Raw genomic sequence first — 71,798 nt, 5'->3', positions numbered from 1 at the left:
CACTGTTCTATGGGCTCACTATGTTTTAACTTAGAGTTCAAAACAACAACCCAAAGTATGTGCTATTATTATTCTTGCCATTTACTTTTCAGGGTTAGTAAATCAAGAGTCCATTCAGCACAGTAACCCATGCAGTCCAGCCCAGAGCCCACGGTTCCCAATGCTTGTTTGAGTCTGTGCACACATCTTTGCTGGTCTCTCTCACTTACCTACCAATGACACTGAGGAGGAAGTTAAAGGAGAGCTCTCCCAGGTGACAGTAGGAGACTCTCCATCAAAGACCTGCTGGTGTGATGGTCGAGGGCCTAGAGGCTGGCTCAAATCCTGGCTCTGCCACTATATGGTTGAGTGACCATGGACAAGATCTTCAACCTCTTTTTCCCCCTTGGAGAAACCTCATTGGGTTTCTATGGGTTATGAATTAATATTTTTGAAAAACTTAGAGAAGTGAATATTTACAATTAAATCTGGACTCCCGTCTGTTGCAGGTAACTGGGTGAAACACTAGAGTGTGGGTTAAACAAGGGCCATAACCAGTGGACACATAAAGAATGAATCTTGGAGCCTAGGAAGAGGAGGGCCAGGCAGGGGTGAAGGAGAAAGGAATGAAGAAAGGACCTGAATGACTTTTTTTTTTAAATTTTTTTTAAGAGAGAGTGAGAGAGAGAGAATTTTAATATTAATTTTTTAGTATTTGGTGGACACAACATCTTTGTTTGTATGTGGTGTTGAGGATCGAACCCGGGCCGCACGCACGCCAGGCGAGCGCGCTACTGCTTGAGCCACATCCCCAGCCCAAGGACTGGTGTTCTTAACCACAGCAGAAATCCATTCATTGTCCTCATTTCAAAAATGATTGAAGTCACCAACTGTGGTGGCTCATGTCTGTCTGTAATCCCAGCAACTCAGGAGGCTGAGGCATTTCGAGGCCAGCCTCAGCAATTTAGTGAGACCCTGACTCAAAAAAGGCTGGGGATGTGGGGATGTAGCTCAATGGTAGCGTGCCCCTGGTTTCAATCTCCAGTTAAAAACAAAAAGAACAAAAGAAATGGTATATTGAAAAATATTACTTTGTCTGAAGATTTAGCTGGATTTTTAAACGTTTCAGAAATGCATCTTTTTCTCATAGCTTGTGACAGCATTTTCTCTGGGGAAAAAAAAAAAAATGGCTCCATCCAGATCATCCTCTACTCTTCCACCAGGCTTGTTTGTTCCATGCTAGGCATTGTTGAGTGCCTGGCATCATTGAGTGCCTGGCATGTTGCACAGAATCACAGAAACTCAGTTGCTGTCCTGATGGAGTTTTACATTCTGGTAAAAGAGAGAGTGTTATGGTTTAGATGTAGTGTTATGGCTTAGATGTAGTGTCTCCCAAAAGCTCACATTGTTATGCTCGAATTCGGGACCCCCAAAGACCACCAGAGACCCAAGATCGATGTAAGCAGCAAAGAGGTGTTTATTGCGAGCTAGCTTGGTCCTCCGCGCGCACACACAGCAACTGGTGACGCTGAGAGGCCCCGAGCCCAGGGTTTGCAGCATTTTTATACACTCTTTGGAGAGGGCAGGGACCCCCACATACATCATAGCAAATCATCACACACCGCGGGAAAATCAAATAACAACTCTAAAACATGATTAGCACATTCACTGGCGGGAACAAGTTGGGTAGGGGTGATTGGTCAGTACAAAAGGGGTATTCATTTGAACTGATTGGTTTAAACCAAGAGGGGTGTACATGCTGAACTACATGGTTTCCCAACTTGTTATCAACCACCAGAAACTACTGGGAGGGTCATCTGGCATCCCAGGTATTTCCCTGTCTCATGCTAATTGGTGGCTGCTAGGGGGTTGCTATGGGTCCCCACCTAGCCTGACTGAGTCAGGGACACCTGGAGCAGCAGATCTCTCCTGGTATTTGTAGATAAACAACTCAGCAGGGTGGGAATGTGGCCTAGGAGTGCTCTGTGGGTTTTTCCAAGGACAAAGGCCATGTCCCTTCCTTGGACAGGCTTTGTTCTGAGATAGAGGCTGGTTTTTCAACATGTGAAACAATGCAAGGTTCGTAGAAATGACTGGATTAGGAGAGCCTTAACACAATCAGCACATCAATCACCTGATGGGAATAATTGAGTGGTAACTGAAGGCAGGTGGGGTGTGGCTAGGGGAGGTTGGACACTGGGACTTGGCTTTGGAGTATATATACTTGTATCTGAAGAGTGGAGTCTCTCTCTGCTTTGTGGTCATCATGTGAGCTTCTTCCCTCTGCCACACTATCCTGCCATGATGTTCAGCCTCACCTTGAGCCCCCAGGAATGGAGCAAGTCTTCTATGGACTAAGACCTCTGAAACCATGAGCCCTTGAGTGAACTTTTCCTCCTGTAAAATTGTTCTGGTCAGATCCTTTAGTCACAGCAGTTAAAAATCTGACTAAAACACAGGACAAACAGACACACCAATGTATAATTCCATACTGCCATGAGTGCTATGAAGAAAAAAATCCGGACTGCTCTGACTGTGCATTAGGAACTTCCTTAGATTGGTGAAGGATAGGGCATGCATCAGCAAACATTTTTCCTCTAGGTGTGTAAATGAAAGTGTTTCACATGAAATAACATCTTTTGCTAAGGTTATTTCTGAGTGAGTGTAAATAATGGACATGGACTCAGATTTCACTCTGGTTCGATACTTTCAACCTCTTGGAAGAGGCTCAGATGTTTAGATTTAAGAAAGCTTCACTGAGAAGCTTCTGAAACTGCACGGTCCCTGTGGATGAAAAGGGTGAAAAAAAAATGGTCCTCCTGTGTCCAGAGTGAGCTGGCATGAGGATATCCTCATTGATCCCAGGACCTTTCAGTACCTGGCTCTACTTTATAGAAATGGTAATTCCTACACAATGTGGCATGCCCCAGCCTTTGGCAGAGAGATGTTAGGAGGCCTGGCTCTGGAGTCACACTGACACTTGTAAGTAACTTAATTCTCTGAGGCCTCAATTTCTACTCCATAAAATGTATTGATAATAGTATCTACTTCCAGGGTTAAAGTAAGACATAAAGAAGATGACATTGGAAGTACCTTAGAATCACATTGGACATATAGCAAGTTAACTAGCATAGCCTACAAATTTTACTATGAGAGGTTAGGATATTGAGATGACTCTGATGTATTTCAAGATATGACATGGAGGGCTAAGGGTAGGTAGCTCAGTGGAAGAGCACTTTCCCCTGCACTGCCCCCCACCAAGATATATAGAATTTTGCCATTTTCCAAAAAAACCCTTGCTTGTATTATCTCTACACTTTTGTTTCCTTCTTTTCTTCCTTTCCTATATACCTGTCTATTTACATTATCTAATTCTATAAACCTTCAGGGAGAAAGGTCACAAGATATAAAATTCCTTGGTGTTTCTTACATGAAAAGAGAAACAGAATCAATATGGAAATTGAATTCTGTTCAGCATTCCCAATGGTTATTTATAAAGTTTGCCCAGAGGGAGAAACAGATCTCTAAATATAAAAACCACATAAAATTTTCCATTTAGGGAGCCTCAAAATGCTTTATTTCTAATGCATTCTTTTGATTGCACAGGCTATTGTCAAATTTCAGACAATGTAGGGTGACAAGAATACCCCCAAGTGATTTTGCCCACAATCCCTCTGGGTCCCAGGGGAGGAGAGGTCCCGACTTCAGAACCCAGCCATCCACTAAAGCTGCCTGGCAGTGCCCTCCAACATGCCTTTCCGTCTCTCCAGAGCAGGGAGGCATCCATAAAGAGGAGCCCCTGGGGATTCTGCCTTCTGGTGTTGGCGAACTCTATCCAGGGTCCTGACCCTCTGAGGGTAGGAAAATAGCTTTTGCTCCAACAGGTTCAAGAGAACATGCTATCATTTATCATTCTCTCCCTCCACGAGGGCTGAAATACTGCCTTTCCAGGCAAAAATAATTGCTCGCCATAATTATACTTGGCATTTGGGCGACACTTTATAACCACTAATTAGTTAAATACACACAGTGCCCTGTGAGACCAAGAAGGGTCCCAGCTGGGGAGGGAGGGGGAGCACCTCTGGCACAATTCAATAAGACAAGCACATTTCCAAGTGGGGCCCTGGCACAGCAAACTGTGGGCAGCCAGAGAGAGCTTTGACCCTCATCTCCCTCAAAGAGACAACGAGGAGAATCCCTAAACCATTCCTTCTGCAATGGTAATGGGAAAGCAATTTTGAGGCCATCTGTATGTTAGTTGGAGGCCCTGGTTAGCCCGTCACCAAGCATCTCCTGAGCTCTCACCTTAAAATCTGTTTGTGCTTCTCTCTGTGCTGAACATCAGTGGGGAATAGGCTCTGTTTCTTTCCTTGGGGATGCATAACATGGCTGGAGCTGGAGATAGTGAGGCAAAATGATGTCCATGAAATAATCAGTGGGTAAAATGGAGAGAGTGACATGTAATGGAGTTTGCTGAAATTGGAATGAAGGCAGGGCTCCTGGGGATGCTGTGAGTGGACAGTACACCCCTGGCCACTCCTCAGGGATCTTCTCAACTGCAGAGCTGCGGTGTCACACTCATGCTCTTCTCCACAGTGATCCCACTCATGACTGAACAACACAGAAACAAAGGTTCAACAGTCTCAGCCTGTCCTGGGCCAACTCTGAAAGGAGAGTCTAACTCCAGAACTCCATGGGGTCAGCTGAGGCTGACTTTGTCTTCTTCCCGATTATTTTTTGAACTCAGGAGCACTCAACCACTGAACCACATCCCCAGCCCTATTTTGCATTTTATTTAAAGACGGGGTCTCACTGAGTTGTTTAGTGCCTTACTTTTGCTGAGTCTGGCTTTGAACTCGCGATCCTCCTGCCTCAGCCTCCCAAGCTGCTGGGATCACAGGCATGGGTCACAGTGCCCAGCCTCTCCCCAATTCTTGTTCTTTCCTTCCCATAGGTGTCCATCTCTTTAAGAAACACCCTGCATGCTAACCTGTCTCAGGGTTCACTTCCAACTAAACACAGGTAATCTGTTATATAGCAACAGTAATGGGAACGGGTTCATTAGCAGAGAAAAAAAAAGACCTCATCTTTATGTCTTGCATAACTTACCATTCCCCAGTCTTGTTCTACCCCATCCTCTCCTGCTTCACCATACCCCACCCTGTCACTGTCTACCTTCCACTTATCTGTCAGCAATCATTATTAAGCTGTTCTCAGCTAATGGGATCCAATTGCTTCCTTCTTGAAAACCTTCCATGATTCCAAGTAACCTGCAAAGTTCCTGAAATTTTTATATGCATTATTCTATGTGATGGTTAGTTTTATGTGTCAAATTACCTGGTTAAGTTGACACATAAAACTAACACAGGGTTCCCAGGAATTTGGTCAAACACTATTCTGGATATATTGAAAGTTTCTAGATGATGTTAATATTTGAATCTGTAGATTGAGTAAAGCAGATTGTCCTCCCCAAAGTGGGTGGGCCTTGCATAATTGATTAAAGGCTAAGAGGGGACTCCCATCTGACAACTTTAGTTGAACATGGGTCTTTTCCTGCCTTTAGACTCAAACTGAAAAAGTTGTTCTTACTGGGTCTCAAGCCTGCCAGCTTTCAGAGTAGAACTAACATCATTTCTTCTAGGTCTAAAGTTTTCTGACTATAGATCTTGGAACATCTTCGTCTCCATAATTGCATGAACTGATTCCTTACAGTTAGCAATATACACATATAAGGTATGGTGTGCCATGCATATACCATATGTAATAGTATAATAACTTGTATATATGTATTCATATATGTATGTATATGTATATATGTGTGTGTACATATACGTGTGTGTGTGTGTATATATAAAATAACAAATCCCACAGGATTCATTCCTTTACAACCCAAGAGTTCACGTCCCTTTTTGTTAAAGTCTCCCCACCATCAATAGGACAATGGCTTTGCTATAGAACCTCTGTAGCTTCTATATTTATCCCACCAGCTCTCTAGTTTGAGTTTTAATTTCTGTAATTTGTATTATGAAAAAGTAATTTTATTCTCATTCTTGATACATAAATGTATAAAATTGAATCTTTAAAATTTTATGTAGCATGGCTTTAAATATGCATGTGCATACAATTTATAAGTTAAATAGTAATAATAGGAAAAAATTATTTTCAGATAAGCAACATTTCAATCATGGCCCCATTCCCTGCCCATAGAGACTCTATTGCTTTGCTCCACTGTGTTAAAACCCACTACTCTAGACAGCAATATCTCCCCCAAGACCCCATTTGTGTTGTTTTTTCTTCCTGGAAGGCTTTTTGTTTCTTTGATAAATGTTTATTGAAGACTCAGCGTGTGCCATGCACTGTTTTGCAGTGTATCCTCTCCCTTGTAGGGAAGTAATTGCTTCTTTCTCCAAGGGCTGTAGACCCTGAGCTCCACTCTGTCATCGCCTCCCTGCTCTGGGATGCAGCTACCAGTCTCCTCCACTATACCACCCTGCAATGTCCTCGGTCAAGAGACTACGAAGCTTATTCATGTTTGGTTTGCAATCATTGGCACAGTGCCCGAAATCCAGTAGGAACTCAATTAATGTTGATGAATGAGTTAATAAACGAATGATGATAGCCCTGGGTCTGGCACATCACAGATGACCAATAAATATAGGCTGAAATGAAATTAAATTCAAAGTACAGGTCACAGAAACAAAGGCAGAGAGAATTTCAGGAAGGAGAGGTTGTTGAATACTATCAAAAAGATAGCAAGGTACCAAAGAAGGTGAGCACTGGGTGGTGGTAGAGTAAGGGAGAAAAACATTGGATTCAACAAACAGGACATTAATGTTATCCTAGAGTAAACAGCAAATTACAAGTTGTTTATTGAAAAACCAACAAGTGAAGATTAGTATTTATTTATGCTCAGAGTTTATGATACCTCTTAAAATTTAGTTACTGGGTAAATGCCTTTGAGCCTATCACCATCTATTTAGTTAAAATGTCCACTCATTATCAAAGCTTAAAGATCTTCCATTAACACTTGAATTTTAGATTTAACCAGATATTTTCCTTTCTATGAAAAGATGGGACCACTGGCTAGGGCCATATCAACCCAGCTACTTCTGCTTCCATTGATTCAGGAACAAGTACTTACCATGCTGAGTTCATGGTGCAGTTTCCATTTGTAGAGCTCATTTGTACTTGTGTCTACATTTCTAAAATCATAAACCCTGGACTTTCCAGATTCTCAGGACAGCTTAAGTCTTGGGAAATTTCTTCTAGCAATCACTTAGAACTCTTGCTGCTTCCAGACATAGGACTGGCATAGGCATCCAGGTAGGTCCTCTTAGTAGAAGTGCCCAGAGCAGGTTCCAGGAAACCATCGTTTACATCCTGTGGTCAGATAAGTCAGGGCTTCTTTACTGCAGGATTTGCTGGTGTCTTTCATATGCAAAGCTGCTTGAGGGTAGGGTGAAGGAACAGGTGAATGATATAGAGAGAATACGAGTGGAGTGGAGTACAATGGTGCATACCTGAAAGACCCCCAACTCAGGAGGCTGAGGCAGGAGAATCACAGCTTCAGCAGTTTAGTGAGACCATCTCAAAGTAAAAATCGAAAAGGGCTGGGGATGTAGCTAAATGGTAAAGCACCCTGGGTTCAATCCACAGAACCCAGGTGCTGGGGGGTGGGGAGTGATTTCTAAATTCATTAAATTTTTCTTAGGTTCATTTTATAGGATATTGGAAAATATTGTCATTAGGTGCATTCATTCACTCAACAAAAATTTTTGTTTGCCAATTTTGTGCCCAAGTAGTGTGTTGAGAACTGTGAATGAAATGGTGACTAACCAGATATGGAGCCTTGTCCTTATGAAGACTCAGGGGGAGATACATATGAATCAAACACAATAAATAGATAATCACAACAAATGTAAAATTGTAACTAACAGGCACAGTGAAGAAGCCCATCTTTCATTTCCTTATAAATAGTATTCTATAATAGGAGCCTCAGCTTGGCCAGGGGAGCTTGCCCCGAGGAGGTGACCTGGAGTTAGTATTTGCAGTATAAGTAGCAGTTCACACGGTGATGAGGGTGGAGATGCACACTTACCCTGAAAGTGTGCAGTGAATACATGGGACAGAGGGAGGATGGGGAGCCATGAGAGATCAGAATGGTTGGAGAGGCCCCACACACAAGTCCTTATAGGTCATGTAGGAATATTTTGTCTTTATCTGAGCAGCCATGGAAGACATCTAATTTGTGTTTGGGGAAGATCATTCAAACCACTGAGTAGAAAGATGGGAGATGGACCAGAATGGATCCAGGTGAGCCATGCAGGAGGCTGTTGAAGTAGTTCAGGGCGCTGGTCACTTGGCCCAGGAGGACTGTGGTGGGAGAGAAACTGAAAAGAATTCATCTTTGCTCTCTGCTTTCTGATCATCATGGGAGTTGCTTCCCTCCACCACACTCTTCTGTCATGATGTTCTGCCTCACCTCAAGCCCTAAGGAATGGAACCAGCTATCTACGGATTGAAACCTCTGAAACTGAGCCCTCAAATAAACTTTTCCTCCTCTATAATTTTTCTGGTCAGGCCTTTAAGTCACAGCAACAAAAAGTTGACTAAAACAGAAATTGCTAACAAGAAGTGGGGCCATTGTTGTGACTAATGTGGTTCAGAAATTTTGGGAGCTTCTTGAAATTTGGGGAAATTTTGAGATGTTTAGCTGTGCAAGCTGGAAATGTTTTAGATTGTTGTAAGCAGAGCTTAATGGCCAATTCTAGAGCTCAGAAGACCAGAATGACAACAGGACCATTGACAGTGACAGTTGGGGCTCAAGAGAATTTAGAGGCAAAGGAGGACACTGTTGGTAAATGAACTAGAGGCCATTTGTGTTATGTTCTGGCTGAGAAGTTGTTTGAACTTTTCCAGTGTCCTGAGACTTTCTGTGAGGCTGATTTTAAAAGTGATGTAACTTCTTAACTTGTTGAAAGTAATTTCTAAGCAGTATAGCATTCAGGCTGTGGCATGGATATTGCTGGTGGCTTTTAGCTAAATTTATTGTGATAATCATGAAGAGAAAGCAAAGCAGAAAGATTTGAAAAACTTGGACTTGAAAGGTGGGAGTAAAACTGGGGCTAAGAAAATTGCAGTTGTTAAAGACATTACTGCCACTAAAGAAATGCTTCAGACTTTGCCCAGAGACAATAAGAAAGATGGCTTGAGGGCATCTCAGGAATTGGCAAGATCATATGCATCTAAGACTCAAGAAAGCAAAAGTAAAAATTCACTGAGAAGGGACGAGTGGGGTACCCTTCTTGTATAAGGAGGCCTAGGAAGTTTTTTCAACATGCTCAACTACCCAGGCATTCAGAGGCTGCCGCAGCCACGGTCTCTGGGGGCTTGGTTACTGCTCAAGATGGTGGCAGACCTTGGCTTCAACCACGTGATGCTGGTTCTGCAGAAATTCAGGATGCTGGAGGGGTCATGGAGGCTTCCCAAGATTTCAAAGGAATGCCTGGAAGGCCAGGTAAAGTGCAACAGGGTCAGAGTCTTTGCAGGCACCCCCTGAGAGGGTGATGCATAGAGAAGAAAGCCACAGCTGCAGTGGAGACTCCCAAGATTAAGAAATGCCAGTACCATGGAGCATCTGGTGAGGAGGTCTGCAGGAATTGAGCTGAGACAAGCCAACCAAAGGCTACTTGGGCTGCAACCAACAAGGCCACAGGGGCAGATCTACACAAGCCTTTGGAAAGAACCTCACGATGCCATGTGTTCCAGATGCAGCACACAGAACTTCAGGACTTGTTTGCCAGTTGGATTTCAGTCTTGCTTTGGTCCCACCCATTCCTTCTTTCTATGTCCCTATTTTTCTGATTGGAAATGTTTATTCTGCTCCTTTATATATTGGATATTTGTAAATTGCTTTCGATTTTTACAGGAGCTCATGAGAGCTTATCCTGAATCTCAGAAGAGGAATTGGAATTGGACTTTTGGGCAATTTTAAATTATTGAGACTATGGGAACTCTGAAATGGACTATATGTATTTTTTTTATCTGAAAGTCATTTTATTGATTCTTGAGCAAAGTTCACACAAATGTAGGTGAAAAAAGGGACAGAGGTCAGTAGACAGCCACTGAGGACTATATGTATTTTGCATTGTGAGATGATCTGAGCTTTGGGGGGCTGGGGTGGAATGTTATGATTTAGATGTTAAGTATCTGTCAAAATCTCATGTGTGAGACAATGCAAGACGGTTTAGAGGAGAAGGATTGGGTTATGAGAGCCTTAATCCAACCAGTAAATCCTAATGGGATTAACTGAGTGAAAACTGAAGGCAGGTAGAATGTAGCTGGAAGAAGTGTGTCATTGCGGGACGTGCCTTTGGGGTATATATTTTGTATCTGGCAAGCGGAGTCTTTCTCCCTCTCTTTCTCTCTATCTGTCTCTGCTGTCTGGATCATCATGTGAACAGCTTCTCTCCACCACACTCTTCTGCCTTGATGTTCTGCCTCACCTCGAGACCCAAGGAATGGAGCAGGCTGTCGATGGTTTGAAACTTCTAAAACTTTTCATGCTCTATAATTTTTCTGATCAGGTCTTTTAGCCACAGCAGCAAAAAAGCTGACTAAACCAATCTCTAATTTATTTATTTTTTAAAATTTTGATCTTCACTCTGTTTTATCAATCTTGTGTATCCTTTCAAAAAACAAATTCTTTGTTTCATTGATCCTTTGTATTTTTTTAATTTCAATTTCATTGAGTTTGGCTCTGATTTTAATTATTTCTTGTCTTCTATAGTTTTACTGTTGGTTTGTTCTTCTTTTTCTAGGGTCTTGTGGTGTAATGTTAGGTTATTTATTGGGCATATTTCTATTATTTTAATGTATAAGCTCAATGCTATGAATTTCCCACTTAGAACTGCCTTCAGACTCTCCCGGAGATTTTGATATGTTGTGTCATTTGGTGTAAGAATATTTTATTGCTATTGCTGATTTCTTCTGTTATCCATTTTCATTCAAAAGTGAATTAGTCTCCAGGTATTGGAAAGGTTTCTGTTTTCTACTTTGTCATTGATTTCTAATTTCACTGCGTTATGATCTCATAGAATGCAAAAAAATTGTCTCTATTGTATTTGTTAAGATCTGCTTTGTGACATGAAATATGATCTAAATATTTCGTGCACTGCTGAGAAAGTGAATTCAGTCATTGATGAATTAAATGTTCTATAGATATCTGCTAGATCTGTTTGATTAATGGTATTTTTTAGTTCTGAAAAATCTTTATTTTGTGTCTGGATGATATGTCTAGTGGTGAGAAAGGTGAATTGAAGTCACCCAGTATTATTGTAGTCTATTTCATTCTTAATATCAAGTAGAGTTTGTTTTATGTACATGAATGCACCTTTGTTTGGGTCATAAATATTTGCAATTGTTATATCTTATTGTTGGATGATTCTCTTAACGAGTATGAAGTGACTTTCTTTGTCTCTTCTGAATAATTTTGGCTTGAATGCCACTTTGATTGATACTAGAATAACTACCCTGCTTTTTTTTTTTTTAAAGAGAGAGAGAGGAGAGAGAGAGAGAGAGAGAGAGAGAGAGAGAGAGAGAGAGAGAATTTTTTAATATTTATTTATTTTTTTTTTTTTAGTTCTCGGCGGACACAACATCTTTGTTGGTATGTGGTGCTGAGGATCGAACCTGGGCCGCACACATGCCAAGCGAGCTCGCTACCGCTTGAGCCACATCTCCAGCCCCGAGAGAGAGAGAATTTTTAATATTTATTTTTAGTTCTCGGGGGACACAACATCTTTGTTGGTATGTGGTGCTGAGGATGGAACCCGGACCGCACGCACGCCAGGCGAGCGCACTACCACTTGAGCCACATCCCCAGCCCCATACTCTCAGTTCATTGTAACAAAGCATCCTTTAGAAACATTTGTCCTACATGCTCCTCTCATTGGATTCAAAGAAAGCCACAGAACTTTCTCTCCAGCCTAACACCTACCTGTAACCAGGCTCTTTAGGGCTGTCCTTTACCCTGCCTGACTCCAAGTTTGTATTCTTTATCTGGAAATTTCAAAGCTGGGAGGGATCATAGAAGTTATCATCAACCTCAACTGGACACAAGAATCCCTTCTATATATCCAAAAACATCTCAAATGAAAGTAACTCACTTAGCCAGGCACAGAGACACCCACCTGTAATCTCAGTAATTTGGGAGGCTGAGGCAGGAGGATCGCAAGTTCCAAGCCAGTCGCAGCAACTTAGCAAAACCCTGTCTCAAAATTTAAAAAAATAAAAAGACAGGTTGGGGTTGTGGCTCAGCGGTAGAGCACTCACCTAGCACGGGCAAGGCCCTGGGTTTGATCCTCAGTACCTCATAAAAACAAATAAATTAATTAAAGATATTGTATCCAACTACAACCAAAAAATAAATATTAAAAATATTTTTTAAAATAAAAAGAGCTAAGGAGATAGCTCAGTGGTAAAGCACTCCTGAGTTCAATCCCCAGTATCATGGAAGGAAAAAAAGAAAGAAAAATAGCAGCAAGTCATCAAATAGGAAAACGAGTGTATTCCTGGAAATGTTTGTGTTTACATAACATGACTATAAATAGTATTTCCACAACATTTTTCAAAATTGTGAGTGCCTTTAATCAATCAAGTAAATACTCTTTACTAGGCCCATTATAGTGAAAATACAGGAAGAAAATCACATGACATGATCCCTACTCAGCATTTGCTTGGATGGGGGAAGGAACAGGTATATTTAAAGTTAGTGAGTAGTTATAATACAAAACTGTAAACGTTAAGTCAAATGTAAATGTTTAGTTAGTTAGAGGAAACTTCAGCATAGATGAGGCATTTAAGGGAATTATGTGAGTTCCAGAACCCATAATGTAAAATTTCGATTAAGTTCCAAGCAATGTTTTGTAAAGGATGCTGGCCCTAAATTTATTATCGTGTATACATAGCCTGGCACTTAACCTCTTTGTAAATTGAAGCTTTTGTAAGAAAATAAGAGAGTATATAAATAATAAGAATGTATGGAATTGGAAGGTGAGCCTCAGGGTTATACACAATTACATATAAGAGGAAAGGAGGAGTAGGAGAAAAATTATATAAGTGGAAGAAACGATTTATAGTAGAGGGGATGGAGAGAGAGAAGGGGAGGGGAGGGGAGGGGAGGGGTGAGGGGACAGTGGAGAATGGGATAGACAGCAGAATACATCAGTCACTAGAAAGGCAATTTGTAAATCAATGGAAATGTAACTGATGTGACACAGCAATCTGTATACAGGGTAAAAATGGGAGTTCATAACCCACTTGAATCAATCTGTGAAATATGGTATATTAAGAACTATGTAATGTTTTGAACAACCAACAATTAAAAAAAAAATAAGAAGAAGAATGTGAGCAAGTGTTAGGAATGAGTTGTGAAATGTTTAAACTCTAAAGACCTCAATGGCTTGGAGGACAGGATGAAAGAATAATCCCTGAGATCCTAAAAATTAGTGTAATTGGGCCTTCACACATGCTAGTAAAGCCTCTACCGCTGAGCTATATCATCACCCCTTTTTATTTTTATTTTTTAGACAGGATCTTGTCAAGTTGCCAATACTGCCCTCAAAATTGTCCTGCCTTAGCCCCCCTAGTCATTTGGGGTGTGTGCTTGATTTGCAGCTGTTTTGAGAGGCTAGCTTTCCCCAAAGTGGTCTCTTGTGGCTAGTTGTGGGTTCACAGTTAGTTTGTGAAACCCTGGAAGGCAATTGCATTTGTGGGACAGAATTCATGTCAGGAGCTCTTTAAATTGAAATAGGAAAATGGCAAGAGAATTTTGCCTAATATGCAGGAAGGAGCAGCACAACAAGCTTTTATGCCTGTGACTTTAGAAATTTTGTCCAATAATTGAATATGCTTCCCAGCATAGCAGTGCACACCTATAATTCCAGCTATTCGAGAGGAGTTCAAGGGAGAGGCTGATGCCTCTCAAGTAGCTGGAATCTCAAGTTCGAGGCAAGCCTGGGGCATTTGGCAAGACTCTGTCTCAAAACAAAAAATAAAAAGGGGTGAGTTATAGATCAGTGGTAGAGCCCCCATGGGGTTCAATCCCCAGTACTGAAAATAACCATAATTGTGAGCATCCCTGAATCCCTCTCATTTTCAAGATACCTTATTTTGACCTCTAAACTGCCTATAATCCATGAGATACTTTCTTGTGTTTGTCATAAGCTACCAAGGCTAACGCACCATTCTTAAAACAGGCAAATACTAATAGTTGCTATATATTTCCCCATTATTTCAGTGACTTATGGAGTTGTCTATACCACTTGTTATCAAATTTTCCATTACAATAATATCGCTCTTCACAACAGAGAAGGGGAGAATGGGTATTGGTTAGCAACCAGTAGTGTCACCCATAATACGTAAGGACAACTTAAATGCTTTGTACAAAAGGGGGGGGGGAGCCTCTAGGGTGTACATATTCTTCTTTTTAAATATTTGTAAAATATATTGGATCTCTAAGTCGCAGCTTCTTTATCTGAAAAAAAAAGGGGACTATCGAAAGTCTACCTGTCTCCTGGGGTGGTTGTGAGGGTGAAGTAAGCTAATGTTTTAATAGAGTGCCTGGCTTATAGTATGTCTTCAGTAATGGCTGGCTTTATTTTATTATCTATTGGTAAGTGGATCATGTAATAAGATTTATTTGTTCACATTTCTACTTGCGGGAAGGAGAAGTTGCTGCGAAGAGCCATGTCATTTCCAACAAATTGGTTCATATAGGATACGGTGGCAAGTGTCCCATGGTGACCATCAGTGGACCCAAGTAGAGTCCCATGCCTTACAGATTTACATACCCAACTAGAAAAGTTATAGAACACAGAATTATTGGGCTTCATAAGGGTAGATTCTGTCTAGAGAATCTAGGACTCCCAATGATGTTTCTGCTCCTTTCCCTTGGACTCTACTGTCTCCCTCTTTAAAAACAAAATAAACAAGTGCCACCAACAAATGATTAGTTAAGTGCAGATTAGTTTCCTAATCTGCACTTAAGATAATACTATTTGAACTGGGTGTGATGGCACATGCCTATAATCATAACACTCAGGAGGCTGAGGCATGAGGGCTCAAGACCAGCCTAGGTAACATAAGAAGACTGAATCTCAAAACAAAACAAATAATCACACTTGCCCTAATTCACATATCACATATTTATATGGGGATCAAGTTAAATAACGTAAACAGAGTCCTATTACATACCATGACCTTTACATGCTATTACATGGTGTAATTTTGCTCAGTAGGTAGATGTGGAAGAGACTGCTGGTTGGCCCAAAGTCTGCTTTCCCTCTTTTCCTTAGAAATGAGACTTATGATCTTCAACTGGGCTAAAATAAAGAATAAATTTCTTAGTTGGTCTTGCATCAAAGTGTGGCCAGACGTCCTTGTTTCAGAAATAAATGAAACTTTAGTTTGTTACTTCCAGGTGGTGTCTTACAAGGAAGAGGGCATGCTGTTGCTCCTCTTTACTTCTCTTTTGGCTGACTGCAGTGCTTTCCAGGCTGGCACTTGAGAAGCCACAGTGGGTCACAAGACAGCATAGGGATTGCAGAGCAACTAAATAGGAGATGATTTGTTCCCTGAAAATTTTCTGATTTAGAGTATGATGAAGACATCTCTGCCTCCTTAAATATTCCAGCCTGTGTTTCTGAGATCAAAGGCAATTCTCTTAATAACCAGAGCAGTAATCAAAATCAGGAAGTATAATTGATATATTAATATTAACCAGTTCACAATATCTATTCCAATTTCATTCGTTGTCTTAGTATTGTCCTTTACATCTTCTTTCCTCTTCTAGGATATAATATAGCATAATGTATTTGTGTTGAAAGGGTAAAGTTTCTAAGCTGCAAAGCCTGAGTTAAAACGTAAGGGACCAGGCATTGTAAACCTGCTTCTAAACTGCAAAGCCTGGATTAAATTCCTGAGGCAGTTAAGACAATGCCCTACTGGCCATTTGGTTGTTCAATAACTTAGGACCCTGTGTAGCCCGGCTCGTAGGCATTCAAGGCCCAAACCAATCAGTTTGAATGTGTACCCCGCTTAGGAGTGACCAATCACCCCCGCCCAGCCTGTTCCCACCAATGAATGTACTAATCAAGTCTAAGAATTATTGTTTGATTTTCCCATGGTGTATGGTGATTTGCTAAAAGAGACTGTGATGTATGCAAAGCCCCTGCCCTCCCCCAAAAGTGTACTTAAGCACTGCTCAACCCCTGCCCGGGGCTCTGGGCTGCTCTCCTTTCTTGAGTGGGCACGGAACCCCAGCATGCTGGTTCAATAAATCCCCTTCTGCCAATTGCATGAGTGGTCTCTTGGTGGTCTCTTTCTCCGACGCTTCGCCGGACCCTTACAGTGTTATTGACATGTATCTTTGGTCTCCATTATTTTGGAAGAAATTCAATTTCCATTTATGTTTAAAAAGTTTCCAGTAAATCAGGAACAAATGGAATTTCCTTAAATGTAAGGATAATTTTTTTAAAATATTTATTTATTTTTTGTTTTCGGCGGACACAACATCTTTGTTGGTATGTGGTGCTGAGGATCGAACCCGGGCCGCACGCATGCCAGGCCAGTGCGCTACCTCTTGAGCCACATCCCCAGCCCTGTAAGGATAATTTTAAAAGTAGACAAAACATGTAATAGACATCAGCCTAAATGAAGAAACATTAAAATCATTCTGTTTAAAATCAGGATTTATATAGAAGTTCATTATCACTCTTTAATGCTGAGGCAATTGTCCTAGTTAGCATAATAAGACCAGAAAACTAATAATGATTAGAAAGGAAGAAATACTCTTAATGTATAGCCTACATTGTTGTCTACACAGAAAACTAGAAGGAATCTATTCATTAAATCAATCTAAATAATAGGAAAATTAAGCAAGAGGTTGAATTTCAAAACACTGACAATAGACAAATAGCATAACTTTAAAGAAATGGCATTATAAATAATAGCAACAAGCCATAATGAAAGATGTGCAAAAGTACTCATAAATTTTAAAAAAGTATTGAAGTAAGTAGGACCTAGTTGAATGAGAGGAAATCTCTGTTCACTGAAAGGAAGACTCAATTTCATAAATATGTCATCATTTTCTAAATTAATTCATAGACTTAATGAAATCCCAAACATGGATAGTTGTTCATAGAACTTAATGAATTGATTATAACATTTATAATATAAGCAAATACTGGTAACAGGATTGGAAAAATGATGAGAATTTTTTAAACAAGATATAAAAGGTGCTAACTATTAAAGGTTAATAAATTCAATCATACTTAAATCAAGAATTTCTGTTGATCGAATGTGAGTTTAAATTAAAAGTTAAGCCACAAACTAGAAAAAGATATTGACTCACATGTACTTTAGAAAGGATTAGAATCAGGAATATATGAAAACCCCTGTACATGTAAGAAAGAAAAACCAACAGATAAGCAAAAGACCTGAATAGATATTTTACAGAGTAAGAAACATACATGTCTACCCACTTAATGAAGAAATTCACTAGTAATCAGGGAAACAAAATATCAAAATCACAGAGAGATACTATTTTATACCCATTTGCTTGGTTAAAATAAGTTATAAAATTTCAGTTACATGGATCAATAAGTGTTGAGAGCCACAGTTTAGTCAGAATGATGCCTGGCATTTTTGCCAGAGGGAATGGTTGAAAGATGACCCTGCTCCGGAATTAGGGCGGCTGCGTGATTAGGGTGGGTCCTGCTGGGAATAGGCTGGCTCTAGGATTAGGGGGGATCCTGCTGCCTCGGGTGCCACTACTTTGGAATTCTCCTTGAGTTCTTGTGGGGTTCTGAGAGAACTGGAGTGCGGAGCCCGGTGGAGGGAGTGTGTTCCCGGGGAAGTGGGTGTAGAGTGCCGGTGAGACTTCAAGAATAAAGAGTTGCTGTTTGAACCTACAAGGCTTTGTGGTTGCTCCGTTATTTTGTGCCCAGCCAGACTTCAGCAAATAAGATTTCCTTTTATTGCTAGTGAGACTGTAAATTGCAAAAAAAAAAAAAAAAAAACTTTTAGAAAACTGTGAAAAAAAAGAAAACAGTGTGACATTATTTGTGAAATTGAACATTAATATGCCCTTTAATCCAATAATTCCATTGGTAAGTATACCTTACCCTCCGCCTCCCCAGCTCCTAAAGAAATTTTTGCATACATGCCTCAGGAGAGAGAGTTAAGAATCTTCATAGTACCACTGATCATAATAATATGAAAACTGGATATTATCCACATGCTCATCAAAAGAAGAATGGCATATTCAACATAGTAGAATATTTTACAGCAACAGAAATAAACTATGGCTATATGTAATAACATGGAAAAATCATACTGACACAATGAATGCGAGTCTCAGATTGTATGTAGTATAAGCAAATATGTTTGCTTAAATTCAAATATAAGCAAAACTAAAAGAATATATTTTAAGGAGCTTGTGTGTGCACACACACATGTATATATTCTTTAAAATTCCTTAAAAACATATATTTTTTTGGTATTGCAGATTGAACCCAGGGTGCTTTTATCTCTGAGCTATGTCCTTAGTCCTTTTTATTATTTTGAAACAGGGTCTTGCTAATAAGTTGATTAGATCCTCACTAAGTTGCTGAGGCTGGCTTTGAAACTGTGATCCTCTTGAGTTGCTGGGATTATAAGTGTGTGCCACTGTGCCTGGCTAAATTCTTTTTTAAAAAAGCAAGGATTGCTAAATTGCAATAGGATATAAGAGGAACATATTGCTATAGGATATAGGAGGAACAAATTGCTATAGGATAGAGGAGGAACATATAAGTACATGTAAAATATTGCCAATTTTCTATTTCTTTGGTTGCCAGGTTTAGTGCTGGGTTCATGAGTATTCATTACATTATCAATAAATTATGAAAATTTAAAAGCCCATGATGGGCTATTTTTGATTATATGTCATGAACTAAGGATTATGATTAATCCAATTCTAGGGACCTAGGTTCAGAAAGAAAACCTATTAGCAATAGCCAAACTTATATAATGTTTACCATGTGCCAAGAAGTTTTTAAGCTCTTTATATGTTTTGACCTATTTAATCCTTCCAGTAAGGAGATTTTATAATTACTCCCATTTATAGATAAGAAAAACAAAGCCCAGAGAAATTATTAGTAACTCTTCTGAGGCCCATAGCAGACTGGGATTTAATTTAGGCTGGCTGGTTCTAGAGTCTATATTCTTCATCACTATCCTATAAGATGTTTAAAGAAATGAATGAGACAATTATATTAGGACTTAGTCATGAAAAAGTTATAGCACAGTGCTTTCTATAACAATTCTAAAGGGACACATGCACAGTCTGTAAGTGTAAAAATTAAAAATCACTGAATTGTATACTTTAAAGGGGTGAACTTTCTGATATATAAATTATATCTCAATAAAGATGCTTTTAAAAAACTATATAAACCACAAGTAAGCAAGCCATTTTATCATGCAAACTGGGTCTCTAAATGATTGTTATTTTAGGAATCAAATAAATGCCAATAAATAAAATATACACTTTCTCTTCAGGACAAACAAAACAAAACTCACTATCAAGAGAACATTCATTTTATGAAGAGAGAGGAAACAGAAAATTTTAATCTACTATCATGGGTGGAAAAAAATATTCAGTTCCCAACTTGGCCATTTTTGCATCTGCCAGGAAATCAAACAGCTCTCAGCTCCAAAGATAAATTTCAAACTGCAATCGTAATTATCTGTGTGTATATTGAGGCTATGCAAACAATAAAAACTAAGACGAATAAGGGTGGAAAGAGAATATTTGATTGAAAACAAACTCATATTTTTAAATTGAGATGTTTCCTTTATGTGCACATTTACTTTTTTCTTTTAAATCTAAAATTGATTTTAAAGAAATGAAAAAAGTACTTCATAGAAAAAAGTCAGTTGTGACTATTGGGCTGCATCCTTAGGGCCTTTGAGTCATACAGATCCAAAGGGCCAACACTGGTATCAAAATGGGTTATGGCAGCTTTTCCTCAACCCCATTTTTTTTTTCTTTTGGTGGTAGGGTCAGGGCAGTGAAAGGAATAGATAGATCAATATACTGCTATGATGCTTGGAGAATCTGTTGGCAACTTAAATATTTTCAAAATTACTGAAAGATTCTCCTCATCCAGGTCAAATGTTCTCACAAACCTGGTCACTGATTACAAAGAGACAAGATGAAAACTTACGGTACACCTCAACAACTCCATTACCAACACCAAAGGAGATTTCAAAGTCGGGGACTTCTAAACCATGTTATCTTCTCTCAACCCTCTTCACAGCACATGTGTAAATACAGGTTGCTAAAGCCTAAGAACACAAAAGAAAACAAATAACTTATTTTAACCACAGCATGTATCAAATATATGTCATTATTCTGCCCTGTCATGGACACACATGCACACACATGGTCACAGGCTATATTTTGGCCCTTACTGGTCATGTCCTGTACAAAAACAAAACCTTACTGGTCCTCCAGATAGACTGCCAGTTCCTTTACGCAAGATTTCGTACTGCTGCCAGCTGTGGGTAATAGTGAAGCTACTAGTGTTCCCAAGTGACAAGCCACAGAAGCTTGGAGTGCTACACATACTGATGCCTGTTTGATTCCCAGAATTCTCTTTCTCAATTCTTGTCCTTCCTCAAGCCATTGTCATGAGATTTGGGAAACTATGCTGATTTGCTCTTAATCTTTTCCTATGATCTGTGATCACCTATGCAGGTCAGTTTAGGCCCCAAATAGTTACTCTACAGCCTGGTTTATCTGAATTGGTGGTAGGGTCAGGGCAGTGAAAGAAATAAATTGAAGTTAAGCCTTTATCTGATTATTTACTCCATGTAATAACATGTACAGTGTTCACATAACCTTGAAATGGATCAAACTCCCTTTTGTAAAGTGTGTTTTTACAAATGGTGTTTTATCTCCTATTGTCCAGATCTTTATCTTTCAATATCATTTTCCACTAAAAGGAAACAGAACTCCTTGGAGAAATGTCTGATTGCCTGAGACAGGAATGTACCAGATAGGCCTGGAACAAAACAATGCAGCAGGAGAGAGTGGGAAGAGGAATGTAGATAAAACAGGATTGACATGATCTGATAATAGTTGAAACTGGGTATTAGATACATGGGAGTTTTTTATATTTAGTATTCCACTTTTGTATTTTTAAACTTTTTCCATAAAACAGTTTAAGGATGCTAAAAATAATTGCTATGTTTAAAATTCAAAAAGCATTAGCACATACATGGTAAGAGTTGTTAATAATACATACAAAGAAATTCTCTCCTCCACTCCAGATGCTCAGCCCTCCTCCTAAGGGCAATCCTAGTAACACTTCCCATGTACTCAAGGAAATTTCTAACAAAATATTTAAAAACATGCATAGATTCATACACGTAATACATATGCAATTTTCTTAAAACCACAATTGGTAGCAAATTATACACATTATTCTATGACTTGTTTTATTTTAGTAGATTTAATGCAATGAATGTCTACACATTACAATATTGTGAATTTTTTCTTTTCATATTAAGTTCCTTTCAAGTTTCTTCTGATGTAATCAACAGATAAAAGGCCCACATCTTCACTATCTCGGGGTAGGGGGATGGTTCAGCAGGCTAATCAGGGTACAGTTCCGGACCTTATAAATGTCCAGGTTTTGAGAAAATATTACCTGGAAAAATGTCATGAATAAAATACCTTGCATCCTCTACTACAGATCAGATCTTGTAAGATGTGGTAATGAGTACAAGAACTCTCCCCACCACTGCCAGGCACATATTGGGAAGATATAAAGGAGAGCCTACAATTTTCCTTCAGACCGTGAGCGGTAGCGCCACAGGTTGCACAGCCAGTACCTTGCACAGGTGCTTTTCTAACAGAAAAAGTCTAAGGAAAGAATAAAAGTTGAGTTTTGAAGTGGATGACAACTACATGAGTCAAAGGAGGTGGATCTAGAGGCAGCAATGCGGTTGTGCTTCGGGATTCTAATATAGAATAACCAATGTGCTGAGACCAAGAAGCCACAGAAAAAGTGACTTATCTGCATGGAGCATACATTTTATTTATTTTGTGGGGAGAAGCATTACATAGTAAAAACAAACACAGCTGTATCACATTGCATTGCTCTTTTACAGAATACAAATGCCACGCGGATTCGCAAAGTAGAACAGGCCTCCCAGACGCCACCGCGTGGCCCTCGAGTTTCCGACACGCCCGCGGGCCACCAGAGTGGGAGCGGCGGCCACCCCTTGTTACCCCGGGCACCTGGGCGGGAACTGGGAGCACCCAGAAGAGCCGGACCGGCTCGCCAGGGTTGAGTCTTGAAAGCGCTCCTTCCCAACTCTTGGGATCCCGCTTCTCAGTACGGCCCAGGGCGCCAGTGTGAGCCGCGGTTCTGACCCTGAGCTTCAGCGAGGCCTGCTTAGCTGGCCAGAGACCTCGGGCGGCGCTTTCTTACGGGGGTGGGGCTTTTTCAGGGTGTTCACGCAGAAGCTAGAGGGACTAAGATGGTGTCCGCTGCACTCCCCAGGACAGCTTCCTGAGAAGTCGAGAGCCCCAACACCCGAGCGTTAACCCAGCCCCTTGTCCTGCACAAGTAGGCCAGTGGGGAGCCCGTAAGTTTCTGGCCCCAAGGGCCAAAGCACAGCCTCGTGTGCCGCAGGAGGACTGAAAAATGTTTGAGAGAACGTCGAAAGCGCGGGGAGGCGGGCCTGGCGTACAGTCACCATCTCGCGACACTTAAGTGACGTCGCGCAGCAAGTGCGTGTTCTAGTCTTTCACCTTCAGTCGGCCTCCTCAGTTTAAGCAAGTGATCGACAGTTATTTCAGCCTATCAACTTCCTCATCAATACCCAATCAGATTTAAATTTCTTTCAGCCGCCTGAGAAGTTGGAAGAAAGGGGTCGAGAGCGCGAGCGAGCGACCGTGCGCTGTTTGTGTCTCGCGAGATCGGTGTATACCAAGCTCTCAAAAAGAAAAAAAAAAAAAAAAAAACCAGAACTGATGACCCGACTTCCCAAATAGTGGGTTTAAGGACAGGGTTATAAACCAATGAAAGAGATGAGGAGGTGGGATCGCTGGTTTCACCGCGGCAAGAAGTACCGTTACAGGGCAGACTTTTTGTCCAATTAACGCTTCCAGAGTTTGGGTCAGGTGACCATAGAGTACGAGGGGCGGGGCTACAGCCTGGCGCGAGGAACCGTTAAGATAGACAACGAATACAACCAATGAAGTACCCGGACTAGGGCGTTGGGAACCCAATAAAAGTGGCTGGGCGGGCGCCTTCCCGGAGCGCGGGGAGATATAAAGACAGACAAACAATTTTCCCAATGAGACTGTAGAAGAGAGAGCTAATTGACCAATGAGATCCGTGGGGCGGGATCCTTTGCCGCGGCGGAGTCCAAGATGGCGGCGTGCGGTTCCGCTGTGTGAAACGAGCGCGGGGTGGCGGGTTAATCAGCTCCGCGGAGGCGACCTCCGACTACCCGCAACAATGAAAGGAAAAGAGCGCTCGCCAGTCAAGCCCAAACGCTCTCGTGGTGGTGAGGACTCGACTTCCCGCGGGGAGCGAAGTAAGAAGTTAGGGGGCTCTGGCGGCAGCAACGGGAGCAGCAGCGGCAAGACCGACGGCGGCGGCGGGTCGCGGCGGAGCCTTCATCTGGACAAGTCCAGCAGCCGAGGTGGCAGCCGCGAGTATGACACTGGTGGGGGCAGCTCCAGTAGCCGCATGCATAGTTACAGCTCCCCTAGCACCAAAAATTCCTCGGGCGGGGGCGAGTCGCGCAGCAGCTCCCGGGGTGGAGGCGGGGAGTCACGTTCTTCTGGTGCCGCCTCCTCAGCTCCTGGCGGAGGGGACGGCGGGGAGTACAAGACCCTGAAGATAAGCGAGTTGGGGTCCCAGCTGAGTGACGAAGCGGTGGAGGACGGACTATTTCACGAGTTTAAGCGCTTTGGGGATGTAAGTGTCAAAATCAGTCACCTCTCAGGTTCTGGCAGCGGGGATGAGCGGGTAGCCTTTGTGAACTTCCGGCGGCCAGAGGACGCGCGGGCGGCCAAGCATGCCAGAGGCCGCCTGGTGCTCTATGACCGGCCTCTGAAGATAGAAGCTGTGTATGTCAGTCGGCGCCGCAGCCGCTCCCCTTTAGACAAAGATTCTTATCCTCCGTCAGCCAGCGTGGTCGGTGCCTCTGTAGGAGGTCACCGGCACCCCCCTGGAGGAGGAGGTGGAGGCCAGAGATCACTTTCCCCTGGTGGCGCTGCCTTGGGATACAGAGACTACCGGTTGCAGCAGTTGGCGCTTGGCCGCCTGCCCCCTCCACCTCCTCCACCATTACCCCGAGAGCTGGAGAGAGAACGAGACTACCCGTTCTATGAGAGAGTGCGCCCAGCATACAGTCTTGAGCCAAGGGTGGGAGCTGGAGCAGGTGCTGCTCCTTTTCGAGAAGTGGATGAGATTTCACCCGAGGATGATCAGCGTGCTAACAGGACGCTTTTCTTGGGCAACCTAGACATTACTGTGACAGAGAGTGATCTAAGAAGGGCTTTTGATCGCTTTGGAGTCATTACAGAAGTAGACATCAAGAGACCTTCTCGTGGCCAGACCAGTACTTATGGCTTTCTCAAATTTGAGAACCTAGACATGTCTCATCGGGCCAAGGTAGCAATGTCTGGCAAAATTATAATTCGGAATCCTATCAAAATTGGTTATGGTAAAGCTACACCCACTACCCGCCTCTGGGTAGGTGGCCTAGGACCTTGGGTGCCTCTTGCTGCCCTGGCACGAGAATTTGACCGATTTGGCACCATACGCACTATAGACTACCGAAAAGGTGATAGTTGGGCATATATCCAGTATGAAAGCCTGGATGCAGCTCATGCTGCCTGGACCCATATGCGGGGATTCCCACTTGGTGGCCCAGATCGTCGCCTTAGAGTAGACTTTGCAGACACAGAACATCGTTACCAGCAGCAATATCTGCAGCCTCTGCCCTTGACTCATTATGAACTGGTGACGGATGCTTTTGGACATCGAGCACCTGACCCTTTGAGGGGTGCTCGGGATAGGACACCACCCCTACTATACAGAGATCGCGATAGGGACCTTTATCCTGATTCTGATTGGGTGCCACCTCCACCCCCAGTTCGAGAACGCAGCACTCGGACTGCAGCTACTGCTGTAACTGCTTATGAGCCACTGGATAGCTTGGATCGAAGGCGCGATGGCTGGTCCTTAGACCGGGACAGAGGTGATAGAGATATACCCAGCAGCAGAGACCAGCCTAGGAAGCGACGACTGCCTGAGGAGAGTGGAGGCCGACATCTGGATAGGTCTCCTGAGAGTGACAGACCACGGAAACGTCACTGCGCTCCTTCTCCTGATCGCAGTCCAGAAATGAGCAGTAGCCGGGATCGTTACAACAGTGACAATGATCGGTCTTCCCGGCTTCTTCTCTTGGAAAGGCCTTCTCCAATCAGAGACAGACGAGGTAGTTTGGAAAAGAGCCAGGGTGACAAGCGAGACCGTAAAAACTCTGCATCAGCTGAACGGGATAGGAAGCACCGGACAGCTGCTCCCACTGAGGGAAAAAGCCCTTTGAAAAAAGAAGACCGATCTGATGGGAATGCACCCAGCGCCGCCAATACTTCAGCAAAATTGAAGTCCCCTTCCCAGAAACAGGATGGGGGGACAGCTCCTGCAGCAGCAGCCTCTCCCAAACTCTGTTTGGCCTGGCAGGGCATGCTTCTACTCAAGAACAGCAACTTTCCTTCCAACATGCATCTCTTGCAGGGTGACCTCCAAGTGGCTAGCAGTCTTCTTGTGGAGGGTTCAACTGGAGGCAAAGTGGCCCAGCTCAAGATTACTCAGCGTCTCCGATTGGACCAGCCCAAGTTGGATGAAGTAACTCGTCGCATCAAAGTGGCAGGGCCCAATGGTTATGCCATTCTTCTGGCTGTACCTGGAAGTTCCGATAGCCGGTCTTCCTCTTCATCGGCAACATCGGACACTGCCACCTCTACTCAGAGGCCACTTAGGAACCTTGTGTCCTATTTAAAGCAAAAGCAGGCAGCTGGGGTGATCAGCCTCCCTGTGGGAGGCAACAAAGACAAGGAAAACACCGGGGTCCTTCATGCCTTCCCACCCTGTGAGTTCTCCCAGCAGTTCCTGGATTCCCCTGCCAAGGCACTGGCCAAATCTGAAGAAGATTACCTGGTCATGATCATTGTCCGTGGTGCGTCCTAAAGTCCATGTATAACTTGTATTTACTACTTTGACATGGTTCCTGTTTTGTGAAGTGTGATGGGATACAGCATCAGATCAGATTTTCTTTTTAATTAGTTGTTTAGTTGTCTTTTTTTTATATATATTTTTATAAACTTCTTTAAAATAGAAGTCAGGACAGTTTAGCTATTATTTTAAAGTGAAAGGGATGTCCTGAAAGTAGAAAAAAATGGATTTTTCTTTAATTAGGAGTTTCTACCCTTATAAGAAATTTTTTTCCAGTTTTTTCTTCATTTTTTTAAAACTTGATCTTAAAAAAAAATTCCTCAAAGTTACAAATCCAAATTTTTGAGAAATCAGAATTTGGAGAAAAGAACCCACTGACATTTACAGATAGTAAAATATACCGAAAAGTGGCTTGATTGATGTGTAGATAAATAATTCCATAAATGTTATATGTGTGACAGATTTGATCAGGGATCTCAAAAGCTTATGCTGGTAAATTGCTTAGCAGTATAATTATTTTAATCAGGTATTTGAGTGTTTCTACTAAAATACAGTTTATTCCCGGAGAGTTTGCTGTAACATGCATTTTTATCATTAGTTCTTGAGTTTTGTATCCCGTATTGCACTTTTGGTTTGTAGCTGTAATTGTTCAGTAAAAATTGAGGACTATGTTACAAACCATTTATGTCTTATGCTTACACTAGTATGCAAGAATTGAGTAGGTGCTTTTAAAAATCAGATTTCTTTGGTCAGTTATAGGTGTATGGTGGTGTTTTTACTGACTTTTTCAGAGAGGTATAGCAGGTACAGTTCTAATTTAATTGTGTATATTTGAAAACTCAGTGTTTTTCATCAAAGATGAGTTTTTGTTTTTGAATCCATTTAAATTTCTGGTTTAAATAATAGAAAGAAGAGTGGTCTGCAGGCTCATAAGTCATCTTTTGTTTCATTGGGCATTAATCAACTAGGTTGCAGAATTTTTTTTGAAAGTCATTGTAATATGCTGTCAATGTGCTTTTTAGAAATTTTGCTTGTTTTTTTTGTTTTTATAGTCAAACAGTAGTGGTGATATTACATTATTGAAAATGTTTTGAATATTTTTGAAATTTCATGCTTAATATTTTCACCACTCTGTAGCCACAGAAATTTGAAATGTCAGTATAGGAAAGCCCTTTTTTAAAATTTGTCCAGACACCTATAATTAATATAATTTAGCCCATTTGTATGGGTTTTTTTGTTGTTATTGTTGTTGTTCTTTTTTCTGTTTCCAAAGCTAAGGATGATATATATGACTTTGGGTTCTTCACAAGGGCTTGTGCAACTTTACAGTAATGAATGACTTTTTGTTTTAACTTTCTCATCTACCCCTCTGTTACCACCCCTTATTTCTCAGATCATTAGTAACTATGTTTTTCTTCCTTGATTTAAGTGCTGAGGATGTCAGCTAAGGCCCTTGATATTTAATTATGATGAGAAACTTTAGGACCTTCTGGATCATGGTCATGTTTCTATTCTGTGAAAGTGACTTATTCAAAGCCTGGCAGAACCCAACTGTTTTCTTTCTGTTATCAAATCTGGCAGTTTTGAAATAGCACCAATAATAACCCAGGGAAATGTCATGTAATTTTTATTTTCCATTATGACAGGTGTCTAATGCATGTCAGCATGAAAGCCTCATTACTACTGCGTCATCCTTCTTGGTTTTCACTACGCATTATAAATTTAAAAAAAAAATTTTGGGGGTTTGGGTGTTGTTGGGTTTTTTTTTTGTTTTGTTTTGTTTTTTTTTTTTTTTTTTTTTTTGTTTGTTTTAAACTGGAAAAACTAACCATTTTGAGAGAAGGAAAATACTAGGCTGTGAGTATGAAGGTCCTTAATTTATCTGTAGAGAAAATACCCGAACTACAACCAAGACTTTGGATGACTTTTGATTCTAAAAAGCAGTGATTGGAGTGGAGTAGGCACCTATTCAGAAGCTAAGGCAGGTGTGGAGTCTGTGTACATGGGGTTAAAGTTCAATTTGTAAGACAGATACATTTTTTCCAGTTTAAATAATTTCACTAACCATTAACTTTTGAATATCTTTTGATTAGATAGTTGGATAAATGATTTTGCTCTCTAGAGAGTGAAGTCCATGACATCTAATTTTAATATAAGCCAAAATGTGTGTGGTTTTCCCTTTTTCTTTTTCTTTTTCTTTTTCTTTTTTTTTTTTTTTTTTTTTTTTTAATTTGGTATGATAGCCTATTGAAGAGTACTGTGGTTTTTGCTCCATGTTTGTTTGAATCCTTATTTGGCATTGCTGCTTTTGTTAGATCTGGGCAATTTGTGCTTCAGTGTTTTTGAAACTGGCTTGATACCATTTCTAAATGTATGTATTATAAAAAGCTAATGATGTTTAGTTTGGTGCTCACCTATAGAGTGCCATCATCCCGATGAATTTCTTATTTGTGTTGCCCATTCTGTTGTGCAGGTTCATAATAACTGTAAGTTATCTACTTAAACCTTCAGAATTTGAATGAAAGCAAAAGTCCAAAACTGGTTCTAATTCTTATCAGTCAGAATTTCAAAATCCCGACATTGGATGTTCTTTGTAACACCAAATTTTTTTAAGTCTTTTTTTCTTTAATTACTTCAATGTAAATTATTTTTCAGGAACTCAGTTAAAATGAATGGAAAGAAATTTTTTTACATATATTATTTAATTATTTACTAAATATTACTGGTGAAAATAAGAATTTAATAAGACTTAAGATCACAATTTCAAAATCTAGAGCTGTTGCTCAACTTCTAGCAAATAGTTAATTGATATTGTTTTGTGATTGTAACTGGGATTCCTCCTGTAAATATTTTTTCACAGAAAAACTTAAATTTCTGGTGTAAGATGTGTACGTTGACTCTCATCCACTGAGAGTAGATAGTTTTCCTTTACAAATTGCATCTTAAAATGTTCATCCTGTGGCTGATATGAGCTTTTGTTATGTTGAAGGTAATATACTCCCTTCTTGACTCCCATGAATCATTTGATGTACAACAGTATAGGTCAGGTTTTTCAGAGTCAGACATTTCCAGGTTTATTTAAAAACTATTTTATGAGCAGGTGTTCACTGATTTTATCACATTACTTTTTTGAAAAATTTAAGTCCAGTTTTTTACACAGTGAAATTGCTCATTTTGCAGGAATAGTACTGAACTGAAGTTTGGGTTCATATAGGAACCATTAACCAAAACATTTGTGGAAAAGGAAAGCCTCTTGAGAAGAGGGCCTTAATGACCTTTTATGTGAAAAAAAATTTTTTGGAGAGAATTTCTGGATTTTTTTTTTTCCTGTTTCTGTCCCAGAGTCTGATTTTGAGATAGGAGTTAGGAATGAGAACAAGAAGAGAAATGGAGCTGACCCTGTTAATATTCTGGTTTTAGTGATGTCCCTAAAGAGAAAATGATTTCAGGTAACCACAGTAAAATGTTAAGCTTAATGAAGAATTTTTATGTGTATGATTTAAACAGCGTTGAAAAACAAGAGTCCTGATGTGTTGTTTGATTGTTAGCAATTGTATGAGTGTTTTCTTAACAGAAAATAACAGCTGCTGTTTTTGGTAACATAGATGAAGGTGGATTTTTAAATGGGCTTTGTATCTTGACCCCTTTTGATAATAATGCTCCATATAAATTACAAAATGAAAGTAGAGGGGGTAAAAGTTTGACTAAACTCCACCTTTTTATAACTTCATTTTTAAAGTTATATTTAGGAGATGTTGTTTGATTATAAATTGCTTACAAACTTGCTTTTTCAGAAAAATTTTGCCACATTTTGCTCAGTTATATGAGGATAAAGGATATTTTCAGTCCTATGATCCTCAGTTGCAGTCTTTAAAAAAACTTACCTTATTGTTCTACTTGTTATTTGTGTATTCATACAGTAAAATCATTTCAAGATTTGTGCCAGTGGGTATTATTGGTGCTTTTTGAAGTTGAGGTGGATGTCCTATCCAGGAAGGTCTTGTTAATATTATGTTCATCTATAATGGCATAGGGGAAATATATATATTTTTAATATTGTAAACGTTTGTACTGAATAACCTTTTTTTCCCCCCTGCAAGCAAAACTGGTGAACAGCGGATGAAGATATGGATTTCAAAGCTCTAATGGACCTTTTTGAAGAGAAGTTGTGGCTTATGTGGAGTTTACATGGGCCTCTGATGGAAGAAAGCTAATCTGTTTAGTATTTGTGCATTTTACTAAAATGGCAGCTTAACATTGTGTATCTGCTATTGTGATGCCAATGCCGGTGTTTTAAGTGGAAAAAAAAATGACCTCTTTGCTTTGTGCTGTGTACACAAGAGTTCTGGAAAAGTAAAGAAAAACCCTTTTTATGGCTCACACAGCTTAAAAGTAGCTGTCACTCAAACGTGCGCTCACAGTTGAGCTGCTTTTGTTTTATTCTAAATAAATTGTTTCTTTTGAGGAAAATGTTTTTCTGCTTGGAAGTGAATTGACGGCAAACCTTGACCCCTTTGTTTGCAGCCAAGGGGGTACTTGCTGCTGCTCAGATCTTGTATGTCTTGAGCAAGAAGCAGGGAGACCATCAATTTCATTTTGACTATCACGGTGTGTCAATTCTGAAGGATCACTAGTGTTACCGTGACCCCCTTTGTTTGCAGTGAAGGGGATCCTTTGCTTCTCGGTCCTCAACGTGATGAGGGAATGGTGCTGTTTGCTGGCACGCAAGAAGCCGGGGCAAGCACCCTAAGCCTCACCACAGTGCACGAGTCGGGGGCTTTGCTGGTTTGAAGAGCTGGAGTTGCTGAAATTTAAGTTTTGATTTATTTTGTTCACCCATCACGTTTGGCCTTAGTTTCATTTTTAATTTGAAGAAAAGTTTGAAATTGCTTTATCTTGCACTTTTAACATTTCCACCAAATTGCCAAAAGAAGGAGAAATGCTCCGTTTGCTTTTTAAATGTTAATGATGATGTTAATAAAGCCTTTCCTGACACATTTGAGGAGCTCCTCCGTCTCCAGGGGCTTCTTACGAGTTATGCAGTGATGGGTTTAGTTCTGAATGGATGAAGAGTTCCTGAGAGATAGCGTTTGTAATTAGAACCGTTACTTGGTATCTGTGCCTTATTTGACCTGTGGTTCCACATGCCTTGGATGTGCATGCACCGTGACGGTTTCATAGGTACGAACGCACACTCAGGCCCAGTCACTTCGGTTGGTAGTACAGATTGTGAGGAAAAAAAATGGAGGCATCATTAAGGAGGAGAAAGTGTTCTTTAGTTCCTGCATTATCCTGTACAGGGGCTCTTGAGCTTTGGAAGCCTGTTCCCAGTACAGGAGAACAACTCCCCTGTTTGCAGCAGGAGACTTCGGTGCACAGTGACAACGCTGGAGTTCAAGAGGAAGCCAGCAATGCTGCACCATTGGCTTCAGACACCATGGTTGTTTGCCAGTTTTAAACTTAACTAGTTGCAGACGAAGACCTCCTTGAAATGCAGGCTTGTTGGGCTTGTTAAGAATTTTAACCTCGGATGGAAGAGCCCTAGTGCTGTCTGTCTCCATGCGGGATGATGATTGCTAGGCAACAGGTGATTATCAACCAAGGATGCCACGGTTATACTCTGCAAGGTGGTGTTCCAGTGGCAAACAGCTGTATAAACTCTTGTAAACAGGTAAGAGGGTTTTTAGAGGTCAAAAATGCATTGTAATTAATAGGGTGAGGGCATTTAATATTTTGGGTATGTTTCTGTGGTTGGAAGTTCAGGCACTCTGCTAGCTTCCTTCCTCCACGGAGCTACCATATTTACAAAATTCCAAGCCAGAACTTTTGTTCTACTTGATATTATCACTTGGAAAAATTCTTTTAATATGGGAACCAAAGTGTTAAAATTTTGGTAATGGGTTTGAAATTTGTGATCTTTATATCCTGTAAAGTTTTGACAATTTCCATTAACCTTGGCTTTTGCCTTTGAAGTGATGTAATGGTGTAAGATGACTTATTCTATCAAAATGTTGCTCATTTACAAACTGATTTATAAATTTCAGAGTTAAGAGTTCTATGATATATAACAACAAAAGAAAGTATGCCACTTTTTTGGGGTGAATGATAAGATATTAGCCAACATGGTTGCTTTTTTTTTTTTTCTTGTCACATAGATTGGTTATAAACTACTACTTTAAGGAACTGAATAGGCAGTATTATTGAGAAGAGTCTGATAGTTGTCTGCTCTTAACATTTTCATTGTCCAGTTAATCCTACAAGCCCTCTTGAGCCCCAATCCCCCCCCCCCCCAATCCATTAATCAAGTGTGAGGCTTTGGCAACTTATCAGAAGCACAATTTAGGTTTCCTTGCTTTGTTCTAAATGGCATCGAGAATTTGGAATAGAATTTTCCTTTTTTTGTCTTCACAGAAGACTTACAGAATCTGGTAACTACAGAAGCTGATTTGTACTAGCTACTTTATCCCTGGGTTTCATTGAGACCCTTGGATTGTTTAGTTGGACAGCTTATGCACTCATACTTTGATATAGTAAAAGGGACAAAATGAAGAACAGTAGCTTTTTTTTTTTTTTTTTAAGGTTCTCAGTGTGTTCTACATATGTGACTGCCATCTAAGGCTTTGCTAAAAAAATCTCTTTGCAATTCTTTTAAAGATTTTTATACCTGCTGTAAATGTCAGTTTTCAGTGCATTTTCTCTCTTGTGCTATTCCACTTTATAAACCCATAAGTGTTTTTTTCCAATTAGCAAGCAAATATTTTAAATTACTGGAGTTTGGGGAAGATTATGTTATACTTTCAACTTATTTCTATATGGTTGGTCTCTTTCTAAAGTCTCAGGATTCTTCTCAAGAAGGTAGAAGAAGTGTTGCGTTTATTTATATTTAAAATCATATTATGCGAAAACATAGTACGGTAATGTTTTGAAACTGCAGTACTCATGAGATTATTTATTCCTGCTCAACTGGGTTGTTAGGTACAGAGTTTTTATAAGTTGGAAACTGCTCTGTTGAATTAATTGTTTGGTTTCCCAGTGTCTTTTATGTGATCATAATTTAGGATACTGCAAAGGGCATAGTTCCAGAAACACCTCTGAATTGACTTGGGTTTATTTTGTGAAGTTTGACTGCAAGTATTAATATTGGAAATGAGGATCACCTGACTTCATTAAAACAACTCAGATTTTATAAATTGCCACTTCCATAGCATGAGTCATATAATTATTTAAGAGCAGTGTATCTGAGGTAATAAATTTACTGCCTGTGGCTTATACAGCATCTCATTTTCTTTTTTTAAATAATATATCTAATTATGCCTTATCTGACCACCACCTTTATCTCTCACTCAAATTTATTCTCTGGGTTTCCCTATTTAAAAGATCTTTTCATTTAGAAACTTGAATCTAGTTTTAAGTTCTTAGAAGGGAAATTTTTATTGAATAACAATTTCTTCAAACCTTGAAAAAGCTTGGTTTTAGCAGAAAAGAACTTTTTGACCTTGAGGTAAAATTACTTCATATGCTTCAGCTCAAGTGACTATAAAATTCAGCTTCCAGTTAAGATTTCTCTACAATCATTTGAATGCTGGCTGTATAATTAGGAACTAAGGCGCTGGGAATAGGAAGTACAGATCAGATACTCTCTACCCCCTTTAGCAACGTATACTCTAATTGGGGAAACTAGATTGAAACAGATAAATAGTTAAATATTGGAAAAATTTAGACAGTTTACATCAGCTATAGGAAGGAGGTCACAGGTCATTATTTAAGTGCCAATAAATTTTTGTGGGTGATATGGATATGTGGAATAAGTTGTAATGGTCAGTAAGGCTTTACAGAAGAATTTGTTGAAGATGGACATAGAGTAGTGGAAGGAGATTGGGATCCACAGCCTAGGCAGGAGAGCATGAGTGGTAATATAGCAGCTGCTTGCTGGTCCACTGAAGATATGATGCAAACTACAGCCTGGAAAGCTAGTAAGATGGTTGGATCAACAAAAAGGGCAAAGCCAGTTTGAGGAGGGTAGAGTGAAAAGTTGGAACATTTTTGATAGCAGTAATTTATTGAATATCACTTCAGGCCAAACATTCTTCAAAGTACTGTATGTACATTGTCTCATTTAACTCTCACCACATACCAGAATCTGACAGTAAGTGACAGGACTGGAGTTATAACCAGGACTTTGTTTCAGCTAGGGCTCTTTTGGTCACTATGTTGTTATGTCTCACTATTTTTTTTTTCTGGAGTTTAGGGATATGACTAAATCTGCAAACTAGAGAAAATGCCTGAGCAGTGGATTTCAACCTACAGTGTATTAACATTTGCAGTACTTGGGAAGCAAGCTGGTGGTGCATGTCTGTAATCCTAGCAATATAAGAGGTTGAAGCAAGAGGGTCACAAGTTCAAGGCCAACCCCAGGCAACTTAGTGTTATCCTGTCTCAAAATCAAAAATAAAAAGGGGCTGGGAAGTTAGTTCAGTGGTACAGTGCCCTAGTACCACAAAAGCAAATAAAAAATAAAAACAAACCTTGGGGAAACAGGCTTTTTGCTCCACTCTGGACAGACATTTTGTAATGTTAGGATCAGGATGGTCCTGGAATGTTTATTCTTTTATAAGCTCTCCAGGTAATTCTGTTACATTCTATGGTTAGTGGGCTGCATGTTGAATAATACTGGTGCATAAAGAGTGCTTGAGGTGTAAAGCTAGGATGATGTTGTATTTGACGATGAAGAGAAGATGGTGGGGCTGGGGAAATAGCTCAGTTGGTAGAGTGCTTGCCTTGCATGCACAGGATCCTGAGTTCAATCCCCAGCACCCAAAAAAAAAAAGAAGATGGTGCTGGTAAAAGAAACCTAGGTGATAGCAAGAATAGTATTCTGTTTCAGAGGTTGAGAGGAGAAGCTTCCAGAAGATAAACTCAAAGCTGTTGGAGCAGACAGGGAGAGTAAAACTGCACATGCCATCAGATTTGTCACTTAAAATTGTCAATTAAGTAACCATTTTATATATGTAATTATTTCTTCAAGATAGTCTTGCTTAGTATTTAATTTTGCCTAATAACAATCTGCAAAGGGCCAGTGTTTACTTTATGAAATGCTTAAAGGTATGCCAGAAAAGTTTTGTGACTTGGCTAAGGAGTATACAACCAAGAACTGATTCAGGTGTACTTGAATTTTTAGACATTAATCTAAAAATAATATGACTGTAATCTAGCTTAAAATTGAAAGCAGTTCTGGAATTGAGTGAGTTCATATGTATGTATACAAAAGTTGTTTGAATTTATGGTTCATAACCTTCATCTACTACTTTCTGACCAGGTTACTGATAGGACTTCTTTTCTAAGAATTCCAGGTTGAGCATCCCTTATCTGAAATCTGAAATGCTTCAGAATCTGAAAATTTTCCACCTTCATGTTGATGTTCAAAAAGTTTCAGATTTCTAGGCTGAAGGATGTATTTATGAGCAGAGTGCTTGCCTGGTGTGCTTGAGTCCCTGGTTGGATCCTCAGTATTGCAAAAAGTAAAACAGAACAACATGGATTTTTCCCAACAAAATTTTCCCAATTTTTTTTTTGGGGGGGGGGATAGGGATGCTTAAGTCTCGAAAAGACTGCAAAATCTGAAAACATTTATGATCCCAGGTATTTCAGATAAAGGACACTCAAACTGTATGGGTGAAGTTGAGTGTATCTTTGTCCTGTATGTGACTGGAAGGGTTCTTATTTTGTATGATCTATATTGTATTTAATAAGATTAGCTAATTAATTCTTCAATTATTTGGTTAATTATTATAATAGTTTGTTGGTAAAAAAGAAAGTAATAGATAAATTTCTCTAATCATGGAGCTTACATTCTGGTGGAAGCAAGGAGGTGGTAAAGTTTGAATTGTAATCTAAATATTTAAGGCAGTGGGGCTGGGGATGTGGCTCAAGCAGTAGCGCGCTCGCCTGGCATGCGTGCGGCCTGGGTTCGATCCTCAGCACCACATACCAACAAAGATGTTGTGTCCGCCGAGAACTAAAAAATAAATATTAAAAAATTCTCTCTCTCTCTCTCTCTCTCTCTCTCTCTCTCTCTCTCTCTCTCTCTCTCCTCTCTCACTCTCTCTTTAAAAAAAAAAAAAGATTATTAAATATTTAAGGCAGTGAAAGCCATTGGAGATTTTCAGCAGGGGGAGAGTTTAGGATTTGATCAAGATTTGACTACCTGTGGCTAGGGTTGTAGCTCAGTGGTAGAGGGTGTGCTTAGCTGGCCTGGGGATATAGCTCAGTTGGCATAGAGTGCTTGCCTTGCATGCACAAGGTCCTGGGTTCAATCCCCAGCACCAAAAAGAAAAAAAAAATTTAAAAAAGTAGAAAGAATGTGTGCTTAGCATGCCAACAGGTCCAGCATTCAATCCTCACCACCAAAAGAAGAAGAAGAAGAAGAAAAATTGACTATCTCAGGAAAGTATTGTATAAATTTACTTTAAATGCTAAGGAAAATACATTTTTAGCTTTTCAGATCCTCAGTAAGACTGAATATATTCTTGCTTAGAGATCAGCAGTATTTTATTTAGTGGGGTTTTTGTGTTTTGGGAGTTTTGGAGGGGAAGTGATGCTGGGGATTGAATCCAGGGCTTTGTGCATGCTAAGCACATGCCTTAACACTAAGCTACTTATTAGTATTCTCTATAATAATATAAATAATATTTTTTCTTAGGGTTCATAATTGTTGACTATTCTGAACTTTCAAAGCAGTCAGTCTTCTTTCTTGTATATCCTCATTTTTTTCAATGTGCCACTTGGTGTTCTTTCAGCAAATTGTCATGACAGTTTTCACTGTACTCATATATTTCTAATATAACACACTGGCCAAGCTTTCTGAATTTTATAACTTGACTTTTTTCTGGTGGTAGCAAACTGAACTCTCATGCTAAAAATTAATTAAGAGGGTCTTTTGTGAAATAGCTATCATTCTATGCTAAGCAGGTACATTTAATCATTCTCAGTCATTTAGAAATTTGACCTGGGAAGGATGGTACTCTGGGAAGTCCCAGGTATTGTTTTTCATTTGTTTTAAGTGCCCTTGGAGATTCTGCTGTACAGCCAAGATTGAAACCCATTGCTTTAGAGAAAAATCTTCTACATGATAACAAATAAAAACATAATCGAATTTTTTTAAAATCCTAAGGCAAAAACTTTGAGTGTTGGCTCTGTACAGTATATTGCTTAGTTTTCCAGAATCCCTGCTACCAAAAGTGTGTCCCCAAACTAACAGCATTGGTATCATCTGGAAGTTTGTTAAAAACTTAGACCTGCAGGGCCTCTTTTCAAACCTTTCGAATGGGTCAAAATCCCCAGGCTTTGTACATAAAGTTTAAGAAACATAGCTTTCAAGCAACTTAGTGAAACCCTGTCTCAAAGTAAAAAACACTAAGAATATAGCTCAGTAGGAAAGCACCCCTAGGTTCAATAATAATAATAATATAATAATAATAATAGAAACTCTAAGTGTAGATAAGTATTTTATATGATAAGTATTGATAATTAGAATCTTCCTCATGCTTTAAACTCAGATTTGTATTTGTATACAGTTACAGTGTAGCATTAAAAAAATATTTTCAGCAGGAAAAGTAGGGACAAAAGAGTTCTGAGGTAGTGGGATTCAGGTGATCAGTCTGTTAGGGAAGAGGTTACTAATCTTAGCTATTCTAGTTGGCTGGTTGATCATTTGGTTACACTTATATTTTTTCCCTACTCTGCTCTGGTCCACATTGTGATATAGAATACATAATCTTCTATTTTTTTCCTCTCCTTCCTACACTGCTCTGGTCTCCATTGTGATATATAGAATACATATTCATCATCATCATCATTTTGCTATATTGGGATCAAACCCAAGGTCTTGCACATGTTAGACAAGTACTCTACCACTGAGCCACACCCCAGCCCCTGCACCATACTTTTTAACAAGTATAGCTGAGAGTATCAGCAAAGGGTTTGCTGATAGTTGCCCCATGATTTAGAAAATTTGGTAGAGGTAGGGTTAGAACTTTTTTGTTGGGGCAGCGGGTTGCCCCCACAAAACGCTGTACCACAGAGGTACACTCACACCCCCAGACATAGAACTTTCTTGGGAAGATAAATCTGGGCAGGATTGAGGAATGGTTCCTAATGGCCTTTGTTTTGTAGTTGTGCTCCAATTCTAATTACATAAATAAACTGACTTTCCTTACATAGCAACAAGAATGCAGAATCTCAATTCATATTTTACAGTGGCAAAAGATAATAAATATTGACTTATGTTTATTAGGATATCCAGTATGATTGTTTATACCCTATATTAATATTGATATGGGAATATTTTCAAAGAGATCTTTTCATTGAGCACAGCAATGTCAACATCTCTAGAAAACTTTTCCCCCCCCTTGGTTGTGGGAATTGAACCCAGGGCCTTAAGCATGCAAGGCAAGTGCTCTCCCACTGAGTTACATTCCCAGTCCTAGAAAGCTCTTTGAGGGTTCACTTATGATTTATAGATTAGTCATCAGAAATAGATTTGTTTTTAGTGGAAACTTAATTGCATCATTTATTTCTGCTGACAATTTTTATTTAAGAAGTTAATCCTATATAGTGTTATAATCTTATAATCCATTCCACAAAAGGAAGAAATTTGAACTTTTAAGATTTGATGATTAAAACTACTGTATTTTTGCGATATATAATTGTTTTTTTTAATGTGGTTTAAATGTATTTTGAGTCTCCAGTGTTATCTTTTTTTATATTTGCTGTCGCTTAAGTTTAGTAATAACTGAAGCCCTAGTGATTTTTTTTTTTTTTAAACATATGGTATTGGATCTCCATCCTCTTACTCCTTTTAATAACCAAGTTTAAAGAGGGAGTATTTCTAAGTACAATAATTGGTTTAAACATCTTTTTTTCCTCCTGGATTTCTTTTTAGGATCTACTGACAAAACCCTCTAGCCGACTTTGGAATCTGGCTTTATTATCCAACAAGTAAAAGCTGAGTTATAATTGGCAGACTTCTGGCACTGGCACTTGTCTACCTGTTTCTATAGAAACTGGTTTGGAAGTCAGAGCTGCACAAAGGGAAAGGGTAAGTTTCTTTTAATTCCATATTTATAAACCCATATATTAACTGTGGCATGGTGTCGTTTTCCACATAAAGATATACATAAGTGAAATATATTTCAAATATGAAGTACATATTTCACTTGTGGAAACTGATACCAAGTCATTAAATATAAAAAAAGGGTTTAAATATGGATTTATTTTTCTTGTGACTCTGACTTCACATTTCTTCAAAGAATGAACAATTTAATTCTCACTTTCAGTTATTTTTAATTTGGGGGGGTCATAAAACTGATTTTTATCCTTTTAGATCTGATTTTATTCTACTTTTCTGATAAGTGAAAGTTGGTATAGAATATGTACAGAGGACATTTTAAAAGTCTGCATGAATTATAAGCCTCTTTGTAGCAGTCTGATTCTTCTTTCAATTATAAAACAAGTACGTTCTACTGACCAATATTTTTTTTAAGCCTTTCTCTTCTCTTAGCCAAGCAAGATAAGTTCTTGTGTTGGGGAACATGCATTTATTCTCATCCAGGCAGACACCCATTATTTGTTGAACCTAAGACAACTGCTGGTTGCTGAGTCTTCCTCTTGCTATGGTGTCTGAGTGCCATGCTGCATAGCTGCAGCATTTAATCTTGAAATATGTGTGGTAAGCAAACCTCTGATTTGCAGGTTGGTATACATAAATAACTTATTAAACTCTGATTAACTTTGAGATACTGGAAGAAAGACATTTTTAGCTCTTGCTCTAGAAGTTACCTGTCTTATTTCCTTGGTCCTGATGTACTTCTCTTAAAGGAATGAGATTCTCTTTTCTTTGCTAAGAGAACATTATTATTGGTTGACATAAACCAGATTTGGACACATAACACTTCATTTCTGTTCAAATTATTACTTGTAAAAACAGTATAAGAGGTAAAAGAAGTTTTATTGGATAAGAGCATACTCACTTTTTAAAAATTTTATTTCACAAGTCTCTGGTCAGTTTATGCCTAGAAGGTGAGTTCTCGGCGCTGGGGATGTGGCTCAAGCGGTAGCGCGCTTGCCTGGCATGCGTGTGGCCCAGGTTCGATCCTCAGCACCACATACAAACAAAGATGTTGTGTCCGCCGAGAACTAAAAAATAAATATTAAAATTCTCTTTCTCTCCCTCCCTCCCTCCCCCTCTCTCCGCCCCCCTCTCTTTAAAAAAAAAAAAATAAAAAGGTGAGTTCTCACTATAAAATGCATCCTGTTATTAGTTTATGTTATGCCAACTGGGGCTTTGCTGAGATAAAAATAGAACTGAATTAGTGACTTTTTTTTTTTTTAAGCTAGCTAGAAAAACCTTTAGTATGCCACCTGCTATCAAGTGTCCAGACATGTTCTCTACTCGGTAAGACTAGCCAACTTGTCCTGCTTTTAAAACTGAAAGTCTCGGGTCTCAAGAACTACCTCATTTCCGGCCAAACTCAGACAGCCCCTCCATGTCTGCTTCCCTAAAAAGGTCTCCCTAGGTTCTTATTTGGTTGAAGGAAATTTTATACTATCCTAATTTCTGTTGGAATGTAGCAGGGATTATGTCCTTTTTAAAGAAGGGACTTGTCTCATTTGTCCCATGGATCCTAGGTAATGCAAGTTTACATTCATAGAAATAAAATACAAGGGATTTTAAGCTGATTTTAAAAGCCTGGTTCCAAGCACTTTAGTTACTTTTTGATTATGTATATATATTAAGACTACAGGTGATAAACGTGAGATGGTTGGGTGAATATTTGTAGCAAATGAGATATATGAGGCAAATATGTAGTCCTAATGCCTCAGGCTTAAGGGAAAACGCAAGGCTTTTTAAGTAGTACTGAGTTTTAATTTCATATTAATATCTTCAGAGAAACCACTGTTCAAGATTTGCATTATGTCTATTTTTTAAAAACAATTAAAATATTAATATGTGGGTTTTTTCCTCATGGAAAAAGGTGATTTATGGTTAAAATGGGTTTATTTACTAAGGACCCAAGTTTTGCAAACACATGTAACATCACTTATTTATATGCCTCGATTAATGTGAAAATGCCACAAAATTATCATTGCACTCCTTTCAGTTTTTTCCATCTGGTGGGGCGTGGTGGCCCATGCCTGTAATCCCAGTGACTCAGGAGACTAAGGCAGGATGATGGGAAGTTTGAGGCCAGCCTCAGCAACTTAGTGAGGACCTAAGCAATTTAGTGAGACCCTGTCTGCAAATAAAAAACAAATCAGAAGAGCTGGCTCAGTGGTAGAGCACCAATGGGTTCAATCCTCAGTACAAACAGACAACAGTATACAAATCAATTTAAGTGAATTTTTTTTTTTTTTTAAATAGAGAGTGAGGGGGGGACAGAGAGAATTTTAATATTTATTTTTTCTTAGTTCTCGGCGGACACAACATCTTCATTTGTATGTGGTGCTGAGGATCGAACCCGGGCCGCACGCACGCTATGCGAGCGCGCTACCACTTGAGCTACATCCCCAGCCCCTTAAGTGAATTTTAAATCCTAGAGAATCACTAAATAAGAAAACCAGTTGCCATGATGTAATCAGCACCAATAATGAGATTTGGGGAGTGATTTTGTATGCTGGGAATTGGAACCCAGGCCTTCCATGCACTCTTACTGAACTGAATTCCCAGCCCAGTAATTAGGTTTTGTTAAGGACTAGCTTTGTAACATTAGACAAATAACTTAATCTTAATTTGCTTTTGTTCCTTAAGTATAAATTAGGAATAATAATACTTATCCAAACTTTCTCACAGAATTGACATCATAATAAGGTAATAGATGGGAATGAGCTCTGAAAAGTTAAAAATGCTGTTAAAATAAAGCTTTACTATCAGAGATAATGTTTTTTTTTTTTTTTTTAAGAGAGAGTGAGAGAGAGAATTTTAATATTTATTTTTTAGTTTTAGGTGGACACAATATCTTTGTTTGTATGTGGTGCTGAGGATCGAACCCGGGCTGCAAGCATGCCAGGCGAGCGTGCTACCGCTTGAGCCACATCCCCAGTCCAGAGATAATTTTTTTTTTTTTTTAAAGAGAGAGTGAGAGGAGAGAGAGAGAGAGAGAGAATTTTTAATATTTATTTTTTAGTTCTCGGTGGACACAACATCTTTGTTGGTATGTGGTGCTGAGGATCAAACCCGGGCCGCACGCATGCCAGACGAGCGCGCTACGCCTGAGCCACATTCCCAGCCCAGAGATAATGTTTTATGACCAACATGATGTACCGGATAGTGGGGGAGGCTTTTCACAGTAATGAGCCTTTGAGCTAGTCACATTGTAAATGGTAGGTGAGAATGTACCTGGTGGGGAAAGATAGGTAGCTGGGAGTGTAGGAGGCACAGTGCTTATATAGGGAGTAGCAAGGTATGGGATCTTATCAAAAAAACATAATTTTTTCACATAAAATAAAATAAACATTTTAATTTAAATATATGTCCATGAAATCAGTTATTCAACTTTAATATGAAACTTGTAGTTCTGAAGAGACATCTAGATCTTTAACAAGACTATTTTAGATAACTAGATGAAGTGAAAAAATATATTGTTTAGGAAATATATTGGGTAGGAACTCCCATGCAGAAGATCCTGAGATGAAGGTTTTGTGGGTTTTTAAAAGCAATTTTTATATTTTATTACATAGAAATACATGTTTATTATAGAAATTTAACAAAGTAATAAAAAGAAAACAAGGATTTCTTCTAGTTGATAGACAAGATGAACTTGGGGTAGAGGTGGAGGGATGGTACCATTCCATTACTAAGCAAGGTTTTAATATTCAGATTTCAAAGTTCTAGTTAACCAATGGCTGTATTTCATTCTTCTTTAATAAAAAAAGTTTTCATCTTCATATATTTCAGTGACCAAATTATGGCACAATTGAGAGGGTTAATTTATTATATAGTCCACTGATTTCATGTAGTACCTAAGGTTGGTGCTTCAACTGATTAATTTTAAAGTTGCTGCTGTTGTTTTCTTACTCAGTAATGTCTGTTCCTTAGAATGATAAAGCAAGATGGAGTCTTCCAAACTACTTGGTTTACCTTTTTATTTTACAAACAAGGGAGCTTTTCTTCCCAAGCTTTGGTTTTCACTGACTTATTCCTTTAGATTTTCTTTTGTTAAGTTCTCACTTGATTGTAGTTCTCTGTCTTTCTGGTCACACTGTTTGGTTTTCCATCTCTCAGCCCATGGTACAAAGAAAAAGGAAACTGAAGAAAGGAGATAGCATGTGCCGGAGAAGTAGAAAGAGCCTGTGTAGGTCTGCATACGATCATATAACCAGCCTGGAAAGAAGGAATGGTTTCTATTAGTAAAGCAAATCTTTCCATTAGTAATTCTCAGCCAGGACCTCTACTTCAAAGGAAGGGACCTTTTTATACTTACCAATCTGATTTGTGACCCATTAGAAAGTTATTCAAGCTTTATACTTTATTTCTAATTGATGAAGTTAAATCAGTTTCATCTGTTAAGGACTTATATTTGCACAAGTCATTATGGACTTGAACTCATCTCCAACCTTAACACTGGAAGTTGAAGAAAATGAACACATACCATTTCATTTTATGGTGAATTTTATTAGCATACTACTATTCTTTAAAAAAAAAAAGAATCATGAATTGCTATTATTTTCCAAAAGAAAAAGGCAAGAACTAATAACCTTCTTGTATTTGAACAAACATTTGAGTACTTGCTGTGTTTCTGGCAGTGTACTGTTTTAAGGATATGGAGCCCAAACAGACATAGCCTCTGCCCTCACAGAGCTTGAAGTTTAATGGGGAGAGAGGTATTAACCATGAAGGGAAGGCTCGGGTGATGAGAATGTATGAGAAGGAACTGATTGATCAAATTGGTTAAAGGAGTTCCTCCTGAAATCTAAATTTTTTTTTTTTTAATGTGTGGGTGCACCTAGGGATTGAACCTAATGGCGCTTTACCACCAAGCTACAGGGTCTTGCTAAGTTGTCCAAGCTGGACTTGGACTTAGAATCTTTTGCCTTCACCTTCCCAGTAACAGGGATTACAAGTGTACACCATTCCAACGGCTTAGGTTGAGCATCTTTTTTTTTTTTTTTAATATTTTTTGTTGTTGTCAATGGGCCTTTATTTTATTTCTTTATATGCAGTGCTGAGAATAGAACCCAGTGTCTCACACATGCTAGGCAAGCGCTCTACCACTGAGCCACAACCCCAGCCCTAGGTTGAGCATCTTTAATCCAAATCCAGAATGCTAAAAAATCTTGAAATTTTTTGAGGACTGACTTGATGCTGCAAGTGGAAAATTACACACCATGACACTTTTGTCTCATGCACAAAATTATATAAAATATTGTGTAAAATTACCTTAAGGCTATGTATGTAAGATATACATGAAACATAAATGAATTTTGTGACTTGGATCCCATCCCTTAGCTATATCATTTTGAATATGCAAATATTCCAACATCTGAAACGTTTCTGACCCCAGGCATTCTGGATAAGAGTTACTAAACCTATATTAGTTGTCATAATCAAGCTTAAATTTAAGTGGCTCCTGGATAACGTTAAAATTTTTTTTAATACTTTGTATTTTAGTTTAGTTGGACACAAAACCTTTATTTTTTATTTTTATGTGGTGCTGAGGATCGAACCTAGCACCCAGCACGTGCCAGGCGAGTGCTCTACCACTGAGCCACAACCCCATCCCCATAATGTTAAAATTTGAGCTTCATCCATATTAAAACATCCAGTCTATTGACTTGGAATAACTAGTCTTTGCCACTTAAAGTAAAAGGAGATTGTATGTATGATTTGATTTGATTAGATACCTACTTTTTTTTTAACAGTACGAAATGACTATATGCAAATATACTTCCAACTCTAAACAGTTTAATATTTCTAAGTACATATTTTTAGAAGAAATTATTGGCAGTTCAGAAGCCTCTGTATTCTAATATTTACATGGAAGCATATATACATGTTGGTATTCAAACACTGGATTTTTTTATGATTATAGCAAAAGCATTGTGAATGTAAAAAGGAGGAGGAGATAATGTACCAGCAGTAATTCAGGAGTCCTCACTCCTTGCTGACTATTGTTTCACGTAGCCAACATAAGGAAGAGTGAACTGGCAACTGATGCAGAATTATTAAGCCAGAGCCCTCTGTAAGCATTTCATCAAGGTCTCTGGACTGCATCAGATTCATCTGATATGCATATTAATTCATATTCATGCCTAATAAAATTATACTTATTATATAATGATTATTTTATTTTAAATTGTTAATCTAAGTAATTTCCTTATGCATGGTTGTAACCTTTGTTTTGAACAGTAATGTCTAGCAATTTCCTGTGATAATTTTAAAACAATTAAGATTTGCTTGAGCTTTCTTTAACAGTTTTGCAAACCAGGTGTTTTTAATTTTTATTTTTATTCTAACGATAGTAGAATGTATTTTGACACATCATACATAGAGTATAACTTCTCATTCTTCTGGTTGTACATGATATAGAATCACACTGGTCATGTATGCACATAGGGTAATAATGTCTGATTCATTCTACCTCTATACTCCTCCCCTCTGCCTAGTTCAAAATACCTCCATTCTTCCCAGTAACTCCCAAACCAGTTTTCTTAAAGTCAGCAAAAGAGAATAAGAATAATATTTCAAGTTTGTTCAATATACTATTCTAAATTCATTTTTTTAAATGTCAGTATTTAAAAATCAGTCTACATCATTTTATGAGTTAAGCCATACATGCTTAAAAGTTCGACATCCTAAGAAGTATTCATACTGCCATATATTTCAGAATTTGGTTGCTGAGCTGAGTTCTGAATCCTTTGTATGAGGCTTACTATTGTAAATTTACTATCGGTCATCTTGTTAAAACATGAAGTATACCCAGAAGGTCTTTAATCTCAAAAGTCTTTAATGTTAGTTCAAATAAGTGTTTGGGAATTCTGTGATTGGATAGTTTAAATCAGAATTTCTACCACTATATAGCATAATGGCCAACCTCCAAGGTGTACAGAGACAATTAGTTGATTTCTCATCCATTGAGCCACTGGTTGTTTATTAGCAGCTTTGTCTTTTTATTTTTGGTATTCGATACAAATATCTTGTATATGTGCCATGATAGGAACAACTTTGGGAAATGTGAATTACCAGATTTAAACCTTTTTAAGACAAGAACTCACTAAAGGCCTGACACTAGAAATTTGCAATAAGATTTACTAGGAGTTTAAAAAAAAATTGTGTGCTACAAGTTTTAGTAAAAAGATTATTTTATTTTAAATTATTAGTCTTAAGTCATATCCTTATGTATGGTTGTAATCTTTGTTTTGAGCAGGAATGTCTAACAGTTTATGATAATTTAATGATAATTTTGTGGTCTCACAGGGTCTGGTGGTACACACTGGTAATCCTACCCACTAGGGAGGTTGAGGCAGCAGGAAGGCAAGTTCAAGGCCAGCATGAACAACTCAGTGAGACCTTGTCTCAAAAATAAAAAGTGCTGGGGATGTAACTCAGTGGTGGAAAGTGCCCCTGGGCTCAACTCCCAGTAGGGGTGGGGGGATTGTGGTCTCTATTTGCATTTGGAGGCTCAGTTTCTTGGCTGAATGTGTTATATTTGCAAAGGATGAACTGTTCTCTCATATTTTTAAAAATCACAATAGAGAGTTATTTAGAATTATTTTTTTGTGTGTGTTTTTGTAGGTATTCATCAATCTTAGATATACTGGATCAGAGTGAAATTCTGTGAGGGCTTTGTTGTTTGTGGGGAAAAATAATCACCAGATAGGTAAATGGCTTGCATTATTTTGTTTTGCCTCTTCAGTGTATAATGTATTCCTCAGGACATGTGGAGGACAGAGAACTTGGCTGTGTCTTTCCACTTGTCTCATTCTTAACCCAATCTCCAAACAGATATATAGCAGATCAAAAGGTTTGAGTTATTTTGTATCTTTACTTATCTAAAGGAACAGAGATAAAAGAATGGATTTTCATATTTTTCCTATAAAACAGAGTTGGTGCAATATTATCAGTTTGACTCCATGTCATTTCTGATGAGATATGAGGTTGGCAAGTAGTAGCAAGAAAGAGATGTACTACTTTGGAAACTAGTTAACTTTAATGTATTCTGGACTACAACTGACTTGCATCTATTCAGGATTAGAAATGTTTTTCCTCGGGCTGGGGATGTGGCTCAAGCGGTAGCGCGCTCGCCTAGCATGCGTGCGGCCCGGGTTCCATCCTCAGCACCATATACCAACAAAGATGTTGTGTCCGCCGAGAACTAAAAAATAAATATTAAAAATTCTCTCTCTCTCTCTCCTCTCTCACTCTCTCTTTAAAAAAAAAAAAAAAAAGAAAGAAATGTTTTTCCTAAGGGTGTGTTAAGGGAAAAAAATCACTTTTGTGAAATCACCTGCTTAATTGAGATAACCTTCAACATATTTTAAGGGCTTTAGTGTTCCACGGCTTACAGCATCTTCAATCAAAGGTAAGAAATGGAGAGACAGGTTACAGTGGCTTAATCAAATTTCCAGTTAATGAAGTAGAAGAATGTAGATTCCAATAATTCTCAGTTTCATGAGTTGTAGATTTTTTCCTAAGTGTTAAGTCTTGATAGTGTAGGTGGCAGATTGTATACCATACCCATAACCCCCAGAGTCACAGAAGGACTTTGAGAGAGTAACTTTTCTCTTATGTATCCCATATGGCATCTAGCAAAATGTTCTGCTAATAAATAGCTTGATAATTATTGAATGAATATACAGTTATAATCAAATAATTATTTATGGTGTTTTAAGGGAGTTTTCAAGTGATTATTTGTGATTGATTTAAATAAGTAAATACATATACAAAAGTATGTACTAGCATAATATATGCACTTGTTAGTTGGGAATGGGTAGTATTTGAACAAGGGGAACTGCATTCAGTTTTATTTTATAGGCAGGTAATATCGGCCCTTGGTTTTATTTTTAACTGAACAGAACTTTATGTCCAGTGCCTTGAATGTAAAATTAGGAATTTCGACTAATAGTTTACATCTGATTTGTATATTGGAGATTATGATTATATACTTAATTTTCTTCCCATGGCACTATTGTATGCTTTCTGCAGGTTTACTTTTGTTATAGAGGTCTACTAAAAATATAATATGGTTTTAAAATAGTTAATTCTTTTCATTTTTACAATCTTCCAAGCCTTCCATCTTGGTGCTAGTGTGTAGTTCTGGATGCTGTACACTGCCAGCAAAAAACAGCAGTTGCATTTGGATGAGCCATGACATTTGTCCTACACTTAGATCTGCTGTCCCTTCTGAGTCTGGGAGCTTAGAACAACCCTAAAACTGACTTAGGCTAATTCTGGCTCTCTTTCAATATTTAGTAAATAAATTTTCACTGAATATTGGAAAGGGATAGAAAGGACTGTGCGTTGGAATGGGCAAGGGTGGTGCTGTACAGAGGAGTATGTATAGGAAGGGTAAGTTTTCAATTCCATCTTTTCAATCCCTTTATTTTCAGTAAAGATGTGATAATGAATTTGGTTGCTACACTTATTTCTTATCATAGTCAGAGTTGAGAAAGATATATAAATAATTTTCATTTATATTTTTTAATACTAAAAAAGTATGTTTTTAAAATTATTGGATTTTATATGCTTTTTATTTCCTTGAATTTGTAAATATGTTATATAGAATTTTTTTTTCATTTCCATACAGGAAGGAGAAAAATATTGTTTATGGAATCAATGTTACCATTTTTAACTAGTGTTCCCACTGAGGATTTACTGTTTGCCAGATTCCTAATGAAAAAATGTCTATAATCTTTTATAGGAATTTCAGCTTTTTCAATTGGTAATAACAGATCTAGGTAAGTAAAAAATGAGAATCTCACACAATTCTGAAGATCTAAGTTTGGTTGATAATTCAGTATTTTATCATCAGTAAGATGTCCATAACCCTTTGAGAAGTGAATTAATCTGTTACATCAACATTTCTGGTGTTCCTTCAGTAGTTGCTATTGGAATCAGAAGTTAGAAACAAATCTAATGGCAGTTGTTAAGTCCCCTTTGTTGTTTCACAGAAGAATGACTTTTAACAGCATAAGGGGGAAAAGTGGTGGGGGGAGCATAAGGACTTTCCTGAACTTTCTTCCTTGAGCAAGATACTTAGTGGCACAACATTATATTCAGTGAGAAATCCTGGTATATTATAATCTTGTTTGTGATACTATGAACAACTCCTGGACTAAATAAAAATCTATATATAAATTATCATCAATTAAGTCTATTACATTTTTTGTAGAATTTATAAAATTTATGATTGCCTAAATAATCTAAAAATTGATACAAATATTTATTATGAGCTGTTTTTAACCTCACAAATAGTTCCTAGGGTATGCTGGACTTTGGGTAGTAAAAGGCTTGCAAATATTTTTTGCTGATTGATTGACAATAAGAAATTTATGTTTCATTCTATATTATTTAGGTGTGTATGTGGATGAAATAAAAGTTTCACAATAAAGAGATAACCCTCTTTCTTAATCTCTGTTGTAGTCTATTCTTTTTCATTAAATAAAATTAAAAAGATCATGACACAAAAAATTGATTCATGACCCACATGCACCTACAGCCTTTTCTTTTTAGGCAGGGGTCCACAAAACTTGCCTTGTCTTCTCATATATATTGAACTCTTTAAACATTTTAAGATGTATACAAGAACATGTATTATGTTAAATATATTGTAATTATATTATTTGCCTTTGTCATTTGAATAAGATACTCTGTGTCGTGGTGTCTGTTATGTCATTATAGTTTTGGCCTAATGAACTTGAACCAGTAAAGAAGGGTCCAAATTGAAAGAATGTATCAACAAACTATATTTGAACTGTTTTCTGCACCACACTGATCTGGATGTTAGCCATAAAGTAGCTTTTCTGGGCAATTCTAGTATGTTGATTCCTTTTACTTATCCCTAGATAACAATTCAAGCCTTTTTTTTTTTTTTTTTGTACTGAGGAATGAATCCTGGGTGTTCTACTACTGAGCTGCATCCCCAGTTTTTGTTTATTTTTTATTTTGAGGCAAGGTCTCACCAAATTGCCAAGGCTGCCCTTGAACTTGTGATTCTCTCACCTTAGCCTCCTGAGTTGCTGGGGTTACAGGTGTGTGCCTCTGTGCGTGTCTCAGTTCTGGGCTTTACTTGAAAATTTTGGCCTGCTTTACAGGTGTAAAATATAAGCTAAGAAACAACATGGGAAAGGGTGTGTTCATAAATGCAAATAAGGCAGTTGATTTTATGTTTAGAGTATACTTAAACTAAATCTCAGATAATGGTGTATTTTTTTCCCTCCTGTTATAAGTTTATGTTCTTTTTCTACTACTATTTCCCTTTTCTAATAGTAAGAGAGACAAATGTAACATTATAAAACTTAATTTTTAAGAAGTGATGGTAGGGCAAGATCAGAAAAATCCATCCTTTCTCTGTCTCATTTCAGGACTGAAAGCAGCAAAATTTAATTTTAGTCTAAATTCCTTTTTGTAGGTAACTGGAGATTCATGTTATAGTAATTTGTACAAATATATTAAGAGAGCTAGGGATATATCTCAGTTGGTCGAGTGTTTGCCTCACATGCACAAGGTCCTGGGTTCAATCCCTAGCACCACACACACACACACACACAAAGAGAGAGAACCTATGGTGTGTAAGAAACTAACATTTAAGGCTATTTCCTACAAATATTACTGTGTGAGTAGTCAAAATTTTAGTGGTTGTGGATGAATTGTTCAGTAAGCACAAAATATCCAGTTTTTTAAAAGGTGAGTGTAAAATCACACTTCAGCCCTAAAGTTAACTTAATCAGAACTCCCAAATATATACTATATGAACTTGTAATTTTTACCAGTGGCCCCAGATATCCTCTCCACAGAGATTCTGCCCTTTAGGTCAAGTATCTTCCCACTATTGCTACAGATAGAATATGAAGGGCTAGCCTCCCTTTCCCTTCCTCTTTGAAATACAGACCCTTGATGGCTATATGGCACATCAGAGAACAATGGTATCAGGTTTGTAGCCTTCAAAGTCTGTGGGAGTAACTCTTATTTTTATAAAAGATGCTCATGGTTGATCTTCTTTCCTAAAACATCATGAATCTTTGAGACAAAACTCTGGACTGCCTCCCTAGATATGCAGACATACTTCCTGGTTCTAAAATTCCCAAAAGAATATAAGAAATTTCTTAGGGGATATCTGTTGGATGGATAAACAGCAGATTTTCCTGTCATAGTGATAGAGCAGATTAGATACTTAAGATTCCATTTCTTTAACCTATACTGTCATTACATGTTGGCATTAATCCTGGATCAGTGTTTTCTTTTATTGCTTTTGAAATTTGCTCAGAATGTGGCTCAGCCCTTACCTGCTGTAGGTGGTCCAGAAAGGACAGCAATCCCAGCAAAGAAACCAGCAAGTCCCAAAAAACTGTGCACTCTTGAATTCTTACACAGATCAACCTGTAGGCATTAGAATTCAGCATTAGCCATATTAAAGATAAAGTTCTATAGATAACTGGACTTACAAAGGGGCAAGTACTGTTTATGTTGTCTCAGACTATGAATATTTTGACTTCTGAGGTAGTTTGGATGGCGTTTTTGTCCCCAGTATAATGAAAGCAGAGATCAAGTAGGGAATAGTAACTTTGCTAGGTAGGCAGTGTTTTCAGTTTATTGGGAATTTAGTTCTGGGTTTTTTGCTAGGTAGGCAGTGTTTTCAGTTTATTGGGAATTTAGTTCTGGGTTTTTTGCTAGGTAGGCAGTGTTTTCAGTTTATTGGGAATTTAGTTCTGGGTTTTTTGTTTGGTTGGTTGGTTGGTTGGGTTTTTTTTTTTTTTTTTTTTTTTTTTTTTGGTCTAGGGAATGATTGAACCCAGGGGAACTTAATCACTGAGCCAAATCCTCTGGCTTGTTTTTATTTTTTATTTTGAGACAGGGTGTCATTGAGTATTTTTCTTTCCCTGAACCTTTACTAGTCTCTGTAAGGAAATGGTAATTTACAATCTGAGCTGACAGTGATACTCCCAAATCTACTGTAGCCAAGTACCATAGGTTTTAAGAATATTTTAAGATATTACAAAGAGTTGATTTTGGCTTTAGGAATTTGGAGTTTTGCCTGAGCTGCCTCCATTGTCCTTATAGCACTTACACTAATGGTAATATCAGGCCAAAAATGTCCTAGGGATTGTTTTCCAGCATGTTGAGGACCTGGTTTTAAGAAGAACCTGTGGGTTTCCCAACAATCCCAAGAACACAGTTCCATTTGAGGTGAAAACAGGGGAGCTGGGTACAGTGGCATACACCTGTAATGTCAGCAAGTTGGGAAGCTAAGGCAGGAGAATTGCAAGTTCTAGGCCAACTTCAGTAACTTAGTGAGATCCTGTCTTAAAAAGAAAAGGCTGGGAATATAGCTTACTGGTAAAGCACCTCTGGATTCAATCCCCAGTACTTAAAAATAGGTAGATAGATTTAAAAAACCTGAAAGTACACAGGACCAAGACAATAATCTCACCAAGAGAAAAGCCACACTGATCAGAAAATCCCCTTTTTTCTTGAAGAGTTCTCTGAGAACTTACATTGTGCCTAGGAGTTAAAGACTCCTGGAGCTGAAGGAGAGGAAAGAATGCAAAACTGACCTGAGATGGATAAGGAAAATGGAATCCTGCTGAGCCCTTTCTTGCTGTCATTCCTTTTCTGTCCCAACTAACTAGTTCTCACCCTCCCTCCCCTCAAGGTAAGAGGAAAAACTAGACAGGATATAGCTAGTTACAGGGTTTTTGAGCCTTTTTTTTTTAAATTGTAATACATTTTCTTTTGGAGAGATTATTACTATTACTTGTACTAAATGGTTTAACAATGTTAATGATATGTCTACTTACCAGTACAGGAAGTATCAGTGCCAGATAACCACCAGCAAAGATGGCAAAGAAGACGGTGTAGGTCATAAGTAGTGGAAATGTGGTGGCTAAAGGAGCAAGCAGGTTAGTGATGCCACAGAGGATGAGGTAAGACCTGTGGTATTGATACTTCTTGATCCAGTTTTGATCGGCAACCCATCCAGAAATAAGCTGACTGACTGTCTCAATGATACCTGGAACAACATAGAAAGTGTTAGGAAATCCTGATTTCATTTTCCTAACCCCTTTGAAAAATATGAATTACAAGGCATCTTTTTTCCTCAAATAATATGACCCCCATCTTTACTCCGGGATATGGGGGTGGGGGGTTGAGGGGATGGTTTCATTTGTCTTCCACAATAGGATCTATGATTTACACACATTCCAAACACTCCAGACACATACAGAAATGCCAAAAAGTATTCTTCATAGTTGAGTAGGAAACCATTAAGTTACCAGGTCGTGTTTCTGATTGTGTTTAGAAAGAACAACACCCAAGTGGGAATCCCTGGTTACAGAGTACCCTGGGCTCGGGGCTTTGCAGTTCCTTCCTCCAAGAAGTCTCAGAAATGAGGAAGTGAGATTTCTAAAAGACTATAATCGACTCTTAGGTCAGTGTCCTAAGGAAGTTAAGCGGTGGAAGATTGGGAAATAAATTAATAAAGCCTTAAGTTTAAAACAATATAGATGTTGGGGCTCTTATCATTGATTATGAAACTTTAGGGGTAAGGATCTCCTAAGGTTATTATGCTTAACTTGAAAATATGTAAGAAGTTTAGAAATGGGAGATTATATTTGGAACATTGGAGCTATCATATAATAAGTAAAATTTAAGAACCACATTCTTTTTCACTCCATTGTACAGTATTCTAAACCCTTTATCCTATTAGAAGCTAATATAACGTAAACACTGAGATTTTCACTAAGAATAAATAGCATGAACTCCAGTTGTTTCAATTTCACATTCTTTTCTATGGTTCATATAAACTCTTTCATTAAAAAGAGTTTAAAAATGGGTGCTATCAGTTATCATTTTCTAAGGTACATATTGGGATTGTATATTATGACTTTTGGTTCCATTATTTAGAGTTAATATGATCTAACTTGATTCTGCCAGACATTGTAGTACAGAAAAATTATTTTAGCCAGGCATTTTCTCTTGTGCATACAACATTACTTGACTGAAGCAGAGTATCTTTTATCTTGGTAAATTTTCAAAGAAGTTAGTAAGAAGTTACTGTTGAATTATTGTGAATTTCCAGATAATTAGAACTATTTCCTAATGTCAGCTAATCCACTGGTGACTATGTTCCATATTTTTCTGTCTTACTATTATTTTAAGGGGAAATAATACTTGGCTACAATTTTTGCCCCTGGGGGGTCCTAAGGATAGAATGAAGGGACTTGCTCATGATAGGCAAGTGCTCTACCACTGAACCATACCCCCAGCCCTGTCTACAAATATTAACATTATTGAATGCTTACTGTGTGCCAGGCACCATGCTAGCCTCTATATACATTATACTTTTAATCCTGATGACCTTATAAGGGCAGGTGTCATTATACCTACACCACAGATGAAGAAATAATTGAGGCACTGAAAAGGCAAGTAACTTGTCCAAGGTCAAATAGTTAAAAAATGCTAATAAGTACAATCCTGGATTTGGGAAGTCAAGCTCCAGAATCAGTCCTTTCAACTCCTACACTATAATGAATATCTGGGGTTCTCTAGTTCCTGGAGTAGCTGTGGCCACTGAGCACCAGTTTTTTTATTTTTTTATTTTTGGTATCAGAGACTGAACCCAGGGTACTTGACCACTGAACTGCATCCCCAGATTTCCTTATTTTTATTTTTGAGACAGGGTCTTGCTAGGTTGCTCAGGGTCTCACTAAGTTGCTGAGGCTGGTCCTGAACCTGCCTTAGCCTCCAAAGTTGCTGAGATTTCAGGTATGTTCTACCATGCCCAGCAAGCACCAGCTCTTTTAAAATTTGGTATTTATCCAATAGAGTGGATATCTATTAGGTCAGACACATAAGAATGAGTTAAGACTTGGGTTAGGGTCCACTATGTAGTTAGAGCTCTGAGTGTATGTACAAAGTACAGAGATAAATATGTGCAGGGAAAAACCCTGACAACTCCCATTAGCTTCAAAAAACTTTTTTTTTTTTTTTTGCCTTCCTGCAACTTTTGTCCTTTTTTGTTTGTTTGGGTGGGGGGGGGGTGTCGGGGATGGAACTCAGGGGCACTCAACCACTGAGCCACATCCCCAGCCCTATTTTGTATTTTATTTAGAGACAGGGTCTCACTGAGTTGCTTAACTCCTTGTGGTTGCTGAGGCTGGCTTTGAACTCATGATCCTCCTGCCTTATGATCCTCCTGCCTTACCCTTCTGAGCCACTGGGATTACAGGTGTGCGCCATCATCTATCTGGCTTGGACTTTTTCTTGATCTTTTAAATAAAATTTTATTAAAGCCAAGTTCATTTTTCCTTCTAGATAGGAAGTTAAAGTAGGCTTTCTTACCAGCCACAGAAACAAGGTAGGAGGCATCCATGATGTCAATCCCTAGTGTTTTGGCTCTGGCTACCAGGTGAAAGGTAGGGATAAAATATGCTAACTGACTGAGGAGAAAAGACCAGGTAAATATGTAGAAGAAAGGATTCCTAAAAAGAGACATATCAAAGAGTCGTTTGCAATTCCACGAAATAGCCTTTTTCTTGTAACTTTCTTCATTAGTGGTTAGTAACAATTGGTTCCTGTCAGGCCCATGGTTGAACTCTTCACTTTGATTTGTAGTTTTAGCAGATTGTCCAGCTTTCTGCATAGTACTATGCTTGATGGAAACCTCTTCCTCATTGAAGCATGGTGTTTCTCTTCCACACTGTGCTTCTGGACCACTTGAAGACAAACTGCCACCTTTATTTTTAATGTCAGAATTGTTCTCACTTTTGATATTAATAGGTCTTAAGAGCATACTTGAGGGCACCAAATTCAATGCAATTGCTCCAAATAATATAAGGGCACCTAAACAGAAGAAATTGAGACATTAAAAACAACCTCTCGGGCTGGGGATGTGGCTCAAGCAGTAGTGCAATCGCCTGGCGTGCGTCCGGCCCAGGTTCAATCCTCAGCACTACATACAAACAAAGATGTTGTATCCGCCGAGAACTAAAAAATAAATATTAAAAAAATTCTTAAAAAAAAAACAAAACCTCTCGGTTCACAATAATTTTTTGTTCATAGGTTCAGATAATTTTTGGAAACATACTCTGCTTCCTAAATGTAACTGCTGTATCTTTGTAACAGTGGAGTCCTTTGGACATAGAAAACCAGAAAGTACACTGCTAGGAAGCATTTGGAAACAGCGTTAGAAAAGATGACAGCCTTCTGTCTTGACATTTAAAAACTTTTTTGAGGGCTGGAGATGTGGCTCAAGTGGTAGTGCGCTCGCCTAGCATGTGTGAGGCACTGGGTTCGATTCTCAGCACCACATAAAAATAAAGACATTGTGTCCACCTAAAACTAAAAAATCTTTAAAAATACTAAAAAATAAAACACTTTTTTGAAAGAGAATAGATAACTGCTCTTACTTGATTTCAGTGTTTCCTGACCAAAACTGTGACTTCATGTATGGTGTGTCTAGTGAGTGAGAACAGGCCTTAAGCTCTTCTCTCTCATCTTATGAGTTTGTCAGCTGAATATTTTTTTTACTTTAGAAAGGAAAGAGTCAATCGAACCACTGTGTAGATAAAATATACACGTATATTAGCCAGGCAACAGTAATACCACTACTTGGGAGGCTGAGTCAGGAGGATCACAAGTGTGAGGCCAGTTTGGAAAGTTGAGATCTTGTCCACAAGATAAAAATAATGGGGCTGGGGTTGTGGCTTAGTGGCAGAGTGCTTGCCTAGCATGTGTGAGGCCCTGGTTTCGGTCCTCAGCATCACATAAAAAATAAATAAAGGCATTGTGTCTGTCTACAACTAAAAATTATTAAAAAAAAAAAAAGATAAAAATAATGAAGCCTGAGAATGTAGCTCAGTGGTTGAGTGCTCCTGGCTTTAGTCTTCACTTCCACAAAATAAATAGGTAATCTGATTAACTATTAAAGAACATTGTATTCTTTTTACAAAAAAATGATTTTTCCGTTTCATCCTATGAGGTCTAGTGAAAGAGGGACTTTTTAAATGCAGATTTTTCTTCCTTATCCCCTCCCACTCCATCTCCTGTACCTCCCCCGGGATCCTGCGCCCCCAGCACTGGGGTTTGAACCCAGAAATACTCTCACTGAGCTACATCCCCAGCCTTTTTATTTTCAGATAAGTTCTCATGAATTGCCCAGGCTGGCCTTGAACTTTAGATCCTCCTGCCTCACTCATCCCAAGTTGCTGGAATTTCATATGTGTGCCACTGTGCCCAACCAGATTTTTTTTTCTTCTCAAAGGGAAAATATAAAAGGCAAATGTTTTAGGGAGGTGGGGAAAGGAGGAAGCCTTGTTTCTCCAGGATGTCACTGCCATTGCAGGGTTCGATTCTCAGCACCACATAAAAATAAAATATGCTGTACAGAGTACCCTCCATCTTCTCAGAGTTTGAACTCTGGTGAATTCTGAGATACTTGTGCGAGCTGACAAAATCAGCAGGTTGCCCAAGATCTTTTTATTTCATTTTATTTTTCTTATTACTCATGATTGAAGCCAGAGGCACTTTACCACTGAGCTACATCCCCAGTGCTTTTTATTTTTTTTATCTTGAGAAGGGTCTCATCAAGTTGCAGAGTCTGGCCTCAAACTCGCAATCCTTTTAGCTGAGCCTTGAGTCACTAAAATTATAGGCATATACCACCACACCCAGCTTCAAGATTCTTCTGTGGAGTATTCTCAAAGGAAGAGGAGCATCTTTACTATAGATATGCTCATTTCCTCTCTGGCAATATGTTTCGAGCTTTTTTTTTTTTTCTTTTTTCTTTTTTGGCACTAAGGATTGAACCCAGGGATGCTCAACCACTGAGCCACATCCCCAGTCCTTTTTTGTATTTTATTAAAGAGACAGGGTCTCACTGAGTTGCTTCCCTTGCTAAATTTGATAAAGCTGGCTTCAAACTCTTGATACTCCTGCCTCAGCCTCCCAGGCTGCTGGGATTACAGGTGCACCACTGTGCCTGGTTTAGTTTTTTTTTTTTTTTTTTTTTTTTTTTTGCAATGCTGGGGATTGAACCTAGGACCTTGCACATACTATACCAATATCTTTTGAAATCAATTGCTCTTGAAATCTATCATTCTAGTCATCAAATGAAGAGAACTGAACATTAAACCTTGCAGAACTGATAGTTTAGAAACCTAGACTGACTTACCTGTCCAGTCATAAAGATCTATCAGGAATTTTGTAAAAGGTGCCAATAGAAATGTCAGTCCCATCCCAGAACGGGCAATAGCCGTAGAAAGAGCCAATCGTTTTTTGAAGTATTTGGTAGTTACCACAGCAGCTACTTGGTACAAGAAAGCAGAACCCAAACCTTAAGGAAAAACCAGAAATTTGGAATTAAACTTTATCTAATTTTACTAATTACTTTAATAGGTGATTTAGTGCAATGAGATATTCTGGATCTCATAATGTAACTAGGAGTTCAGGACCCAAAGGTAGTAGAAGGGAAGGTTCCTGTTCCATCTCTTATAGTCTTCTGTTTACTCACCAGGTAGAAGTCCCATAGTCACACAAAGAAAGGGAATGCTTGTAGCCCTACTACTGATGAGATAGCCACCAGTAATAAGGAAAGTCCCCAGAATAGAGGTAGTTTTCTCTCCAAGTATTTCACAAATTATGGCAGCCAGGGGACCTTAGGAGAAGAAAGAGAGGTAAATGCTGGGTAAACAATCTTTGGCATCCCTTATTCTCTGATGTGTGATTTAAATGAAAGAAGGAAAAAACTCTACTTTGGAATATTATGTATCCTAAAAAAAAGTTTGTATTGGGTTTTTTAACATTACTAGTTCACACTACTTTGCTTTCTGAAAAGTTTTTTTTTTTTTTTTTTTTTTTTTTTTTGTAGTTTTTGGTGGACACAACATCTTTGTTTGTATGTGGTGCTAAGGATCGAACCCGGGCCTCACGCATGCCAGGCGAGTGCACTACCGCTTGAGCCACATCCCCAGCCCCTCTGAAAAGTTTTTTAAAAAAGAATAGTAAGATGGTTTGTTGGGAATCTTATTGAAAATGCATTATAAAATTGCCACAATATGAGATTTTACTAGATGGCTGCTTTGGGTTTTTTTTTGAAACCATGAAAGACTGGTTTATTTTATCACATAATTTTTAAAGACTCTGTATATTTTTATGTTTAAGGATTAAAGACACATACCAAACACAAATAAAATATTCACAATACATAGGACCAATTAAAATTCCTTAATACAGAATCTAGAATAAGGTAAGGGTCTAATAAATGTCTTTATTATTATTATGGATTAATTTATTAGAAATTAGTAAATAAAAATTCTTCAAAACTGAAAAAGGAAATAAACAAATCCCTAATCACTTAATGTCTAATAAACATACAGTAAAATTCATACTGTCTAATACCTATAGAAATCTGTCTAAAATATTAGGTATACATTTCTTTGTGGTGAACAAAGATTTCTGAAGGAAAAGATATTTTCCAGTTACTGACAAAGTCTCCAAGAAATATCATGCAGATCAAAAAGTGAATTTTTACTTTCTATGTGATTTGTAAATAAGTCTTTAAAATATTTGTATTTCACTCAACCTGGGAATTCAGTGCATAGGAATTTAGAATTTATCTTAAAGAAACAATGAGGAGTGTTAATGTACACTCTTTAAAGACCTAGTAACTTCTAAGTGGCTTCTAACTATAAGTTTGAATACTAATCATAAAGGAGGAAGAATTGGTTCTGTGTTTTGTTTTGAATGTGATTAGATGATTAATGCTCTAACTTTAGGTTGAGAGCCTGGCTCATTGGACTTATAATAAGGCTTTGCCCGACTGGAAGAAAATAAGGCATAAAAAATTGAATCAGCGGAGCTGGGGCTATCGCTGTGGTAGAGTGCTTGCCTTGCATGCATGAGGCACTGGGTTCAATCCTTAGCACTACATATAAATAAAATACAGAGATTGTGTCCATATACAACTAAAAAAAAAATTGAACCAGAGAATTAAATAATTGAAGACGGGCATGGTGATATATGCCTGTAATCCCCAAAACTTGGGAGGCTGAGGCAGGAGGATCACATGTTCAAAGCCAGCCTTAGCAACTTAGCGAGGCCCTAAGCAACTCAGTGAGACCTTTTCTGTATAATTTTCCCAACTTGGTACCAAGTGAATGATAAACATTGCAATCTCTTACTCAGCATTACATATTAACATATATTAATAAGTGAACCTGAATGTTAGCAACATGTAAGTCTTAAAGGAGTAACAGAAGAATCTTCATGGAATTGCTTTTTGTGATCCTTTTCCATGGACAGCAAGCTTATTGATAACTATACCTGCAGAAAAACGAAGTGAAGACATGATGGATCCAATCCAACCAGTTTGCTCAGCAGTGCCTTCAAATTCTTCTTGGAAGACCACAAAGAAAATTGCAAAAGTCTTGGTCATCCCCATCACAAACACATTTACCTAAATCAAAACAGACCAAAAAATCCCAAGTTAGATACTGAGCAAGCCAGTAGAGGGGAGTTCGCAGCTGCTAGAGGTTCTGTTGCTCTGTCTAGTATTTGCTTATTGGTTCCTCATTACATATCTTGTATTTTGGGGGAGAGTCATTCCTATTTAGAGTGGTTAAGCATGCTACATGAAAGTACCTCATTCTCTTCAATGTAGTGGAATAGGTCAATATTGTATTAGAGAACAGAAAGTTGAAGTTTAGAGAAAATTTCTCAAGGTGGGGTTACAGGAGCTGAGATGTGTACTCAGATGGACTGACTTCAAAACCACCACTGCTTTACTGTCCAATTCTCTTGGCATCTGTTAAAGGCAGCTATTCCAGTTATCTTTGTGGTAACTATTGAAGAGCAATTATTCCTGTCAGTTCTTAGTCTAGCTTTGTTTTAACTCTGCTCCTAAGCTAAGTACCCTCCTTCGCATGATATATAATTAGAATGAACATATACTTTTATCATCCAAATTGGGACACTTATTTATTTATTTTGGGGGGGGTGGTAATGGAGATTTAACTTGGGGTGGGGAGGGGGGTGTTCCTACCAGTTAGCCACATCTCCAGCCCTTTTTGAGACAGGATCTTAAAAGACAATCAGTTCCCCAATTCAGGCCATTTATAACCATAATTTTCTTCTAAGAACACTTCTATGAAGAAAATCAAGCTAGGAAATACAAGTTTCAACTTGTTTCTTAGTTTAAAGCAGATTGTGTTCTCTCATGAGCAAAGAGCACTCAAGTGAGGTGTCATTCTGCAAAATTAGCTTTCTTTTTTCTGTGGATGTGGGTTCTGTTCTGGTGTCCACAGGGTGCTGACTTGTGTTCTTATCTGCTCAAATTTGGCTAGCTACAGGCCTGTGGTTTAATACCTTTCCTCTTTAGTCTGTGCTTGATGTCTGGTTATAACAACTGTGAATAGCTACAATCTCTCTCTCAAAACTTAGTTTGTGTCTTCCATTGTGTATCAGAAGGTCAAGGGCAGAACTCTTGCATCCATCTGTCCCACTCCCTTAACTTGATACCTCCATCCTTTGTTTTTATTTCAACTAAAAAAATTAAAGACCTTTCCTAAGGTCTATGTTTTCCCTTAATTGACAAAGACTACATAAATCTGAATTGTGAGCTTAATCACATGCCTTAGACCAAGGTTGGTGGGTTTTCCTTTACCAGAGCCCATATGAGATTGAAATAACAGTTAACCCCCAAGTAAAACAAAAATCCTTGCTGGTCACGGTGGCACTTACTGTAATTCTAGTGTTGGGTGGTTGAGGCAGGAGGATTGCAAGTTCAAAACCAGTCTCAGCAACTTAGCGAGACCCTTTCTCAAACTTAATTAAAAAGGGGGTAGGGCTGGGGGTATGGTTCATAGTTAAGCACCCCTGGATTCAACCCCTGATTAAAAAAAAAAAAAAAAAAAAAACACCCCAAACTAGAAATTATATATTCCCTCATTGCCTTTTTTTGTTATTTAAAAAAAGTATTTTTAATTTGTATTTATTTTTTGGACTGGGGATTGAACCCAAGTACATTTAATCACTCAAGTCACATCCCTAGCTCTTTTTATTTTTTGAGATAAAGTCTTGCTTAGTTGCTGAGGCTGGCTTTGAACTCCTGACTCAGCCTCCTGAGTTGCTGGGATTACAAGAGTTCCCCACCATTCCTGGCTTGTTTTTAAGAGATGGTAATTGGGTTGAACCCAATAGGAACACCTCCAGGTCTTCCCCAACCCTCCCAGCAAGACCTCCCTCACCAGATCATTCTAATTGGCTTTGAGAGGAGTTAAATTAGCCTCAGTAACCCATTCTGGAATCAGCACCAGGTTTTGTCAGAGTTATTTTTATTTTATTTAATAACAAAGCACTTCTTTCTACCCTTTGTCTCCATCTAATACCATCCTAATTTATCCTGGCCTTTACAAGCTTTTAAACAAGAGTATTGGGAGTGTCTACTTCTTCTCATGCTACCTCTCCACTGAAGCTGAAGTCCTAGCAGTCCCATCACTCTACCCTAATGGCTCTTATCAAGGTTACCAGAGACTTCTTTACTACTAAACTAATTCATATAATTGTCATTTCGATCATATTTTTCCTTTTAGCTGCTTCTGCATATCATTTTCTCTGAAAATTTCTGGATTAGTGCTTCTCTGTTTGCTCAGTGGGCTATCAGATTCAATCTCTACATCAGGTTTTCCAAAGATTTTGTCCTAGTCCCTCCTCTCCCTGATACTTTTACCCATCTTTTACCCTCAAATTAAAAGTACCATGTATGCTGTAGACACAGATTGTGCAAATCTTGTGTACACACATGCCAAACACTTTCTTGGTTATAAGTCCCTCAGACTCAAGTGTCCAATATTAAATCATCCAAGCTATCTTCACATTATACCCATCTCTTCCTGTGTCCTCTAACTCAGTGAACTGCATTCATCATCTACTTAGGCAAGCAACCCAGGACTCCTTGATTCCTCTCCAACATCTAATAACTGTTAAGTCTGAAGGTCTCCTTGATTTGCTTAGATCCATATTTACTGCCTTTATTCAGCACCTTATTGTTTTCCCCCCATCGATCTCCTTGATTCTAGGCATTATCCACCCAGCAACCAGAACTATATTTCTTTTTTTTTTTTTTAAAGAGAGAGGGGGAGAGAGAGAGAGAATTTTAATATTTATTTTTTAGTTATCGGTGGACGCAACATCTTTGTTTGTGGTGCTGAGGATTGAACCTGGGCCGCACGCATGCCAGGCGAGCACGCTACCGCTTGAGCCATATCCCCAGCCCCAGAACTATATTTCTGAAATGCAAACCTGATTCCATCATCCCCTACTTAACTTTTCTCATTAGCACCTCATAACCTCAAGATAAGAAATAACATTTTAGCATATCTTTCAAGACCCTACCCATCTCTGATTTCATCTGCCCTCATTTGGTTATTCATAACTATATTATCAGTTTATCCATTCACTAGCAGGTATTTAGTGAGTACCTACTGTATGTCCCAGGAAGATGTAGAGCTAGATGTACAATAGTGTACACTTGTGAGCAATGTAGGCATGGTCCCTGCCTTCATGGAACGTTCAGTCTAGTGAAATAGATTGAATATAGAAAATAGTTATACACATAATACAAGTAGTTATAAATAGTAAATTAGCATCCCCTGCCCCTGTTTTAAGTAGAGAGCTTCCTTAAGCATATTCAGTTATTTTTCACTTAGTTTTCAGGAGTTAACTTGTTATAGAGAAATATTCTTGTGATTCATACAGAACTATAAGCATAGTCCTTTAAGGATCCACATTACTTACCCTCTCGTTAACATCTTGATATATTTTGTGCATCACTCCCAAAACAAGGCATTGTTTATTAATCTGGTTATTAGCCAGCTTTTCTTACCAGCAAGTAAGATCAAGTAATTTCCTAGCCATAGAGGATAAAAATGAAAGGGTGGTTCCTGGAGAGAAAGGTGGAACAACTAGTGACCCTTGCTAACAATGTACACATAACACTGCTGAATATGATTTAGGAAGTGGCCTCGCCAGAAAGGGCTCTTAGACGTAGGGCATCCTTGGTTTCCGTATTAGTAAGAAACATTCCATATTCTTTGGTAATGAAGCTAATATTTATTATATAGTTCTATATTTGTTATGAATTTCATATTACATAAGTCTTGCCAGGTATCTCTGTTCTTCCGGCTCTGTCACTAGGGAGAGGGCATGATGTTTTCCATCTCTGATATTCATAGATACCTTAGTTGTCCACATTGTGGATATCAGGTTGTCATCAAGACCTGTGCTCCCATGGCTAGGGGCTGCTTTAGGAGATAGAGGGCACGTGTGTGAATGCATCTCCAAAGTTAATAGAGCAGACCTTGGACACATAATAATTTGTGGAAGCCAGGTATCATGGCACATGACCATAATCCCTGTGACTTGGGAGGATGAAGCAGAAGGATCACAAATCCAAGTCCAGCTTCAGCAACTTAGACCCTGTCTCAAAAAAAAAATTCAAAAGTCTTTTGAAGGAGTGCAGTGCTGGGGATATAGCTCAATTGGTAGAGTGCTTGCCTCCCATGCACGAGGCCCTGGGTTCAATCCTCAGTCCCACAGTAAAAAGGGGGGGGGGGCTTTGGGATATAGCCCAGTAGTAAAGGACCCCTGGGTTCAGCCCCCAGTACCCCCCCCAAAAAAAAATGTGGAGCTGGTGCTGCTGTGCAGGGTTGTTTGGGGCACAGCTATGATAGGATTTACCAACTTTCTAGAATAGATACATGGATGGCATGCATCACCACTATCATTTAGCAACCCTGAGAGGAAGAAAGAGGGAATGAAGTTAGCTTATAATAAAATGGAATGCCTAGTCTAGTTACTTATGGCTGCAGGAGAAAAATAATCTCCCTTTTTGGAATCAATGTCCTTCCTTTCCAGACAAATCAAGTATGCACTGGGTCTAATTCTAGTTTAAGTTATGGTTATTGGGAGTGGGAGATTGGAAAGTAAGCAACAGGCTAAACTGAGGAAATGTACCCATCCCTATCAGTGAAAGGGTTAAATATGTTCATGCTGGGCTGAGCCAGGCACTTTTTAAACACTGCCTAGTGCTACATCTATGATGATTAAAAGTATCATTGTCCCCAAATCCTAATTACATGTAGCCAAGGTAGAGCTTGCTGATCATGACAGGAGCATTTGCTAAGTTTAAGCAATGGTAGGAAGAATAGAGTACTAGATAGAAGCCCTTGGCTTTTACTCTAGGGGAACATTTCAGCTTTCTCTTTGGCAGCAGAACAGTTGACTTTGGCAGTATGAACAGTTCCTGGCCTGCTGTTCACTCAGATACTAAGGATTTTCTAAGTGATCTTATTAGGCCACTCTGAGGCTTTCTCCACCAAATTCTAGGCAGTTGAAAAGGAAAGCAGATACTTACCAGGAAAAAATGAAACACAATCATCCATCCCCATCCTCCATCCAAGGTTTTAGTGTAATATGGGGTTTTCCCCTCCCTCTTCAGCATGATGTTTCCTCTGTTTTAAGTGCAGGAAGATCTCTGTGACAGATCCAAGACAGTTGATAAGAAACTGATCTAACCCTTTAAACTCTGTGGTAAACAGTAAACTCACTGTTTACACGTGTCTGACATAACTAAGGATTTAGTTAACTATAAAACCTGACCTCCCTGATTGTTGAGTGGCCTCTCCTCCAGTTGTGCACAAGATTCTTCCTTGGGCTGCAAGCTAATTCTAGAAGCTGTGTGTCATCCTCCTGGTCCTCTAGCAAACTATTGACTCTACAGAAATAAGGGGCCAGGTGGCAGGATGAGGGTAGGAAATACCTTTATAAAGCACTTGCTAAATTGTTGCTATTCTAAGAAACTGAATAGACATGACAACAAGTGCAATACCTGTTCTTTTAATGGATCCTGCATCAGAAAAAAAAAGTTGAAAAGGGCAGTTGGGGAAACTGAAACATGACTTGTGTAGTAGAGGGTGCTGTATTGACATGGATCTTTTGGGAATGATGATGGTCTTATTGTCCTACTGGGACTGTTTTTGTTCTTAGGAGAGAAATGCTAAAGCATTGAGGAATGAGGTATTCTCTACCTCCTCAGGAAGAGTTCAATAAAATGTGTATAGAGTGAAAAGAAAATATAAATGTTCTGAGGAAGGGGTGCAGTACTTGTTATTTCCCGCTGAGTTTGAAAGCAGGCGGTTTCTGGGGCTGGGGATGTGGCTCAAGCGGTAGCCCGCTCGCCTCACATGCGTGCGGCCTGGGTTCGATCCTCAGCACCACATACAAACAAACAAAGATGTTGTGTCCGCCGAGAACTAAAAAATAAATATTAAAAATTCTCTCTCTCTCCTCTCTCACTCACTCTTAAAAAAAAAAAAAAAAAAGAAAGCAGGAGGTTTCTTTCTGGAGAAAGGAGAATCAGCAGTGTGCTGAATGGCTGTCCAGTGAACAAGCTGGACAGGAAGAGATGCTGGTCTTTTCATTCCTTGTAGAAAATCAACCCAGCATACAATCCCATTTCCACCTTACCTTTGATGGTGTGCTCTCCAAAGGAATCCCCTGCAGACAAGGCAATTTAGGAGGAAAAATAAATCAGACTTATTTCGTAGAAAGTTACTCTTTTTTTCTAAGCCATTTCATTCCGCTGCACTGTGAAAACAAGTGAGCATTGTAGGGCAGAGCCAGTTGAGGCTTTCCTGCCAGTGGACTTTACTTCCTGAGGGGAGGAGGAAAGGCTGTAACTTGAGAGCATCTCAGGCCCGCCCTCCAACCACCCCTTGCTCAGAAGGTAGACTTTTTCACTGTGGGATCAAAAGTAATTGTCAAGTAAACTAAGGGCAAAATCCTTTCTGTGACTGTGCTCAAGGCTGGGGGATGGGGCTTTAAGAGTCTAATGCACATTCCAGAGGTTCCTGAGGGAGATTATCTAGACTTGCTCATAGAGGTGGGAGATACATTTTCTGGACCACAAATAACAATCATGGGGGTTGGAGTAAGTGCTTAGTATGTATAAGGCCTTGGCTCAATCCCCAGCACTAGGGGTGGGGTGGGGAAGGCAGTCTTAAGTAAATTCACACTGTGTGATCCTTTGTGTTCTGGTTACAAATTTGGAGTTTCAGGTCTAATTTTAATCTTTTCTTTTTATACTTACATATCTTAACTTCAAATACCTCCCATAAAAGGAGTATATTTACAGTAATATCAGTGAAGCTTTTTTCTTATTGAATTTTGGATTAAGGCTATTTCTCCTAGAAAACTACTGGGACAGTTCAACTTTCTATTCCTATTTCCTTCTACTGCACCCTACAAAAAAAAAAGGCCAACAGGAAATTGCCTTTCATCTCCCTACACCAATATTCCAGATTTTAAACCAGGGTGTATTTTAGGCCAAAGTGTTTTTCTTGTTGTATCCAGAAATTCTGCATGTTCCCTTTTAAAAAGCAAGGGGTTTCTCACCCTTTTAAAGCCATACTATAATATTTTTTTAATGAAAAAGCTTAGTTGTTTGGGAAAATTCTCCATAAGTGTAACCATGGAAAGATTATGCAATTATGTGGTGCTGGTGGTAGGGATCAAATAAACATTCAGCAAAAGGCAAAACCCAAAGGAAAAGGGAGAATGCTTTTCAGAGAGCTCTTTGTTAATCACACACTCCAGAAAACATTTTTAGTAAACATCTGTAGGACTGTATTTGGTTTTTTTTTGTTTTTTTTTTTTGTTTTTTTTGGTGGCACACTTGTTGCTTTTTTAAAGCAAGGCTCTCTGATTCTAATCACAAGATGAGATCAAACTATGCTTTATATTGATAGAGAGGTCTGATTCCCGAGGCTGGGGACAGATTTGAAATGTGGCAAACAGGGAGTCTAAGAAAGCAGCAAAGGGCTGGGGATGTGGCTCAAGCGGTAGCGCGCTCACCTGGCTTGCTTCCAGCCTGGGTTTGATCCTCAGCACCACATACCAACAAAGATGTTGTGTCCGCCGAGAACTAAAAAATAAATATTAAAAAAAATTCTCTCTCTCTCTCTCTCCTCTCTTTAAAAAAATAATAAATAAATAAATAAATAAATGTATTGTGTTCATCTAAAAAAAAAAAGAAAGCAAAGTCCCAGAGATAAGCCCTTCCAAACCTAAGGAAGCTTTTAGGTGTAATGGGAATTGCAAACTTGGTAGAATGTCAGCTTTGCCATTTTTTTTTTTAAGCATTAAAGCTCTAGAAAAGTTACCTTTACTGAGTCCATTTGTGGGAAATACTATTTTTCAAGGTTGTTGTAAGGATTAACAGTATATATATAAAGTGACTATGTTAACCATCTATTGCTTATTGACGGAGCTACTGTTGGTAAGCATTCTTTTTTTTTTTATTATTGGTTGTTCACACCATTACAAAGGTCTTGACATATTTCATACATTAGATCGAAGTAGGTTATGAACCCCCAATTTTACCCCAAATGCAGATTGCAGAATTACGTCAGATCGAAGTAGGTTATGAACCCCCAATTTTACCCCAAATGCAGATTGCAGAATTACGTCAGTTACACATCCACAATTTTACATAATGCCCTATTAGTAACTGTTGTATTCTGCTACCTTTCCTATCCCCTACTATCCCCCCTCCCCTTCACTCGCATCTTCTCTCTCTACCCCATCTACTGTAATTCATTTCTCTCCTTGTTTATTTTTCCATTCCCCTCACAACCTCTTATATGTAATTTTGTATAGCAATGAGGGTCTCCCTTCATTTCCATGCAATTTCCCTTTTCTCTCCCTTTCCCTCCCATCTCATGTCTCTGTTTAAAGTTAATCTTTTCTTCCTGCTCTTCCTCCCTACTCTGTTCATAGTTGCTCTCATTATATCAAAGAAGTCATTTGGTATTTGATCTTTAGGGATTGGCTACCTTCACTAAGCATAATCTGCTCTAGTGCCATCCATTTCCCTGCAAATTCCATGATTTTGTCATTTTTTAGTGCTGCGTAATATTCCATGGTGTATAAATGCCACATTTTTTTTTTTATCTATTCATCTATTGAAGGGCATCTGGGTTGGTTCCACAATCTAGCTATTGTGAATTGTGCTGCTATGAACATCGATGTGGCAGTATTCCTGTAGCTTGCTCTTTTAAGGTCTTCAGAGAATAGTCCTAGAAGGGCAATAGCAGGGTCAAATGGTGGTTCCATTCCCAGCTTTCCCAGGTATCTCCAAACTGCTTTCCAAATTGGCTGCACCAATTTGCAGTCCCACCAGCAATGTACAAGTGTACCCTTTTCTCCACATCCTCGCCAGCACTTGTTGTTTGACTTCATAGTGGCTGCCAATCTTACTGGAGTGAGATGGTATCTTAGGGTGGTTTTGATTTGCATTTCTCTGACTGCTAGAGATGGTGAGCATTTTTTCATGTACTTGTTGATTGATTGTATATCCTCCTCTGAGAAGTGTCTGTTCAGGTCCTTGGCCCATTTGTTGATTGGGTTATTTGTTATCTTATTGTCTAATTTTTTGAGTTCTTTGTATACTCTGGATATTAGGGCCCTATCTGAAGTGTGAGGAGTAAAAATTTGTTCCCAGGATATAGGCTCCCTATTTACCTGTCTTATTGTTTCTCTTGCTGAGAAAAAACTTTTTAGTTTAAGTAAGTCCCATTTGTTGATTCTTGTTATTAACTCTTGTGTTATGGGTATCCTATTAAGGAATTTGGAGCCTGACCCCACAATATGTAGATCTGAGCCAACTTTTTCTTCTATCAGACGCAGAGTCTCTGATTTGATATCAAGCTCCTTGATCCATTTTGAGTTAACTTTTGTGCATGGTGAGAGAATGGGATTCAGTTTCATTTTGTTGCATATGGATTTCCAGTTTTCCCAATACCATTTGTTGAAGATGCTATCCTTCCTCCATTGCATGCTTTTAGCCCCTTTATCAAATATAAGATAGTTGTAACTTTGTGGATTAGTCTCTGTCCTCTATTCTATATCATTGGTCCACCCGCCTGTTTTGGTACCAGTACCATGCTGTTTTTGTCACTATTGCTCTGTAATATAGTTTGAAATCTGGTATCGCTATACCGCCTGATTCACACTTCCTGCTTAGAATTGTTTTTGCTATTCTGGGTCTTTTATTTTTCCATATGAATTTCATGATTGCTTTATCTATTTCTACAAGAAATGCTGTTGGGATTTTGATTGGCATTGCATTAAACTTTAGAGAACTTTTGGTAATATCGCCATTTTGATAATGTTAGTTCTGCCTATCCATGAACAGGGTATATTTTTCCATCTTCTAAGATCTTCTTCTACTTCTTTCTTTAGGGTTCTGAAGTTTTCATTGTATAAATCTTTCACCTCTTTTGTTAGGTTGATTCCCAAGTATTTTATTTTTTTTGAGGATATTGTGAATGGAGTGTTTTTCCTCATTTCCGTTTCAGAAGTTTTGTCGCTGATATACAGAAATGCCTTTGATTTATGCGTGTTGATTTTATATCCTGCCACTTTGCTGAATTCATTTATTAGTTCTAGTAGTTTCTTTGTAGACCCTTTTGGGTCTTCTAGGTATAGAATCATGTCATCCGCAAATAGTGATAATTTAAGTTCTTCTTTTCCTATTTTTATGCCTTTAATTTCTTTTGTCTGTCTAATTGCTCTGGCTAGTATTTCAAGGACTAAATTCAATAGAAGTGGTGAGAGAGGGCATCCCTGTCTTGTTCCAGATTTTAGAGGGAATGCCTTCAACTTTTGTCCATTCAGAGTGATGCTAGCCTGAGGCTTAGCATAGATAGCTTTTACAATGTCAAGGTAAGTTCCTGTTATCCCTAGTTTTTCTAATGTTTTGAACATAAAGGGATGCTGTATTTTGTCGAATGCTTTCTCTGCATCTATCGAAGTGATCATATGGTTCTTATCTTTAAGTCTATTGATATGGTGAATAACATTTATTGATTTCCGTATATTGAACCATCCTTGCATCCCAGGGATGAATCCTACTTGATCATGGTACACAATTTTTTTGATGTGTTTTTGTATTCAATTCGCCAGAATTTTATTGAGGATTTTTGCATCCAGATTCATTAGAGATATTGGTCTGTAGTTTTCTTTCTTTGAGGTGTCTTTGTCTGGTTTCGGAATCAGGGTGATGTTGGCCTCATAGAATGAATTTGGAAGAGCTCCCTCTTTTTCTATTTCCTGAAATAACTTGAAAAGTATTGGTATTAATTCTTCTTTAAAGGTTTTGTAAAACTCCGCTGTATACCCATCCGGTCCTGGGCTTTTCTTGGTTGGTATTCTTTTGATTGCTTCTTCAATTTCATTCATTGATA

At 38.6% G+C, this 71,798-nt stretch overlaps 2 protein-coding genes and 1 long non-coding RNA gene across 9 annotated transcripts; 1 reads left to right on the top strand and 2 right to left on the bottom strand.

Annotated features, from left to right (window-relative positions):
* Positions 1 to 16,731: 16,731 nt before the first annotated feature.
* On the bottom strand, positions 16,732 to 22,933 carry LOC308657148. The gene is made up of 3 exons (XR_014023856.1): positions 22,328 to 22,933; positions 20,247 to 20,367; positions 16,732 to 18,029 (listed from the first exon to the last, which is right to left on the bottom strand). It is a non-coding gene; the product is annotated as an uncharacterized lncRNA (long non-coding RNA).
* Positions 22,934 to 23,253: 320 nt separating this feature from the next.
* Positions 23,254 to 41,683, top strand: RBM15 (RNA binding motif protein 15). Of its 3 annotated transcripts, XM_081308615.1 has the most exons (4): positions 23,254 to 26,292; positions 30,389 to 31,959; positions 39,229 to 39,384; positions 39,898 to 41,683. In XM_081308615.1, exons 1-2 carry the CDS (start codon positions 23,424 to 23,426, stop codon positions 30,409 to 30,411), a joined length of 2,892 nt encoding a protein of 963 aa, XP_081164741.1. In that variant the 5' UTR covers positions 23,254 to 23,423; the 3' UTR covers positions 30,412 to 31,959; positions 39,229 to 39,384; positions 39,898 to 41,683. The 3 variants fall into 3 exon arrangements, 2 of the variants coding, with proteins under 2 accessions (XP_081164741.1, XP_081164740.1); XM_081308614.1 differs by having other exon boundaries at positions 39,229 to 41,683; XR_014023855.1 differs by lacking the exon at positions 23,254 to 26,292 and adding an exon at positions 28,071 to 29,737 and having other exon boundaries at positions 39,229 to 41,683.
* A 1,729-nt stretch (positions 41,684 to 43,412) lies between these two features.
* SLC16A4 (solute carrier family 16 member 4) lies at positions 43,413 to 67,181 on the bottom strand. 5 transcript variants are annotated; one of them, XM_081306553.1, is made up of 9 exons: positions 67,021 to 67,181; positions 65,909 to 66,028; positions 60,820 to 60,952; positions 59,009 to 59,152; positions 58,670 to 58,831; positions 55,840 to 56,340; positions 53,298 to 53,509; positions 51,786 to 51,879; positions 43,413 to 43,665 (listed from the first exon to the last, which is right to left on the bottom strand). In XM_081306553.1, the coding sequence occupies exons 2-9, from the start codon at positions 65,993 to 65,995 to the stop codon at positions 43,478 to 43,480; spliced, it is 1,521 nt and encodes a 506-aa protein (XP_081162679.1). In that variant the 5' UTR covers positions 65,996 to 66,028; positions 67,021 to 67,181; the 3' UTR covers positions 43,413 to 43,477. The 5 variants fall into 5 exon arrangements, with proteins under 5 accessions (XP_081162679.1, XP_081162682.1, XP_081162681.1 ...); XM_081306556.1 differs by lacking the exon at positions 55,840 to 56,340; XM_081306555.1 differs by lacking the exon at positions 58,670 to 58,831.
* Positions 67,182 to 71,798: the final 4,617 nt, after the last annotated feature.

Source organism: Spermophilus citellus, assembly GCF_964194105.1.
Source record: "Spermophilus citellus genome assembly, chromosome: 9".
Classification (NCBI taxonomy): Eukaryota; Metazoa; Chordata; class Mammalia; order Rodentia; family Sciuridae; genus Spermophilus; species Spermophilus citellus.
This window is presented reverse-complemented; position numbering and strand designations above follow the sequence as displayed.

Coding starts and splice junctions, on each gene's coding strand:
- RBM15 (XM_081308615.1), top strand. CDS start 23,424: ATGAGATCCGTGGGGCGGGATCCTTTGCCGCGGCGGAGTCCAAGATGG. Junction 26,293..30,388: donor GGTCATGATCATTGTCCGTG/GTGCGTCCTAAA, acceptor CCCCCCTGCAAG/CAAAACTGGTGAACAGCGGA.
- SLC16A4 (XM_081306553.1), bottom strand. CDS start 65,995: ATGCTGAAGAGGGAGGGGAAAACCCCATATTACACTAAAACCTTGGAT. Junction 58,832..59,008: donor GACTATGGGACTTCTACCTG/GTGAGTAAACAG, acceptor TTTTTCCTTAAG/GTTTGGGTTCTGCTTTCTTG. Junction 53,510..55,839: donor CTACCTTGTTTCTGTGGCTG/GTAAGAAAGCCT, acceptor ATGTTGTTCCAG/GTATCATTGAGACAGTCAGT.